Here is a 72,089-nt window from a genome sequence, read left to right as displayed (position 1 = left end):
CAGAAGACTTCTGTAGAAGTTTTCTCCAGAAAGACTTCTAAAGAAGTCTTCTACAAAATGTCAAATTTCTGACCAACTTCGGTAAAATTTAAAAGTAACATGTTTATCCGAGAAGACTTCTAAAGAAGTCTTCTCTTTGAATTTTGAAATATTTTGATTACAAAGGGAAGTCTTCTATTAAAAACACACAAAAGGTTAATTGCAAAACTAACCTATGCATTGACAGAAGACTTCTAAGGAAGTCTTCTCGATGAAGAAGACTTCTAAAGAAGTCTTCTTCGTCGAACAAATCTGAAAAATAAAATGTAGTTCGCGATTTCATTTCTTGGACTCGTGAGATTACTTGCATGGTTTCTCCAATCACCCATAACTTCACCACAACAACTACCTACTCGTTAATCACCAAGAATCGTGAGCTTATGAACCTTACATAATTTGTAATCAAAATCTTTAGTTTTTTTGATGAATTTTGAGAGAAAATGTAAGATATGTAGTTTGTGTGGATAGGAAATGAGAAAGTATGAGAAAAAAATCGAAAGTTTAGGGCATTGACACTCTCAATTTGGTAGTTCATGGTGGTTGAGGTATTGATGTCAATGGCAAAGTTGTAAATATTTGGTAAAGATGAGGATGCTAAGGTAAAAGCCTTATTTTCAAAAAAAAAAAAAAAAAGTAAAGGCATTTTCGTGAATAACCAGAACTTCTAGGGTGAATAGGACAAAACAAAGTTTCAAAAAAAAAACATAGGTTATTTTTGTGTTTGACTTGAAATTTTGAGTCATTTTTGAAAGAACCACTATATATATAGACATCCAAAAGATACTATGCGAAGAGGTATATATATATATTCAAGGTATAAACACATATATTCAATGAGAAAACATATATATTCAACGAAGAGTCGCTTATGTTCGTTTATAGATTTTTTCTTATAACTACTGGTTAACTAAACCATAAAGTACAATTTAAAAACCATATATTTAATTTGTAAATATATAATTTTATAAAAGTAATTAAATTACCCAGTAATTGATTTTCCGAATATTTAGATAATTTTAATATTTTATATAAATTTAAATTAAATAAATAGCAAAATGAACAAAAGATAACTCATTATAACTATGCAATTGTAAGAATAAAAAAGATTCATTCTAAAACATTTTGAGAAATATTAAAAATCTATGTTTTAAAATAAAAAAAACACATCATTACACAATTTGATAACTTTTTTTAAATCAATGCATCTTTTAAAATGAAAAGGCACATCATTTCACAATTTTTTGGATTCCTATTGTTAATAGAAATGCGAAAGATACAACTTTTCATCCTAAACATCGCATTTGGTATTAAAAGATTATAAAGACGTGTTTTGTATTAATAGTAAAAATCTCAAAAAGTTGAAAAGATGCAATTTTTTATCCTAAACATTGCATTAGTTTTAAAAAGATAATAAAGATGTATCTTTTATTAATAATAGGAATCTCAATAAATGTGAAAATACAACTTTCATCTCAAACATTGCATTAATTTTTAAAAGATCATAAATATATTTTTTTTTACAAAATGTGTCTTTTCATATTAAAATTACATTGACTTTTAAGAGATCACACATTTATATTATTGTGAAACACTATTTTTTCCAGAAAGTTTAGGATATACTAAAGCGGGATTTGCCAAAAGTGACTAAAACTTGATTTTGAATACAAAAGTGTACCCTAAATTCAATCAAATGCAAAAGTAACCCAAAATCCTAGTGAAATTACAACAACTCCCTTATGAACAAACAAAAAACCTATTTTCAATTTTACCATTATAACCCCCCGTTGGAGAAGACTTCTTTGTAAGTCTTCTCTATGATGAGTTCTTTGTAAGTCTTTTCTATGATGACTTCTTTGTAAGTCTTCTCGTTCAGTAGATCTTAAAAATAATTTTATAATTTTATAAAAAATATTTTGATGGGTAAAAATTTGAAATCATGTAATAATAAACATTTCTCAATGATGTAAATTTAGTTCATCTGAAATTGAATTATTTTCAACATAGATGAGTGAATGTATATTGGCTCATGGGTAATTGGTTTAGGGTTTGGTAACATATGTTATAGTATTGTATGTATCTTTAGAGTTAAATTCTGAAATTTTACCTTCATTTTTTTCTTATTCAAATTGACTCATATATTTTTAGTAACTATTTAATAACTTGATTTAAACACTTTCTAAGTTTTTTTTTAAGTTTAAGAAAATGTTTTTTGCATATTTAATTGATTTTAGGGTCTGGAAGACTCACAGAAGACTTAAAAAGAAGTTTTCAGACACATCCCACCTTAATTTTAGTAGAATTTATGGTTCCCGCCTAAATTTTGGAATAATTTAGGTTTCCCGCCTAAATCAATGTCTTCCATAAGTCTTCCAGGAGTCTTCCATAAGTCTTTCAGAGAAAGTCTTCTCATAGATTAGATCTTAAAAGTAATTTAAAATTTTTGTAAAAAATATTTTCATGGGTTAAAATTTGAAATCATGTAATAATAAAGATTTTTCACCGATGTGAATTTATTTTATCTCAAATTGAATTATTTTCAACATAGATGAGTGAATGTAAATTGGTTCATGAGTCATTGGTTTAGTTTGGTAATGTATGTTATAGTATCGTTGGTATCTTTAGGGTTAGATTTGAAATCTTATCTTCATTTTTTTCCTTTTTCATATTGACATATATATGTTTAGTAACTACCTATCAATTTGATTTAAACACTTTCTAAGTTTTTTAAGTTTAAAAAGGTTTTTTTGCATAGTTATTTGATTTTAGGATCTAGAAGACTCATAGAAAACTTAAAAAGAAGTCTTCTGACATATCCCGCCTAAATCAAAGTCTTCCATAAGTCTTACATGATTCTTACATAAGTCTTCCATGAGTCTTCCATAAGTCTTCCAGAAGTCTTCTGGGTCGAAAATATTTAACCTAATTGAAATTTTTGTCTCCATATATAAAGAAAATTTACACATTCTCTCTCTTCCTATCAAATGACTGCAACAAAAATGTAATGTTTCTCACTCTAAAACTCTCCAACCTCTCTCTAATCTCTTTGAACATCAAAACACCAAACTTTATATCCATTTCTCACTTTTTCTTATGTTTTCTCACTAATTTATCTTCTTTTTGCAGGTTTTTCATTACATGATTCTCATCTTTCACTCTTTCAAAGGTAGATCTCTAAATTTTGGATATCAATTTATGTGTGTGTTTATATGTTAGATTCTAAAAAGCTATAGATTCAACATAGTCTGACTGTTTTGTTTATTTTGTAAGCATAAAATTTTTATTTTTCAAGTTTTTCTCTGTTTTGAAGTCATTTGAATGTTTTTGAATTTGCAGGTTTTTCCAGATCTGGGAGACTTCGAAAGACTTCTCAGAAGACTCTCAGAAGACTCTCGGAAGACTTCTCAGAAGCCTTCTTAGAAAGTCTTCTAATGCATTTTATGCTAGAAGAAGTCTTCAGCAAGTCTTCCAAAGTCTTCCGAAGTCTTCTGCCCAGAGTGGTATAACTTTTGGATATGTATTTTGTGTGTTTTATATATTAGATTCTAAAAAATTATAGATCCAACCTAATTTGACTGTTTTGTTTATTATCTAAAAATTTATTTTTGAAGTCTTCTCTATTTTGAAGTCATTTGAATGCTTTTGAATATGTAGATTTTTCAGATCTTAGACAGATTTTGGAAGACTTCTGAGATAATTCTTGGAAGACTCTCAGAAGACTCTCGAAAGACTCTCGGAAGACTCTCGAAAGACTCTCGGAAGATTTTCCACGAAGTCTTCAGAAAGTCTTCCAAAGTCTTATGCCCAAAGTAGTACAAAGAGATGATGTGAAGTGGAGCCCAAGCTTATCCATGTTGAGGAATAATATCTAGCTGTGTAATAATTTTGTTTATGGTCTTTTTATGATTTGTATGTATAATATTTTAGTTGTGAATTATTTTGTAAACTTTAAGAGATGTTAATCAAAAGAATGGTAAATAAGTTCATGTTTTTTTCAAAAGTACTTGACTTCATTAAAGTTATTGATGCAACATACCAATAAATATTTTAATCATTCTACCTACACATAACGAAACACAACAACACAAAAACTTAGTAAAATTTCATAAAACAAAGAGAGAAGACTTCTCAAGAAACCTTAGTCAAATTCAGAAAAGATCAAAATTGAATATTAAGTGAAAGTTCAAATTTTAAATCTCATGGAAGTTAAAAATTGTATCTTATGAGGAAGACAACACAAACACAGAACATCATCAGAATAAAACAAAATCATCGGAGAATACTTCTTATGAAGTCTTCTACAAGTCTTCTATGAGGAAGACTTACAGAAGACTTCTACATTTAGCTAGAAACATTATTAAACATTAATGTTTGTAACTTCATAATTATCACCAATTAAGTTATAAATTCGACTCAGTAGTCCCAATATTGACTAATAAACATGAATTAGTAAGAAGATATTAAAAATTCATTTTAATTTTGGATAAATTTGAAGTTTAATAAAGATTTACGTAGAAGACTTCTTTTGAAGTCATCCACGGAAAACTTCAAAAGAAGTCTACTCTGTGTAGACTTCAAAAGAAGTCTTCTATTCAGGTCATTTTTGCAATTGCAAATTTACGAAGGAAGACTTCTTAAGAAGTCTACTCTACAGAAGACATCTTTGGAAGTCTTCCTTTGTAAATATTGGCTTACTTTTGAAATTGAATTTTTTTCGAAATTCCGAGGTCTTCTCGGATAAACAAGTTACTTTTGAATTTGTCCGAAGTTAGTCAGAATTTTGACTTTTTGTAGAAGACTTCTAGGAAAGTATACCTGGAGAATATTTAAAAAGAAGTATTCTCTAAGTCTTCCGGAAGTCTTCTTAATGTCACAAGAAGTCTGCTGTGTTACTTTTGCAATTGACTATATTTGACTTAGCGAGAGAAGACTTCTTTAGAAGTCTTCCGTCGGATGACTTCTCTAGAAGTCTTCTCTCGCGGGCAAAGGTTTGACCAAAACCCAGAATTAAACTCGATTCTTAAGTCTTCTCATTGATATTAAATGTTTTACTATTATTTTTCAAATGCAAAAGTAACCCACGCAGACATCTTCCGGCATTGAGAAGACTTAGGGAAGACTTTCAGAAGACTTCTGTAGAAGTTTTCTCCAGGAAGACTTCCTTAGAAGTCTTCTACAAAAAGTCAAATTTTTGACCAACTTCGGTCAAATTTAAAAGTAACATGTTTATCCGAGAAGACTTCTAAAGAAGTCTTCTCTGGAAATTTCGAAATATTTTGTTTACAAAGGAAAGTTAGAAGACTTCTAGGGAAGTCTTCTATTAAAAACACACAAAAGGTCAATTGCAAAACTAACCTATGCATTGACCAGAAGACTTCTAAAGAAGTATTCTTCGTCGAACAGATCTGAAAAATAAAATGTAGTTCGCGATTTCATTCCTTGAACTCATGAGATGATTTGCGTGGTTTCTCCAATCACCCAGAACTTTACCGCAACGCTACCTACTCGTTAATCACCAAGAATCGTGAGCTTATGAACCTTACATAATTTGTAATCAAAATCTTCAGTCTTTTTGATGAATTTTGAGAGAAAGTGTAAGATATGTGGTTTGTGTGGATAGGAAATTAGAAAGGATGAGAAAAAATCAAAACTTTAGGGCATTAACACTCTCAATTTGGTAGTTCATGGTGGTTGAGGTATTGATGTCAATGGTAAAGTTGTAAATACTTGGTGAAGATGAGGATGGTAAGCTAAAAGCCTTATTTTCAAAAAAAAATAAAATAATAATGGCATTTTCGTGAATAACTAGAACTTCTAGGGTGAATACGACAAAACAAAGTTTCAAAAAAGCATCTCTATCTGTCCGGGTTTGATCTATAAGAAAGAAAATATAGCCTCTAGTCCTTGCATCTTTTGCTAACGCGTCTGACCGGCCATTCCGACTCTAAGAAATATGAGACAGTCTCACATCCTCGAAGTCATCATGTAACCTCTGGAACTCCACGATCTCTGTCACGAATTCTGGCCAGTCCATCAGGTCTGTAGTCATGTCCACTAAGTCCGAGCAGTCCATCTTGAACCGTACCGAAGTGATCCTTCTGCCTCTCATACATGAGGCTGCCCAAAATAATCCTTCCATGTCAGCATGCAAAGCTGAGAGGAGCTCTTGTTACACGCCCGTAATCTGAAGTATTCTAAACCCATTTTATCCTTAAGACTCGACCCTAAGCCACAATTGATAGGTAGGGATTCGGGGTATCCAAGGGGGCACTGTCTCAACCTCTGTAGTAGGGTGATCGTCATGATCCTCATTTGCTTCCTCCTTTTCGTTAGCCTTCCTCGAACATTCTGCCTCAAGAGACGCATGTTGGAGGGTATAAATGGGGGATACGTCTTTCCCATTGAAAAGTTTGTCGTTCCTCAATTTCCAAATGTACCAACAGATCTATGGGAAGTATCAAATTGTGGCCTTAGAGGAGCCACCTCTTTTCTCTTCCAAAATAGGAAGTTCATGTTTTGATATATAGATGTACTCGGGAAGTAATCCGAAAAGGACGGATACTCCGATAAATCCCAAACCTGAAGAGCTGGGGGGCATTCAAAAAGAAGATGATTAATCGAATCCACTGGTCCAGCACATCTAGGACAACTCCTATCGGTGCCTAGGTGTCTATACATGAGCCTCTCTACCGTCGCCACACAGCCCGAGATAGCCTGCCACAAAAAAAATGCTTCATCTTACTGAGGGCCTTTATCTTCCACACATGGCTCTATAGGCCCGTGATACTTGGTTCTAAAGTCCCTTTCTGTGAAAGACTCAACTTGATCGATCGAAGTAGGTCATAGCAGTTTTAACTTAATAAGCTCTTGATTTTGTGTGGTTCCAAACATATCCTTCCGGAGCACGAGAGCATGATGGTTTCGGCCCCATTATCAAAGGGATATCATCTAGGTGAAAAAACAATCTCATAGAAGTTGTATATCCCACTCCTTGGTTTCATTCCTAATAAAGGACTAAACAAGGAGTTGGGGTAGTTTGTATACAATGTGGTCAGCAGATTTTGGTGGTTGAGCCACTACATCTGAGACCCAAGACTCACTCCAAACCCTCGTATCTTGATTCGTACCAATTGTTTTCCGTAAATCCGAGATGAGTAGAGGTTTTGCTGCCATGATACTATGCCATCCAGAAATTGCGTTGCTCAGAAATTTTTAAAAACATATTAAAAGATACATCGCTTAGAAATTAAAAGAAACATGTTCAGTTTACTATATAATCTAATATTTGATATTTGAAAATTTTAGATTTGAATAGTAATATCATGGATTTCATGTCTGGATAATATTTTTCACTGGTTATTAAATCTATTAGTTCCATACTTACATAACATAATTCACAGAGACAAAACAAAAAGCAACAAAAAAAATACAAGTTCTTGTTTTGGTGTGAGGTCACAATCCAAAGAAGTAGCATATATGTTATTGGTTCCTTTGCACTTAAGTCTTTGTTATAAGAAAATAAGTAACCAAGATGAACAGTTTAAGAATAAGACAGAGAGTTGTGAATCCAGAAAGTAAAGAAATAGAGAGAGTATAAAAACTTGTTTGTAAGAGAGAGAGAGTAAAGAAGGAGAATCTTATTTCCTTAATCTTTTCTCGTAGTCTACAGTTGAGTATATATAGAGGGATTATACAGAAAAGTAATATAAACAAATGAGTCTGATGTTACAAGTCTGCAACAACTCTTTTGATTCAAATGGTTTCTCCAACGTTACGAATTGATATGTTGTCGTAGATGGGTTATCGGGGAAATAGCTCTCTGTGGATGGCTAAGCTTGGATGGGCTAGCTCTTCTTTAAGAATTCATGTTTCTTTTTCTCAATACTCTCCCTCAAGCTTGAGCATAAGGTATGGTTAAGTTTGAAAGCCATGAATACATCCCTCATTAAAACCTTAGTGTGAAAAACCCAATGGGATAAAAGCACACTAAGAAAAAAGAGTAGATGCTTCATGGCCAAAAGGATCATGATCTGGACAAGTCTACGAGTCCTAACTTTGGATGGATGGACTAACAAACTTTGGTGCTTGCTCCTTTGGTGAAGATGTTAGCAAGTTGATCTTCACTCCCTGTGTAGCAAGGCAATATGATCAGTTGTTCCACAGCTTGTCTCACCTTGTGACAATCCACCTCAATGTGTGTTGTCCTCTCATGAAATACTGAGTTTGATGCTATATGAATAGCCGCATGATTATCACAATGCACTGTGATTGTGTGAATGGTGTTGTTGTCGCTATGCACAAATCTCCTAGCAGGTTTTTGATCAAATGAGTTCACTAGTGAGCTTCCTCATTGCCCTATACTCTGCTTCAGCACTTGAACATGATATCACCTTTTGCTTCTTGCTCTTCCAAGTTACTAAGTTGCCTCCAATGAATGTGTAATAGTCTGTTGTAGACCTTATGTCCACTCTATCACCAGTCCAGTCTTCATCGTAATATCCCACAATTTGTGTGCTCTTGTTGCAGCCCATCCATACACCTTGACCCGTAGCTTCTCTCAAATACCTCATGGTCCTTTCCACCATATTCCAATGATGAACTTTAGGTGCTTGCATATGTTGGCTGACTTGATCCACATCAAAGCATATGTATGGTCTTCTAATGGTTAGATAATTCAGCTTTCCAACCATTCTCCTATAGAGTTTGACATTTCCAAATAGCTCATATTCAAACTCTCCCTCACGCAATACTCTGTACCTTTCTTCAAGTGGAGTTTTGGCTACTCTTCCTCCAAGTTTTCATGTCTCATTTAAAACATCAAGTGTGTACTTCCTTTGGGATAAGAAGAGTCCCTCTTTAGAGCAGCATATTTCAATCTCTAGGAAGTACTTTAACTCACCCAAATCTTTAATATCAAATGAAGATTTAAGAAAAGCGTTGGTTGAGATGATATCATCGTGACGATGATATCATCAACATAGACCAGAATCACCACAATTCATTGCTTGCTTGAGAGAGTGAAAAGCGTGTGATATGCCTCCGATTTTACAAACCCTCTTCCATTCAAGGTTGTGCTCAGCTTGTGATACCAAGCTCTAGGTGACTGCTTTAATCTATAGATTGCCTTCTTCAATCTCAACACATTCCCTGGATTAACTAGATGTCCTAGAACAGGAGGAGGGTGCATATACACTTCATCTTTAAGTTTTCCTTGTAGGAATGCATTTTTCACATCCATTGCCACAAATCGAATTCCAAGTTGGTGGCAATAGAGAGAATAATCTTGATTGTGTGAAGCTTTGCTAATGGTGCAAAGGTGTCTCCATAATTTTCTCTATATGTTTGAGTGAATCATCTTGTAAAACAATCTAGTTTTGCGCCTCTCCAATTTTCCATTTGCTAAATACTTGATGTTAAGGATCCATCTACTTGTTATTGCCTTCTTGCCTTTATAAAGCTCAGACTCATACCAAGTGTCATTGTTCACCATGGCTGTGGTTTCCTTCTTAACTAATTCTCTCCACTCATGATGCTCCATTTCTTCTTCATAGGACCTTGGGATGTACTCCTGATCCAGTTCACTTATGAAGACATCATGCTCTTGAGGGTAATACAAGGTACATGTTGCTTGAACAGGATGAGCAACTGTATTGCTGTTGAAGTATACTTTGTTGTTCAGCCAGTGAGATGGTTTCTTCATCCTTGTACTCCTCCTTAATGGTTTAACTTCTTGTTGCATTCCATCTTGATCATGGACAGCTTCTCCGTGGACAACTTCTTTGTGGATAACTTCCTCGTGGATATCTTCTTCGTGAATAGCTTACAAATTAGGCTGATTCTCACCCCCCCCCCCCATGACCAGGATGGACTATTTCTTCAGTTCCTTGGGGACAGGAAGATCCCCTGGTTTTCGTACTCTCCTTCGGTTGACTGATTCCAAAACTTTCTAGAATGGTTCTCAGATTGTTTGCCATATCTGAGGGTCCATGTGAGTGATCTTTAAGATTTTCCCAACTCTTCTCATCATAGTATCCTTTGGATTCAACAAACTTCACATCTCTTGAGACAAGAACTCTTCTTGACTCTTGTACATAGAATTTATACCCCTTCTGCGTGTGAGAGTATCCAATGAACATGGCCTTTACACTCTTGGCTTCAAGTTTGTTTCTGTGGTCATCTGGTGTCGAGACATAACAAACACATCCAAACACACACGCAAAAGATCTATAGGTGGTTTAATTTTGTTTAGTACCTGAAAGGTTGATACATCTTGGAGGATCTTGGTTGGAATTTTATTGATGAGATAGCATGCTGATACCACATCACCTCACCAAAATCTATTTGAGACATTGGTATGGAACATCATGCTTCTTGCAACTTCCATAAGATGTCTATTATTCCTTTCAGCCACTCTATTTTGTTGTGGTGTGTAAGGACAACTTGTTTGATGGATGATTTCATGTTTTGTTAAGTGATATTTGAAGGCATGGCTTGTGTATTCTCCACCATTACCTGACCTAAAAATTTTGATCTTCGCATTAAAATTGTTAAATACATAGTTCTGAAAGTTGATGAAAGCTTCAAATACTCTATCTCTAGATTGAATCAAAGTTAGCCAAGTTAATTTCGATTTTTCATCTATGAAAGTGACAAAGTACTTATGATTTTATCTAGATGCACAAGGTGCTCTCCAAACATCAGAATGAACTAGATCAAAATAATTCTCATAAATAGTCATAGATTTTGAAAAAACAGATTTGCATTGTTTACCAAGAATACAAGCCTCACAACTTTAATTCTTGAAAGATAGATTAGGTAACATCAATCCTAAGGCACGAGAATGAGGGTGACCTAATCTAGTATCTCATAACACATCACTAGCTAAAATAAAAGCATAATTAAAAGCATAAGTAGAATCTGATTTAAACTTGGTGTCTTCAAGTAAATAAAGCTCTCCCTTGCTTACACCTTTTCCCAGCATCGTACTAGTCTTAATATCCTGAAAGCAAATATCATTAGAACTGAAAATAACATTGTAATTCAGATCATTAGTTGCTTTCTTAACAGATAATAAGTTAGAGGTGAAAGTGGGCATGTAAACGGCTTGAGATTCCTTATCAAACACCTTCAGATTTGCTACTCCTTCAATTGGAATTCTATAACCATTTTCAATCACTACACTACCTAGAGCAAGTTTGACATCACTAATCAGTATAGCATCCATAATCATATGATGAGAAGCTCATGAATTAATAATCAAAGTTCTTGGAGTATGAGATGCATTGTGAATAGAATTTAAAGCATTAACACTGATGTTACCAGAGTTTGCATTAAGAGCTTTTATAAGGGCTTCAATGTCTGACTTGTGGATGAAGGCATCATCATGAGAGAGATGAGAAGTGGTTTGAGCTGTAGATCCACCAGCATGAGTGGTTGAAATCATTGGTCTCCCATCTTCTCCCATGCGCATTGAGACTGCATTGTTTGGATGTACTTCTTAAGCTCTTGCTTCACGTGCTCTGCCTTAGTTGAACTTGTTTGCTGAGGGTGGTCTAAGGTGAGGATGGAGAATCCAACAGTTGCTCTTAGAGTGTCCCTTCTTCTTGCAATGTTTACAAGTCACAAGCCTATCTCCTCCAGCTGGTTTGTAAGCTCCCTTGTTTGCTGAATCATTCTCCACCTTCTCAGCCTTGTTTGCCATAGATAGCTTCCCTTTTCCACCAAACAACCCATATGAGCCTAGTTCCTTTTGAAGTTGAGCATACACATCATCCATGCTTGGAAGCTCCTTAACTCTTAAAATGTGTTTGATCACATCATTGAAGCTCGGATTGAGTGTGAGAAGTAACCCAAAGACGTTGTCTTACTCACGCCTTTCCTTGAGGGTGTTAGGATCAGTGGTGCTTGGTCTCAACATTTCAATCTCATACCACAATTGACTAAACTTCCCAAGGTGCTTGGTGAAGTCCATCTCCTCCTGCTGCAAGTTGTTAATTTCCCTCTTCACTTCAAAGATTCTGCTCACGTTTGAAGTATTGCCATGCACCTTGTGTAAGTTATCCCACAACTCCTTTGCGGTTTCACATTGAGAGTAAGACTTCATAGTTGGAGTAACAAGTGAGCTTTACAAGATAGACATCACCATAAGGTCCTCCTGACCCCATTTGTCTTCATCTACCACTACAATTTCCTTGCCATCTTCTCCTTGAATGATTATTGGTGATGCACCTGAGGTGATGTTCTCCCATAGACCTCTTCCTCCAAGGGATGTCTTGGTCAATCGTGACCAAGTAATGTAGTTTACCCCCTTCAGGGTAACCAGATTAATGATCACTGGTTTGTTTTGCTCCATTTTGATTTGTTATTATCCAGCGGGTAAAAGAGTGAACTAAGTAGAAATTTGAATTTTGAAAGTTGGATTAGAGAGAAATCAAAAACAAATTAAGTGTACTCTCTTAAGATGAATTTAAATGGACAAAACATGGTGAGCACTTCCAAAGAAATGAATAGAACTTGCAAGAACAGACTTATTATCCACTGGATTAAAGATTGTTCTTCAAGAGAACTGAGTAAGTAAACCAAGTAAGTGAAAAAATAAGGTGAGTGAAATGCTTTTGTGGAAGAAAATGTTTATGAGTGAGAGAGAGAGAGAGAGAGAGAGAGAGAGAGAGAGAGAGAGAGAATCTTATTCAATTAATTTTTTCTTGTAGTCTACAACTGAGTATATATAGAGGGATTGTACAGAAAAGTAATCTAAATAAATGAGTCTGATGTGACAAGTCTCCAACATCTCTTTTGATTCAAATTTAAATGGTTTCTCTTGCCTCCGACAATTGAATGGATACGTTGTTGTGGATGGGTTACCGTGAAAATAGCTCGTTGTGGATTGCTAAGCTTGGATGGGTTAGCTCTTCTTTAAGAATTCATGTTTCTTCTTCTCAATATTTGTGTAATTAGTATCAACTTTTGGCTGTAAACTCCCAAAATTGTCAATGGGACTTAGATTTGTATAGAGTTTGTTGATCTTAAAAGTTGAAAAATTTAATAAATTAAAAAAGAGTTGTAGAGGATTTTGTATATTGTGAAAATCTATGAAAATAAAGTAATATAATGATTTTATACATGTAGTATTCTCAAAATCTAGTTTTGTGAGTTAAAAGATTAAGAATACAACTCTGAATAACATTTACTTTAATAGATGTGTAGAATCATTAAAATATAAACTTTTTGAATAACAAACGATTTTGTATAAAATTATAAAATCACCAAACCAATAACGCTAGATTTTAAATAGGAATATGAAAATCTATAAACCAATAACACTAAACTTGAATTTTTTTAATAATCATTATAAATCCAATTCTCACTAACACTCTTTAAATGAATTCTAAGGGATGTAACTTAAGAAAAAAAAGAAAAAAAAAAGCTATATTTCTTTAGGTTTTAAGAAAAAGTTGTATATTAGCGAACATAAATAATTAAAATGGCTTGAGGAGATTTTGAAAACTTTTAAACTAATAAAATCAGATTGGGTAAATTTTGAATTCTATCATAAGTGAAGCAAGTTCATGACCAGACTGGTTATACATAAACGCATAATTTCACATACTGTAGAATTACACTAGTACAAAAGAGAGAAAACCATTAACTACTAGAGATTTGATCGATACTAGTAGGTACCATTTAAGAAAAGAATGTAATAGACCTCAATCCTCCATGATTCAAAGATCTTCAAAGAGGTGAAATGCACCTGAAATGAGAACCACCATGGTGTAAACTTTGCAGTGCATCCAATCAGAACCGAACCCTATTGGAATTTGAAACCTTGGAAATCAACAAGGAAGATAAGGAGAGAAACGATTAATCCTTGCAACTTCCCATATGAGTCATAACTCCAAATTATTGGTCTGGCTCCGTAGAAAATCAGCCAAGAAGGGAGATTATCCATGATCAACACCGTGTCTTGGACATGAAAAGACGATGTACAAACCACGAGCCGGAAAGCACCAAGGCAAGGATGAAACATAACCATAAACAACGACACAAACCATGCAAGAGGCCTTCTCTCACAAGACAGGCTTCATACACTTTTGGAGAGAATCCAAACACACTTCTCATTCAAAAGGAGCTGAGAAGATCCATAATGACCGAGAACATGCAAAGCTCAGTCTCGATCTGAAATCCTAGTGATGAGGTCAAACAGCCACATAAAGAGAAGATTCACCACACCAAAAAGAAAACACTCAGCGCACCTTTTATTGACACTACTGCAGTTGGAGAAGAAAAGGTCGCCAAAAACAAATTGGTAAACAAAAAGAACTACAACAAACAAAAGCAAGAGATAGAAGAAAATTCTCGACGGCGGCGCTATAGTCACCACCGCCGCCAAGAACGCTAGATCTCACTTTAGGGCTGTTCGTTTGGTTGCCGCAGGTACCGGCGTCAGCGGCAGCGTCAACATTCTGCGTCAACTCTTGTTCGTTTCGTTGACGCAGGAAACTGCGTCTGACGCCGCGTCCGAACGCCGCGTCCTGCGGCTGACGCCGATAAAATCTGCGGTCGCGATATAGTATGCGGCAGCGTCAGCGTCTGCGAAACGAACAACAATTGTCCTCATTGACGCTGCCGCCGCCGCTGACGCTGCCGCTGCCGCTGACGCCGAAACCTGCGGCAACCAAACGAACAGGACTTTTGTCTCTCTAGCGGCGTTTAGCAAAGACTTTTTTTTTAAAAAAAAATTTAAGAGCTCTTAAAGTTGATTTACCAATCACAATAACAATTCTGTACACAAGATGGGCTTACGAACCCCGAATTGTAGGCCTGCTTATTTCGCCCATAAAGTGAAACTCAAAAGTGTAGAGGATGTTTTCCCAATCCGAGAACTCAACGTTCTGCTTTCACTACTTTCATTCACTTGTAAGAGATTCCTAACCTTGTTGTAAGCGTAGTTCCAAGCTCCTTTGTAAATTTGATACAGTACAAGTGAAGTTGTATTGGAGTGATAGGAAATAATACCCACTGCACCGTGAGAAATGATGGAGAAAAGGACACCATCACTGAGTGATCCACAACCGATGCTTCAACGGAGACCATCCTTGGCTAACCATCACATAGGTCACGAAATAGTCCACTTGAAACACACGAAGTTGCGTAAGAACAGCAAAACAAGGAGAACTTTCAACATGACTAAGCTGCTGCCTGCTGGTCGTAAGAAAGAGAAGTACAAGAATCCATCGCTGAATATTGCAAGTCCCAATCATCACAAGCGTGTCTCGTTACGTCCTCAAAGAATGGTTCACGAGGGTTTAAGTCACGTAACTGAAAGTGGTTACACTTTAGAACAACCAGCGTGACACCAAAACTAAGATCACCATGCATTGATATCATCTCAACTTTCAAAAGAGAACAAGTAAAAATATGTGATGGTTGCACATGCGGACGAAGCTGACAATGGCGCATGTCGAACCTTGCGAAAAGCTTGAACTCCTCATTCCAGGGATCTTGAAAAGAAAATACTTTGTTTCCCAATATTAATACGAAAAACCAATCGACGATGGTAGCAGAAAAACATGGGTTTTACACTGAATACGGGACAACCAACAATAGAACTCCCACAAGTACTTGCTTGATGCGCAAGTAACATAGCTCCCCAAAGTTTGAGGCGTGGATTTGTCAATTAAACAAATTTGTGGATTTCGAACATCCCATATTCTCAACTTATAAACTCCATATTGCATCTCAGGTGCAAACCAGAATAGAATAGAGTTCCTTATGGATCCGAGAATCGTTGTCCCTCTTTCCCGTTGCGTAAAAATCTTGACCATCTTAGCTAGCATCAAAATATGTTCATCACTTGTTTCTCGATAAAATTCAGGTTTTGCTTCCATTAACCACACGAAAGGAGATAACAAAGAAAGTGACGGAGGTGTAACAAGGGCTTGCCAGTAAGTTAACGCCATATTGATACGAATACAACCACGGATGAGATGGCCGTAGACCATGACATCTTTCCTTGCACGATATGGCATTTCGGCTAACAGTAAATCAGCACTAATCAGCACAACTGATCCAAAAATATCCTTTTGGAGAACAAGAAAATATGGGCCCTTGTAATAATATCCCATAAATATGAGATTAATAGTTCTTAGTCTCCTTGTAGAAGCTCCACATTGTGATCCCAATCGTAATCGACTGCCACGAAAGAGCACCAAAAACATCGTTGTAATTAGACAAAGGAGAGATGACACCTTCTTGTCAATCCACGGTGGCCAAGCAAACTTATACTTTGCATTGCCCATTAAAACATATGACATACAAAGGTCAAAAGGCGACACTCGTCCTCCCTGAAGTGAAAGAAAATGAGTAGCCTTCTGAACTTTCACAAGCTTCACTTCGAAAAGTTTCACCAAAGGACGTGTATAAGAAACCACAATACTTAAGAAAAAATCCCAGCTGTTGTAGAGTTCGTACTTTCCTCTTTTCACACACAGATTTGCACACTTGGAGATAACAAATAATTGATGATGGCAAGACGTTGGTACCTCCGTTCCGTCCCAAACATTAACAACACTCTTAAAGAAACTCAAGGTGGCCTGTAGAACAAAGTGAGCAGTAAGGCTAGCTGGTTTCACTTGTGAAGAAAACATCTCAGTGATCCATCCTTGTTGTGTGCTAACAACATATGTGTTTCCTGTCATGATCCCTGAGAAAATACGTAACCACAAGTACAGCAGTGGCTTTAAAACAGGGTCATCCAAGTCAAAGTGAAAAGCTGATCTAGAAGAAAATAGCACCAGATGTTGTAATCCTATGCAGTCCAACACGTGAAGGGAAGCAAATACAATCATTGGATCTTCAGGTGTAAGAAGAAACATGTTTTCTCCAAGCCCACCCCAACAAAAACGTTCAAGGCTCCTAATAGAAACATGTTCCACAAGAAGAACGAAAACAGCAAACTGTTTGTCATCAAAATCACACTTCTGTTGCATCACCGGACTTGCAAACAATCCCTCACATGTCTCATAGTACGATCTTGTTTCCTCTCCATAGTGATTATAAGCACTCTTTAAATCAATTTGTCGAGCAATGAGAACAATCACATCACAGAAGTTGAAGCTTATGTAACTATGTTTTGTATTACACCACGTTTTCAAGAACAGCAGCCTTTCCACAAGCTTACCACTGTTTTCTCTGTGTATAGAGACACTGTCATTATGATCACGATCTGGTGGTTCTTTACTGAGCTGTCGATGAGTATCGGCCTTGCTCTCGTCAAAGAATTGAAACACATACCGGTGTCTCACGTATTATATCATCAGTGTGATCTTCTTTTTCGCTATGTATGCTACTCAGCCAATAAAATAATTCTCTCCCCTCACTTCCTGACTTCTGAGAATGCGTTAGTGCTTCTGTATCATAGATTGGGCAATCAAAAATTAGGCTTTCATCTTCCACTATATCGATAGTGACTTGTTCAATCTCATCATCGTACAAGTCATATATTGGAGCAACACTTTGCTCATCAAGCAAGTCATATATTGGAGAAACACTTTTCTGAAAATATATAACAGATTCTACAGCCACGTGCTCTTCAGCTTTCAAAATTCTGTTGTTGCAATAAACGTTTGTTTCGTCAATCTGAACCGTAAAAACTTCATCATCATCCTTCAAAGGAACATCACCATCACCATCATCATAGCTATCAAATATTGGGGGACCATAGATCTCTTTGCAAAGATCTTCCTCACTTTCATCTTCGTACAAGTCATACACCGGATCATCATCATAAATCCCAAGGTTATCTTCCTCCTTTGACTCTCCATCATCAACTTCAACGTAGACGTCGTTTATTGGTGGAAACGGTTGCACGGTCATCGATTGAACAATCATGGTCAAAGTGTAGATTTGCGCTTCGAGATCGGCTAAGACTCTCCGAGTAATCTTAGATTCAGTCATAGTCGACGCGTTTGACGTCCAAAGATCAGACTTTGATTAAGAAATCAAAGTGGTGGCTCTGATACCAACCTGGCGCAGCTTAAAGACTGGATAATCAGCTCAACCAAGGGATTTGATAATCCTCCTTGGGACCTGCATAAACTCTCTAGTTTATTAATTATCAAAAATTGTCTGAATCAAAAATAAAGCTTAAATATAAACTTATAATAAACTCAAATTAATTAAATAAAAAATTACACTAAAGCCCAAACGCAAAGACACACTAAACCCTCTCGGATTACTTGTTGCTCAAGATATAAGATGAGCTGCATCACTCACCGTCATCGCCATGGCTCCGCCAAAACCTGGAGGCAAAGCCAAGAAAGGTACAGTCCTCTCGCTGCCCGGAGATTTGCTTAAAATCATATCTTTCGCGCTCGATTGTCTTACAAAAGAATGTTCGCAGTTGTGGGGCTTATAAAGCTGGCTCTAGAGGCCGGGAAAGCAACTCCGGCGCCTCTTGTAGGTCCGGCGCTTGGTTCGAAGGAGTCAACATTATGGCTTTCTGCAAGGATTACAATGCTAGAACCGCTGATAAAGCTGGTTATATCATTCCTGTCGAAATCACTGTCTTAGATGTGAGTCTAATATAATTGCTGGTAATGCTGGTTAGTATCTTCATTTCCGGTTCTATTAAGCTAGAGAAGTTTGATTTTTTTTCAAGTTTTGTGATAGGAGAGGAATTTGAATAGTGATAAGACTCGCATAGCTTTATGAGATCGTTTATATGGTATGGTTGCAGGATAAGAGCTTCACTTTTATCCTGAAGACCCCACCTGCTTCGGTTTTATTGCTCAAGGCTGCAGGTATTCTTTTCTCGAACCTGAAAGGGTGCCATGATCAATGAATTTGCATTTGACCATCCTTAGGCGCTTTCGTGAATCTTATATCTTGCTTAGTTTTTGCTAGAATTTGTGCTCCTTCTCAGCTATGGATTTTAATTTGACAGCCTTGTTCCAGATCATTTGGCAATAAAATCATTTATACCGTATGAATTTTGTGATGTTTGAAATTTGTTGAATCATGGAAATAGGTGTTGAAAAGGGATCCAAAGATCCAAAGCAAGATAAAGTTGGGACAATAACAATAGACCAGCTGCGCACAATTGCAGCCGAGAAGCTGCCCGATCTGAACTGCACGACCATTGAGTCTGCTATGAGAATCATTGCAGGAACTGCAGCTAACATGGGGATCGACATTGACCCTCCGGTTCTTGAACCCAAAAAGAAAGCAGTTTTGTTGTAAAAGCCTGCAGAATAGTTTATGTTTTGATACTGCCTTGCTCGTTTCTAAATGTAATTTCCAAGTAGACATTTAAGCAAAATACATATAAAGATGATTTTGCGCAAAATCATCTTGGTTTGCAACATGTGTTTTGTGTGTATACTAGGTGTATTCTACCCCGTTTCGCAAAAAATAATAATTTTAAATATAGTATTTTTTTTTACTTTTTCAAAAAATTAATTTGCATTTGAACATTATTATTTTTATATTTTAACTTCAACTATTTTCATATACATATTTTGAATTCTTATTTCTTTTGTTTTGGTTTAACTAATTCAATTTCGTTTTATTTAAATTTTAATAATTTTAAATTATATTTTATGAAAACAAAACTATTAACTATATTATATTATATTATATATAATGATTATTTATTTTAAATATATTTTTTATCACCTAATTATATATATATATATATTCTCAAAAAATTTGGACTTTTGTTTGTTATAATTAACATATGTTAAATTGAGAAAAATTAATTTTTAATAAAACCGACAAATAAATTCTTAAACATTTGACTATCAAAAAAAATATTTAATTAGTGTTACTGTAGTTTTGTATATTTTTGATTCACACTTCCAATTAATTTGGGTAAATTGTTTATGTGTATACAGAATATGATATATATGTTGATGTAAAAAAATATATTCGTAAGTATATTTAGCTTATTTTATTAATGTGAAATATATATATATATATATATAATTAATATTGATATATGAGTTATCAGTTATTAATGTATTTTAATAGTCTTTCCAAAAATAAATATTTATATAAAAGTTTACATTAATTATAATATATGAATTAACAGTCATTACCATATTAAAAAAAAAACTCTACAAAAGAATATAAATCTTTATAAGTAAAACTATACATGTCACAATAAGATTAGTACCATGTCACAGTTTTGAAAGATATGTTATATTTTTTTTTGAAATTGAATGTGGTGATGATGACACATGCAAATCACTTCACAAATAATATATAGGTAATGTTCTCAAAATTGAAACACACGAATGCTGCTTATGTTCAGGGGTGAGCAATAGTCTCAAGAAAATTGGCAAGGTCGTGTTCGTTTCTGTATCCAGATCTTTTGTATCCAGATGCTACATATTGGTAGAAATATTCAGATGTTATTCGTTTGGACATTATTACATCAATATTTAAACGTTGCATTTGGATGCAAAATCTACAATATTTAATATGAGATGTTAAAAAATGTATAGTTTGGGTGCAATATTTGCATCTCTAAATCTAAAGAACCAAAAAAATTCAATACAAATATAAAATTAATTAAATAAGTTATTGTAATTGTTGTATAATATTTTTAAACTGAAACACCATATTTTTCTAATGAAACCGTACAATTGAGTTTTCCAGCAAAATCCGCAAATTATGTTTTTCACCAAAACTATAAAATCATTTTTCACCAAAACTATAAAATCATATTTCACCAAAACCGTAAAATCATGTTTTTCCGTCAAAACTACAAAACATATTGATCATCTTGTTGAAGTTTCTAGCCATGAGACTCATATTATCCTCAATACGTTTCACTCGATCTTCTTCTTTTGTTTCAGCAGTGAATGCTACACCTTTCTGTCCTTTAGGAAGTTCTTCAACACGTTCAAGATCATGCACTTTCAGAATACCAGCTAGTTGGTCGAACTTCATCTCATGAGTATTCACATCAATCTTGAGAACAGCTTTATACGTTTCAAATCTTGAGTCCAAGCATCATAACATTTTCTTAACAAGCTTTTTCTAATTATACTTCTTTCAAAGAACCAAGGCTTCGTTGGCAATTGAGCTTATCTTGGATTTGAAACGTCCAATGGGTTCGTCATTTTTCATGCGCAAGTTCTCAAATTTTGAAGCAAGGTAATCTATTCTTGTCCTTTTCACGCTTGTGTTATCTTCGAAGTGATTGATAAGAGTATTTCATACCTCCTTTGCAGATTCACAGCCTTGTATAATCTTAAACTGATCAAAATCAACAATAGAAAAGATGGTGGTGAGAGCTTTGGAATTGAACTTTGAGACAGCTTTGTCAGAGTCAGTCCACCTTTCCTTAGGTTTAGGAACGATAGTCTTGTCTTCCATAACCATAGTAAGAGCGGTTCATCCTTGATGTACAGCAGCCAAGCATCCTCATCTATGCCTCTGATAATGTGACGTATCCTTGTCTTCTAGTGTCTAAAGTTTCCCCTCGTCCAACATGACCGGTTTTTGTAGTGCTATGAATTCTTTCTTGGTTTCCATGATTACCACATTATTTCAACCTGTAAGTAGACCAGCCGGTCTACAGATGAGAGCTGCTCTGATACCAAATAGTTCTGATGGATACCAATAATAGATAGAACAATAGCAATACTATGAAAAAGCAACTTGTATATTAAGAATCACTTGACTAGAGACATAACAATTCTTAATCTACCCAAAGCACAGTGCTCGAGATGTTCTCACCACTTGTTATCAAATGATCGCAGTTCAGAACACTCTCTAGAACTCGATATGAAATTCCCAAAACCGGTGAGTTATTCGAAATGCTCGATCCCACATATATACTACAACTAACTAGTATATATTGTGATAGACATAAATCTTCCCAAATCTTCTTGTTTCATCCACCATGCGTACCACAGTCCACGGCCTGTGTAACTCACACGAAACATTGTTCACATTTTGAGTTTACAGTTTTTTTCTAATAAAACTAGGAGCTTTTCTACGTCAAGCGCAGAAATAATAAATTTAAATATAATATTTTTAAAATTTTAGTTTACGTTTTGACATGATTATTTTATATTTTTAATTTATTGATATTTGGAAAAGATAAAATCGTAAATATATTTTTTATAAGGAAATTTGACATGTCAATTAGGTTGATACCATGTCATATTTTTTTATAGTCATACTCCCTCCGTATTTTTATAAAAGACATTCTACACTTCTTCACACAAAACAAGAAAGTTACACAATTCCTTTATTATTCTCGTTCACTAATTAATGCAAAGAGCAGACTAGTTAAATTTGTTAACTAAAAAATAATATAAATCTATATATATAAAGTTGGCTTTTTCCCTTCTTATGACATGTGGAAGGGGGATTTGTTGACATGTGTCCTTATATTTTTTTTTTTGTATTTTAAATCCTTTTACTTTTAAATTATTGCAATTTGTTCCATCAATCTCTAATTATGTACTATCTAATCCTTCTCACACTTATTATTCCATAAAAATTCAAGAAATAAATAAAATAATATAAATATATTTTAAATATTTAATTTATTTACAATTAAAAATAGCATAAACTTTCACCATTTTATTATTTTTACTAATTTTAATTATTTCATTTACAAATTATATATTTATTTCACTATCAATATCATAAGATAATCAAACTAATAATAAGAAACTAGAGCACTAACGCAAATAACCAAGAAAGCGGGTCAGAAGGAAAATAATAATCGAAAGGCCAAAGCCAACAAGAAGCAGGAACATACATATATATGCCTAAAGCACCAGAATCACAATCAGTAGCTAAAAGGTAAGAAACACCTCACAAACTAAACAAGAATATACAACACGGCTATGCAAGTGAAAAACCACAAAGCTTTGTTATAGAAGGGACCAAAGCTCCAAGAGACTAATTCCGCACACCTATACCAAAGGAAACATGGAAAGGAAAGAAACAACTTGAGGGAGGGAGAATGGAAGACAACCACCACAAAATTAGAGACTAAACTTGAGACCAAAAATAACCTTCCAAGCCCATATAACATGCACGGACGAAAACATTATCCAAACCTCGACTGGCAAACATGGTGCAAGGGAGAACCACTAGAGATGCGATTAAAGCTGCAAAGAGATGCGAGAATAGAGAGGGAAAGGGAGACGAAACGAAATTAGAAAACTATGAAACCGTCCTCGAGCTATGAAAGAGAGCATAGAAGTCAGAACACCAAAAATTAGATCTTAAAAATCAAGACGAGCAGTGACTATTGACAGTAAGCCAACGTTGAGGAATACAACATCAAAAACGACTAAACTCTGACCCAACCAAGAAGATGCAGTTCCTAACATCAGCTGAAATCTAGGGAAGAAGAGGAGCAGTCAATAACCTACAATGCCGTGAGAATCAACCGAAAAACTGAAAACTCATAAACCAGATCTACAACAAATACCATATAATCTCACAGGTGAAGAAGACAAGGAAAGACAAGAGAATATGTAAGTCTTTTTCCGGTGATGGTGAGAAGCACCGCACACCAGAAAGGTAAGGAAATACATAGACGGTGATGGCTTAAGGTCAAAATATAAGGAGAGGGCAAAAAACATCTTAAAAGTTATAATTTTTAAAAATATGAAGAAAAATATAATACAATTTTGACACTGAAACCGTTAATCTTAGAACCAACAAAGTTATTGAAATTCAATATTTTTTTACGTTAGATGCTCATTTCACTACTAACAAGTACTATACACACAACAACACATTATTCGGAAAAAAGAAACACAAAATATATTAACCTATCATCTATTACTACATAACACACTAAAAATACCAAATAATGATCTTAACAAATAAAAACGACAACATAATTACATTATCCAAAAGAGCATGTTCTAGCAATAATAAAAACAATATTCCGCGCGAAGCGCGGACACCCCCTAGTGGTAAATAAAGTTATTATGGCTATATTTTACCTAGTGTTTTGGAAAACGTCAGATATATTGGAACAAAAGAATAGTTCTAAAACGTCATTTAATTCTGAACGGAGTGAGTATCAATTTTTTTGGTGAGAATGAATGTGTTGATGACAAATAGATAAATCATTGCAAATAATAGTGCATGGGGATGTGAACCTTTTCTTCAATTTATTTAATACAAGTACATATCACAAAGTCTTGTGGAATTCCACAACAGAGAAACAGAGAGATGTAAATGGAACTTGGACACTAGAAAATCCAGCGAGGCGAGCTAAGACCTCGAATTCTTTCTTTGTTCTTTCTTTCCCAGATGGGTTCATGCTCATCATGAACATCTCAAACTGGAACAAGCTTCTGTCCAAGAGTGTACCTCCTGGAAAATCCGGGATTACCATATCGATCACAATCACCTTACCAGTTGACGGTAACGACTGATAACAGTTGCTGAGTATCTTCACGCAATGCTCATCGTCCCAGCTATGGAGCATCCACTTTTGTAGTTGTAAAAAGTCACACAAGAAACCCATTGTTAGATTTTCTGTTAAGCCTCACGAGTTAATGAAACTCTCAAATAAACTAACCTTCATGAAAATGGCTTCTCCTTTAGGAATGCTTGTAAACATGTCCCCAGCAACATTCTCAATGCCTACAATACACAAAATCAAGAATCTTTTGAAATCATTACTACAAAACAACAGAAGTTTTGCAGGAACTTGTATTATGCATACCTGGAGAAGCTGATGAAGTGTTTTTGATAACAGAGGACAAATCAAAGTTAATAGCTTTGAGGATGTGAGGATGCTTGGAGATTATTTTACGGAGAATAGAGCCATCTCCACCACCAACATCCACCAGCGAATTCACACCATCATAGCCCTTGTACTTATTCACAACTTCTTCCATGAAAACTTCATTGAAACCTTTCATGGAGCTTTGGAACACTTCTCTGAATCTAGAATCTCTGCCTACCAACTCGGCTGCACTTGCACCATGAGCCTTGTTGAATGGAAGTCCTCCTTCAAGAACACAGTCTTTAAGGTCGTACCTTAAATAAATTCATAATTAATTAGATTACTTGAAGACAATACCTACAAGAAAGAGTGCATCATGTTTCAGACAAAAAGAGTTTAGGATGTTGTTAATGAATTTACCAGATGTCAGTCACGACCTTGTCCTGAAACAGATTAACCAACGGAGCCAACGAGCCACCTCCGTCTCGGTTCTTGGTGAAGTACTTGGCAACAGGAGCTAAGCGGTAGACCTCACGTGGCTCACCTTGGTCAGTGGAAACAGAGCACGTGAGTATGGAATAGCTCGCTAAACATCGAAGAATCCGATTGAGTAAAGTTGAATCGTGTTGTTTTTGTGTTTGAGTAGACAAGAGAGACATGATCTGAGAAGCAGAGAGGGGAGAAGAAGGGCCAGATTCGGATAGGATGTCGAAGAGGCCAAGATCTATTGCTGTCTTCAGAATCATAGGAAGAACAGAGGAGCTTGATAGGATCATGGCGTACAAAGAAAGGTTTTCTTCTTCCATTTTGCGATTCCTTTGATTCTTGAAACTGAACCAAGAAGAGTCTTTTGAGAATTCATCATTTCTTTTTGACTATAAAGAAGACGTGATAGCTTAAAATTATGAATGAATCATTTCTTTTTGACTATAAAGAAGATGTAATAGCTTCTAATTTGACAATTCTGACCATAAAAAGAGACAGTCGGTTTGAATATTCTCCGGGGAGGGATTTTGATAAGACAAGTAACTAAGGCAGAGACAATCAGAGAGCCAGGCAGAGTCAATGAGCATCATCGTCTTGGAGAGGAAACAAACATCAATATTTGTGGAGTGAGGCCCAATGGTCTTTTTAAAATAAGACTATTGGCTATTACTGGGCTTTGATCACATTTTCTCAGGCTTTACTCGTTTGGAAAATGTCAAGCTTGAGTTACAACTTTTGTGCTATTATGTTTCTTCTTACATGTGAATTTTCTGTGTTCGTCTATTGTACAAAACTTTGATAGTATTGTTCAGTTGAATATAGTGATGTCAACTTTGCATTAGGATTTCTTGTTTTCTTTGTTTACACTTCTTGAAAGATGAACTTTTATGTTCTTGAGGTTAGTTCTTTTATGTTTTTGGCCATGTAAGTGAAGGAAATGAGAATTCTAAGAAAAATAGAAGTGAGAAGAAAAAGTCGCAAAGCTGTTCTGAAGTTTGGCATGAAACCTGCCTCACCATTTAAAAGATTCTTATCAAGAATGTAAAACCTTCTAACCATAAACTCTCATTTCTCAGTCTTCCTGGTAAATGAAAAACTTTATGATTCTGGAGAATATTGCATCCCCCAAGTGTTACTCGTCATATCGAAGCCAGACGTTTACAATAGTCCCAATTCCGGGACTTGGGTCATATTTGGTATGAGGCAAGATCGATGATCTGAGCTCTCAGCTACAAACTCAAGCTGCATAACACGGCAAACATGATCCCTAGTGATGTTTCTGAATTCACCACTTGTTGTCCACAAGAAGTAAGAGACATCGACCTTGTGGCTTGTGATGACCCAAGCAGGTGTCTGTAAGGTCAAAGCCGTGAAAGCTCTAAAGGCAACTGATGGAGATATTGTTTCAGCCATTGTGGAACTCACGTCTTAAGAGTTGCATAGCCATTTCTCCTTTTGCCTTTGTTTCATTGTTTCTTTTCCTGCTACATTTTAGCTAACCACTTTCTTGGAACACTGATTATTTCTTCCTTAGGGTCATTCTCTTTCCATACTATGGAAAAATCCAAGACTTACGTGACTCAGTTGCAAGTTCGTAAGAAAAAAAGCACTATATTACAAAAGAGCGTTATGACATAGTTAAGAGAAAAGTTACAAAATCGCTTGTTTATACATCTGATAATTCAAGATCAGGACCACATAACAAGAAAACATTAAAATCTTCAGCAATCAAAAGGCTCCACGACCAAACAGTACCCAGATTCTGGCAAAAAGTAAGACAAGTTTTGATCGATCAGTAAGGATTATGCAAGTAATTACAGAGATTATAACTAAACTCATTCTCTCGAGTCATGTAGAGCACCAACTTCATCCTTCTGCACGTTTAGTCACAACACATGTCTGCCCTGTTCTCCGAAATTTTACATGCCGACCTGCAAAATCGAAAGCAAATGAACAAAAGGACCCCTTGTGCAAGGCTTACCACATGTAAAATTGCACTAAACTTCATTCTCAATAAAATGTCAAATGATGAGGTAATATGGGATGATTTGATGTCACCTTTCTAACACACCTCAAGAACCAGGATTCGAAAGAGAAGTCTCGTATACCATCAAACACCTGTCTGCTTCAGCCTTTAGCCATAAGCTTTTATAGAACAGTGCATGCGGGTTAATCTGCTCCTCGCCTTGATGATTCTGCTGGTAACCACTTTTAGCCACAACCTGCATGTTAATCAGAACCAAAGATCTACCTCCTGATAAACACTAAATCACACATCTCAAGTATGCAGAGGGAAAAAAAGCCATACCTGACCAAAGCCCTCATCTTTGGTCACACCATATTGATACAAACCAGAATCTGGAAACGTCTCCCCTGAGACCACAGAGTATTTCTCCTTCCTTGTAACACCAAGGTCGACGGTCATATTATTTGTGCTCGGAAGCTGAAGGTCTCTAATCGATAGCTAATACAGAAGATTTTGAATCATGGTGACACATTAACACAATGTCATTTCTGTAAAAATCTACAAGAGCCAAGAGGTGGAACAACATACCTTACTCTTGTTAGATAAAAGCTGTAGATCATATGAATTGTGTTGTACAACGCTTTGTTCCTGAATGCCATTTTGGATGTACATGTTGAGATTCTGTACAGTACTGTTAATGAGATCAAGCTCTTCCGGTGAATCTGAGGATTCTGAACCATGTGCAAGTGTTAGTAACTCCGACAGACCATGGATCGTTGTAAGTAGTTTCATCACATCCATCTTTGGAGATGAGCCACCAGATAAAGCTTTCGCATTCCTTGAAGACGAACCCGCTGAAGTTTCCACCACGTGAAATGGAAAAGGATGCTGAAAATCTTGATTACCGTTCGCTGAAAGTGTAGTGTTTGGCTCCACCGCATACCACTTAGTAGACCCAAAGTTACTGTCCGCTGTTGGAGATTTGAGTGAAGAACTTCCATCTACGGCTTGGTATTTCTCGTAGCTATATGCTTTCGGTTTGGTAACAGAAAGAGAGAACTGAGGAGCCAATGGATTCAGTCTCCTCTGACCACGAGACTTGTTGCTGGAGCTTCCTAGTTTTGCAGACTCCGTAAGGCCAACTGTGGATTCAAGCCAAGGATTGCACGAACCTGATATATGAATACGACCAGCTTCTCCCGAAGGTGTATCAATCTTGACCTTCCCTAGCGACTTATTATCTGAATAAGTAAGAGCAGAAGTTGAATGTGCATTTGTCTCAAAAGCTTCATGGACAGAAGGAGTTAGTTTTGCATTTGAGGGAAGGAACACAGGAGCCAAAGGATCCAACCTTTTAGATTGCTGGAACTCATTTCTAGAAACGCTATCTTGAGATACAAAACCCAAACTTTCATCTGCCAAGATGCTTGCAGCATCGTCTAAGTTGAATTCCCCTGAGGATGATGGGAAATCAGAAGAGAGAGACTTCTTCAAAGAGGAAGAACCATTCTTCTCATCCTTTTCAAGAATCTTGATAGAGTTGGATGGTATAAACTGTGGCGCCAAAGGATTCAATCTACGAAACCCACTGAGATCATCCGTAGAACGCCTGCAAATGGCACCACCTGAGGCGAGAGTCTCGCGAGAGTTTATTCCTATCCAGCAAGGAGTATCTTCCTCAGAGTCTGTAGAAGAATTTTCAGTTGCGTTGGCACATGACAGTTCCAGCTCGCCATCGCCAGCAACGGTGGAGGACACAATCAGCATCTCTGGCAATTTCGAGACAAGTGGATTGGGGTTTAGCAAGGCTGTCTTTTCCTGTCTTTCTGCAAAGAACACACACAAAAGGTAGCTTCTTTACAGAAAACCCAATTATCCGCTAACCCAAAAAAGATCCTAACAAGACAGAGTTTTGAGTTACCTTTGGTTGTTGTGTCCACATCGCGAGACAGAGAATCATCGGAGGACAAGAAGGAGAGGTCTAAAGTATAATCACGGAAGATAGAATCTTCGTGTTCAGATTTGGAAGCGGAGAGAGTTAAAGAAGATGAATCGATGGAGGACGGAGAGAGAGAGCTTCGTAAACCATCAATTCCAAGACTACACTGCTTCATCTTCTCTCCCTCGAAGCTATTAAAGAAGGGAAGGAGATTTTCGAAGAAGGTTTCGTTTCTCACCTTCCCCCTTCCTTGCAAAGCGAAGAGACGAAGCTTTTTCTTCAGGTCAAGAGTCGATTAAAATAAACGAATAACAAAACACGTCGTTACTGACTCGTCCAATTTCGGATGACGACGCTATTTTCCCGATTTGTTTTTTCACACCTTTTTTTTTAAAAAATATTCCTATATGCTCTCGTTTCTTTTGTAAAAAAGGGCATCGGTTATAAGACAAAATACAAGATGTAGATGTGATTTGTTAGATCACATAGTTCGAAAAAGTTAGTACATAAAGTAAACATTGAAAGAGCTATAGCAACCCAATGAGTTATAACAACTCTTTAGTTTAACCAAACTTGAAAGGTTTCTTGTGCGCTAGACTAGGAACTCCAACCCTTACGACTTCGGTTTACTCGTCCATGAACTGTATACCATTCCATTTCTTGGTATCTTTGTGTACGCTTGAGTAGCCTACCCCCTCTTGACACACTTCCATATTCATCCATCTGCTCATTAATATGGAAATCACTCTCTATATTTCCATGCTCTTGGATGAACTTGGTTGAATGAGAGGTCGTGTTTGTTGGATCATTTTCTGAGGATGTAGCACCCTCATTACTGATAATAGCAGATGGAACATTGTCCATAACTTGGGCTGGAGTAGTGTGAGCAGATGGTGAACCTACTAGCACTACAAGAAAACAGCGGTATTCTGACGGACATTCCGACGGAAAATGAAATCCTCGGAATATACCGAGGAATTTCCGAGGAAATTCCGAGGAAACACAAAATTGGGGTTCCTCGGAATTTCCTCAGAATATACCGACGGAATTCCGAGGAAACCTTAGTCCGTCGGAATATTCCGAGGAAATTCCGAGGAACAATGTGTTCCTCGGAAAAAACCGATGAATTCCGAGGAAATATTATAGCCGTTGGAGAGCTGTTGGGGGATTTTACAAAATTCCGAGGAAATTCCGACGAACTAGCCTTTTCCGTCGGAATTCCGTCGGAATTTCCTCGGTATGTCGGCAGGATTTAATCTATATAAACAAGCACTCCTCTTCCTCTTCATTCACTCCATATCTTCATCCTCCCTCTTACTCTATTTACACACGAATTTGATTCATAAAAAATATGTCTTCTTCAAATTATTTCCGTTCTTGGATCGATCGACCTCATTTGGATCCGAACACGAGATTGCTTACGGAAGAATACCAACGAGGTATAACCGAATTCATGGGGTTAGTTCACCGACAACCGGAAGCAAAAACAGGTAAGTTAAGATGTCCTTGCTCTAATTGTAAAAATAGAAAGGTTATTAAAGAGTGGGATGTTTGGACTCATCTATATTTGAGTGGGTTTACACGAAGTTACAAAATTTGGTATCATCATGGGGAAACTGATTATGAACATGGTAGTACTAGCGAACCTCAGCCAGCGGTTAGATTAGAAGAACCAATTAGAACGGATGTAGATTATGGTGTAGGTACTGAGCAGATGGTAAATGATCATTTTAGAGGGGAAGATTTACCCAATGCAGAAGCTAGGAGATTTTATGATATGTTGGATGCTGGAAAGCAACCATTGTACGAAGGTTGCAGAGATGGTCATTCAGCTTTATCATCTGCTACAAGATTGATGGGCATTAAAACAGATTATAATTTGGCTGAAGACTGTGTGGATGCGATTGCTGATTTTGTAAAAGGTATTCTACCCGAGGATAATGTAGCTCCTGGTTCATACTACGAGGTTCAGAAACTCGTAGCTGGTCTTGGTTTATCGTATCAGGTAATAGATGTATGCAGCGACAACTGCATGATTTATTGGAGGGCGGATGAACAGCGGGTTACATGCAAATTTTGTGGAAAGCCTCGTTATAAAGATACGAGTGGAAGAGTTCCAGTGCCATATAAAAGGATGTGGTATTTACCTTTGACGGAAAGGTTGCAGAGGTTGTATCTGTCTGAACGCACAGCGCAACCAATGAGATGGCATGCGGAGCACTCAACAGATGGTGAGATCAGACATCCTTCAGATGCAAAAGCGTGGAAGCATTTCCAATCAAAGTATCCCGACTTTGCGTATGAGAGAAGAAATGTCTACCTTGGATTATGTACTGATGGTTTTAGTCCGTTTGGCAAGAGTGGAAGACAATATTCTCTATGGCCCGTCATTCTTACACCATACAACCTCCCCCCAAACTTGTGCTTGCGACGAGAGTTTTTGTTTCTCTCGATTCTCGTTCCCGGACCAGAGCATCCTAAGAGATCACTTGATGTGTTTCTTCAGCCACTAATATATGAGTTGCAACAACTATGGGCTCAAGGTGCTGAAACATACGATGTTTCGTGTAAAGAAAACTTTCAAATGCGGGCAGTACTAATGTGGACAATAAGTGATTTTCCAGCATATGGTATGTTGTCTGGATGGACAACGCATGGAAGGCTATCATGTCCATATTGTCAAGATAACACTGATGCTTTCCAACTAAAACACGGAAGGAAAACGTGTTGGTTTGACTGTCACAGGAGATTCCTACCACCTGATCATCCATATCGTAGGAGTAGGAATTTGTTTACGAAGAACAAGAGGGTGTTTGACAGTCCACCTCCGGAAATTTGTGGGAAAGATTTGAAGATACAACTAAGAGATTTTGGTGCAGAAAGGACGCCAGAAGTCGGTGGACATGAGCGTTTTCCGGTAGATGCTGTTGGAGAACTACATAACTGGCACAAAAAAAGTATTTTCTGGGATCTGCCATACTGGGAGGATCATCTGCTAAGGCATAATTTAGATGTCATGCATATTGAGAAGAACTTTTTTGACAATCTCATGAACACGATCCTTAATGTTCAAGGTAAAACAAAGGATAATTTGAAGTCAAGACTGGATTTAGTCGATATATGTGCTCGTTCAGAACTTCATGTTGATGAAAATGGTAGGGCTCCTTTTCCCATATACCGACTTGATGCAGCGGGAAAAGATGCGTTATTTGATTGGATTTCAAACGATGTGGAATTTCCAGACGGTTACGCATCAAATTTGCGTAACTGTATCGACAGAAAGGAAGGAAAGTTTACTGGCTTGAAAAGCCACGATTGCCATGTAATGATGCAGCGCCTCCTTCCGTTCGCCTTCAAGGAACTATTACCACGAAATGTTCATGAAGCAATTGCAGGGATAAGTGGTTTCTTCCGCGATTTATGCACGAGATCAGTGACTCTTGAAGGTATTGAAAATTTGAAGACTAACATAGCCGTGATTCAGTGCAACCTTGAGAAGATATTTCCTCCCTCATTTTTTGATGTTATGGAGCATCTTGTTATTCACCTGGCAAGAGAATTGGAACTTGGTGGTCCTGTGCAGTATAGATGGATGTATCTGTATGAGCGGTATATGTTCCATTTGAAGAAGATGGTGAAAAATTTAAGTAGGGTGGAAGGTTCTATAGTCGCACAGATGATCAATGAAGAAACTTCAAACTTTGCCGAGTACTACTTTCCAGCAGAAGTTCAGACCAAAAACAGAAGACCTGCTCGGCATGATGATAGAGGCGAACGGGCAGCATATCATGTTACGGTTCCAGACATTTTCACAGATGTTGGACGACTTAGCGGAAAACCAAAGGACCGTCGACTTACTGAGCAGGAGCGCAGTCATTTGCAAACATATTTGCTCACCAACTGCGAAGACGTTCTTCAATATGAGAGGTAAATAAATGAGCTTACAAATTTTTATTTTAACAAGTTGAAATTTAAATCTTAATTAATTACATTATTGTCATCATATACAGGATTTTCATGGCAGAAAAGCGGTTCGAGTATAGATACGCCACAGAGGACGAACTAGAAGAAATGAAGCAGAGAGAATTTAGTGGATGGATGTTTACTTATGTGAGTGCTTTAAACAAATTAAAATATATTTTATCACATATTTATACTAATTCACATTTATTGATATAATATATATATATGTGCTATTAATAGGTGTCTGCTGGTTTGGCCAGAGGTGAAACATTTGACGATTGGATACGTGAGATGGTCGTTGGACCAAACTTTGTTGTGAAGTCATATCCGAGATTTTGTACTCGAGGATATGCATTCACAACTCAGAAGAGGAGACGTTCGAGTACGACTTATGATGCTGGCGTTTGTTCTGCATCAGGAGATGATGTATACTACGGACACATACATGAGATTTTGGAAATTAAGTATTTGGGCATGGTTGGATTGCGCTGTACTGTTTTCTATTGTGATTGGCACGACAACACCCCAGATCGAGGTGTGAGAACAGATGCATTTGGTGTTACATCAGTAAATTCGAGGCGAAAGCTGCAATATTATGATCCTTTCATTCTTGCTTCTCAGGCCGATCAGGTAATTAAATGTTAATTATTCAGAATGATTCATCATCATGTGTATTAATTTATAATTTTTCTAAATGTTACAGGTTTGTTATATCAAGTACCCCCGGGTAAGAAACAGAGATGATCCATGGGTTACTGTTACAAGACTCAACCCGAGAGGCCGAGTTCAGGGAAGTTCTGAGCTGGAAGACCCACTACAACCAAGCACATCCGGCAACTTAAGTGCAGCAGAAGATTTAGCTGGAGTTGGCCTTGTAGTCGATTTAACCGACTTTGGAGAGGAAGCCGTCGTTCACGTAGAGGATGAACCAGTGATTGGAGAGTTTCACGAAGATCCAGATTCAGATTCATCTGGTGATGATGACTCGGAAACAGACTACCATTGAACTTATTTTTTTTTTTTTTAAAGAAATACCGAGGAAATTCCGAGGAACACTTGATATAACCTCTTTCCTCGAATAATAGTTATTTGGTTTATCTAGCAAGGCAAAGCTGAATACGAATTAAAACTACTCAGAACACAACCAAATAAAACGAAGAAACCATGTAAAAGAAATACGAACTCATAATTAAGAAACCCAAAAAAAAACTCAGTTCAAAATTAACAGAAAATAAGACCATAAAACGTTAGAATATAAAAGAAAATAAAATAGATGGTGATAGCTCCTACTCCTCGTCTCCTGCTCCAGATGTTCCTGCATCGTTGGGTCTCTTGGACCTCTTTCTTACCCTGTGTGTACCACTCGAACCCGAACCAGAGGTGGATGGAGAGTTGTCCCGATGAACTACATCATCCTTTTGGCAACGACACGGCCTGATACGTGAAATGGCAGCCCAGATCTTGTGTAGCATGTCGTTGTTTGTCTTTATGCTCTGATCTCTCCAATGTTGTTGCTGGCGCGAAGTGGCGTTCGGTGGAAGCTCTTGCAGCTTGTACTGGCTGGAGTCTGATGGGAGTAGCTGATGGGGTTGTGAATCATCTGGAATGGCTTGTGCAGCCTCATCTTCTCCTTCTTCATCAACCACGCCCTTGCCTTTGGTCTGATATTTTGGCGTGAAGAAGGATGGCTTGTCTACTAGTGCGGTAGCAGGGGGTAGGAACTCAACTGCAGCCTCTGAAAGTAGAGAAGTGAGACCGATCTGAGGTAGGTGGCAGTAGAGTGTTTTCTTCGCTCGGTCCTGGAATACGTAGACGTAAGGACCATCCCGATGGATCCTCGAGTGGGGACCAGCTATGAACTCCTTACTTACTAGAGAAATGACATCCAGGTAGTTCCAAGCAATGTTGTTCGATCTGTCCAGTGCTACCTCCTGGTTCTTGCAGTCTACACCCACATGTCTAAGGATCCGAGTAATCACTGCACCAAATCCACATGCATTGCTCTTTTTTTTGGTTACTTTCCCCTTGTATCCTGCTAAGTTTGCGGCCAGCACCGCTCCCATGTTGAAGGCAGTAGCAGGTGGGAATGTAGAGTTTCCAAATGCCGGTAGCAAATGCCTCACACCTTGGTACAGGAGGCACAACTCCCATTGCGTGACTGATGCGGCTGTGGTTGTCCCGTATAGCAATGAGCCAATGAGGCGTGTGGCATATCTCAGTACTGGGCTCCGGATAAGTGACTCCTTTGCCTGAGAAGATCTATAAACCCCTGTGCCAATCGTTTCCCAGAAGTTCAACAGCTCTGAAGTCCAATAAAGACCAGATGTCCTCTCCCCTGCACTCAATCCAAATAGTCCGCAGAGGTCTGTGAAAGTTACCTCATAGTATACTTTCTGCACTACGAATGCCAGAAAACCTTCCTGATGCCTATCATCGGGACGGGTGACGTATGCGGATGCTATGAACTGGCGTACCAACTCCGGATAAGTGGGTTCGTTGAGGTTGCATAGTTGGCCTAGACCCATGTTCTGGAACAGTCCTTCAATGTCTGCTTGGATTCCCAATATTGTCATCGTCTCAGGACATGCTAGTTGTGTAGCCGGAACGGCTACCTTCTTCATGTTGTTGTAGTGGGTGGTATCAGACTTATCCCACTTCTTTGGCCTTTGCTTCTCCAGATGAGACGAACCCTCTTCTTGTGGGTTCTTCTTTGCTGACATTTTTGTGCGCTTCATTCTCTACAAAATAGAATCATTGCTCTCAACATGGTTATAATCAATTAAGAACTCAAAGCAACATGAAAATGAAAAGCGAAATCGAGTTGTGATAAAAAAAAACCAAATTCAAAAAAATTGTCAATCCGTAAATCATCTCAAATCCTGTTACAAACTCGTTGATCACAGACAATTGTGTTCTATTCCATGTTTAAACATCTGTTTCATGCATATTTGATCAAGGAATCAACACGGAAATAAGAAATACACAAAACCCAAAAAATTGCTCAAGAACACGATTTCAGAATGTGGAGATTCGCGGAGTATACCTGTCTTAGGGTGAAAACGAGTGTAGGAATCAGGTAGAGCTCGAAAAATCAAGGGGAATAGAGCCCAAAATTGTTCAAATCGGATGATTATAGAGAGAGAAAAAGGGGGGGGGGCGAATTATAGGGGAAATCGGAGGGGATGAGAGTTCTGAGGTTTAGATCCAAAAAGGTCGGGTTTTGCCTTATAATTCTGTTCGCACACCCATCGATCGATGCGTTTTTCCACATAAACGCATCGATCGATGCGTTTATAAAAAAACATACAAGATCTTCCGAGGATATTCCGAGGAAGGCTTCAGATTTTGTTCCATCGATCGATTGTTCAATCCAATCGATCGATCACATTCTTACGGCTTTCGTCCATCTGGTGATCGATCGATGCGTTTTTCTAAACATACGCATCGATCGATGCGTTTATAAAAAACATACAAGATTTTCCGAGGATATTCCGAGGAAGGCTTCAGATTTGTTCCATCGATCGATTGTTCAATCCAATCGATCGATCACATTCTTACGGCTTTCGTCCATCTGGTGATCGATCGATGGGTTTTTCTAAACAAACGCATCGATCGATGTGTTTATAAAAAAACATACAAGATTGAAACCCCAAACACTAGTTCCTCGAAATTTCCTCGGAATATTCCGACGGAATTGCGAGGAAGACAAGGGTTTCCTCGGAATAGTCTGAGGAAATTCCGAGGAAATAGGGGTTGTAAACCGAAAAAAACGTTTTGCGGTTTGAATAACACCTACATAACCCTTATTAAGTGTCTTACGTTACTTATGAAGTCTAAAATTTGTTCCTTACCCCTTAATTAACACTTTTCCGATTGTATGAACGAAATCCCACAACATAAGAGAAACACTTATACGTTTTAATGAATGGTATAGGGAATACTTTCAATTAGTTTTGAAATTTGTTATTTCATGGTTTATGCTAATCTATACAAAGAATCCTCAATGGTATACATTACAATTGTATAACAAATGAAAAACCCCAAAAAAATTGATGTTTTGAAACCCCAAACATGTGTTCCTCGGAATATTCCGAGGAAATTCCGACGGATACTTTACTATCCGTCGGAATTTCCTCGGCATATATTTTCATTTTACCGGGCAAATATTTCGCGAAAATTGAAATTTAAATTCCGACGGAATTCCGACGGAAAATGTCCGTCGGACCCTAGGTTTTATAACCACGAGCCACTTCTTCTTCCCCATTTCTCTCTTCTTCCTCTGCGCGATTCCTCTCTTTTTTTCCGGCGATTTCCCCCTGAAATCCGACGATATCTCCGGCGATCTCCCCCTTTTCTTACACAAATCATGTAAGGACCCTATCCCACTCTCTTAGATTCTATTTGTTAGGTTTTTGTGGAGATTTGATAGATTTTTGTTAAGGTGATTGGTTAGGATTGTGATTTTTGGTTGTATAATAGGTTTAGAATTGTGATTTAGTTGAATAATTTGTTTTGTTGAATTGATTTAAAATTTTTTTATTATTTTTTTATTTTTTTGTATTTAGAAAATCGATTTTAGTATATAAAATCGATTTTTGTATTTTACAAAACGATTTTTCTATATAAATTCGATTTTTTGGATTTTACAAAATTTTTTTTGTATATAAATTCGATTTTTTGGATTTTACAAAACATTTTTTAATATCTATACAACTTTTTTTTTGATTAAAAACTATTATTTGGGATTTAAAAATATTTTTAATATATATATATATTATTAAAACTATTTTTTGTAATTATTGAACTATTTTTTATTTTTTAAAACTATTTTTTTTATTAGAACTATTTTTATATATTTATTAAATATTTTTAATATCTATAAATATTTTTTTGTGATTAAATTATTTGAGACTTTTAAAAAAAAAATAATTTATATATTTCTGTATTTATTAAATATATTTTTTTTAATTTACAGGTCTCATGATGATCAGATCCGGCCTCGACAGCGTCGTGGTCGTGGTGGTACGGGGAGCCAGTCTCGGGATTCCACCCATTTTCAGGATTCCCCTTCGCCCCACAGCTCCTACCATACATCTCCCTCTGCTGCACCCGCTCCTGCTCCTCTCGCTCCCGCTGCTGCACCCGCTCCTCCTCCTCCGGGTCCTCCAGGAGTGATGAGTGTTGCGGATTTGGTTCAACAGCCCGGTCGTGACCATCTTCCGTATCTCACTCCGTATCCACATGGACATGGTCAAACATGGTAATTAAACATTTTTTTTCTTTAAATTTTGATTCATTATTAACCGTTTGTTCTTTTTATTAGGTTCAACCGATCCGGGAACGGGATCAGCGCATGGATCAACCGTATGATGTACTCGGCCCTCGACAAGGGACATCCGACTTTCACTCACTTCCCTACCGAAAAGCAGGTTCTGTGGTTTCGTCAGTTTGCGGTAAGTATTCTAATTTTTTACTTATATTTTTAATCTTTAATATTAATTTTTTACTAATTGTGTTTTTTTTTCAGCAAGAGTTCAACTGGAATTCCGATGAGACGCTCTTTATCTATCACCACTTCGTCCATAAAGTTATGGACAACTATGGGAAGCAGATCCACGAGTGGAAGAAAAAGTGGGAAATCAATAAGGTTCGATTTAATTTATTAAACAATTTTTTAATTTATTAAACTATTTTTAAATTTAATAAACTATTTTTTTTTTATATTAAAAGGTACCAAAGTCGATGAACGACACGGTCTGGAAGGAGTTGTGTGCGCATTGGGATAAGGAAGAGACGAAAGAAACTTCTTCCACCAACTCCACCAACCGCAGGAGCGACCGTAAAGGGAAGGGCATCTACAAGCATAACTTGGGTGCTCAATCTATTGCCACTCTGGGAGATCGCATGGTAAGTTCAAATGTTTTTTCTTCAATTATTTGAGTTTCAGAATTTTAATTTATTGTGCATTTCTTCTAATTTCTAATGTTTCTTTAATTTATGTTTTTTTTCAAGGCGGAAGAAAATGATGGCGAGCCGGTTGATGATCTCGCCCTAATGAGGAGGGCGTATACCAACAAGAAGACCGGCCAGATTGATGACGGTCTTGTGAGGGACGTGGTCGACCTGGTCCAAACTCAGGTGGTAGACGAAGTGTCTCAGCTTCAAACCGAGGATGACGCTTCGACGGCTTCGACCAACTTGTCTCGGTGTCGAATCAACGAAATCGTTGAATCCGTAAGTTCTTTTTTTTTTAAAGTTCAATTCATTTATTTTTTGGTTTAAATTTGTAAATTTGGCTATTTTCTATTCAGTCGGTTCCAAAGAAAAAGGGACGTTTGGTCGGTTTGGGTCGTCGCACCCGGTCGGTTCCCCCTTCTTCTGCACCACCGCCCTTCGTTGATCCAGAAGTACTTACGGCTCAGTTGAAGGACAAAGATGATCGTATATCTTTGTTGGAGACCCAGATGGCGGCTCAACAGGCGGGCTATGAGGCACAGAGGAGGCTGAACCAGAAAATGATGGAGATGATGCAGAGGATGTACCCGAACGAGGTGTTCCCGGACGTGCCAGACCCGTAGATTATTTTTTTTTTCCCAAAAACTCGGAATGTTTTATTTTTATTTGTGAAACTTTGAATATTAATTAATATGATTTTAATTTAAATTTTAATTTCATATTTTCGAATTTAAATTTCAGAAATTTTATTTTTTTAAAAAAATTAATATTTTTTACATTCCGAGGAAATTAATAATATTTTTCACTTGATCGATCGATGCGTTTTTGTTCAAAAACGCATCGATCGATGCGTTTTTTAAAAAACGTTCGGGCTATACCGAGGGACAGGTTCCTCAGAATATACCGAGGGAGATATTCCTCGGAATATACCGAGGCAGATGTTCCTCGGAATATACCGAGGGACATGTTCCTCGGAATATTCCGAGGAAAGGTGTCCCTCGGTATATTCCGAACGTGTTTTTATAAACGGATCGATCGATGGGTATATGTCCAAAAACACATCGATCGATGTATATCCCGACGAAGTACTCCTTCGGTATATTCCGAGGAGATTTCCGACAAACTGGTGCTCCTCGGAATTTCCTCGGAAATGTGTTTCCTCGGAATTCCGTCGGATATTTCCGACGGAATTCCGAGGAAAGAAGAAATTCCGAGGAATTATTTCCGACGACTTGTTTCGTCGGTATGTCGTCGGAATAACGTTATTCCGACGAAATTCCGACGATTTTTTCCCTCAGTATCCATGTTGTTTTCTTGTAGTGTAGTGTAGAGACTGAAGTTGACTTGGCGCTTGGAGACAAGTGTTCGAAAGCAATGGAGCTATTCTTAGGAGAAGTAGCCCCCTTGAATAGCCAAAGAATCTGTTTTTGCTGAGGAAGCTTCTGACCTTTCTGATTCGGAAGGAGAATGATGGGGCTGAAGCATTGTAGACATAGGTACTGTTTGAATTGGCAGGATATTTGTGTTGAGATGAAGATCAAGAAGTGAAGAGATTAAGCTGCCAGACTTGAGAATTAAGCTGCCAGACTTGAGAATTAAGCTGCCAGACTTGAGAATTAAGCTGTCAGACTTTATAAGGTTTTATAAGGCTTTATAAGGGTTTTATAAGCTCGATTTTATTGAAGAGAAGAAGAAGAGAGGAAAAAATATTTTATTATATTGTGTACTGAGGTCACTTGTCTTTAAATACTTGTACCCAGATCCACAATTAGATTAAGAAAACTATTCTCTCATTCTTTCTCTTACATCTTCAGATCTACTTTCTCTCTCTCTATGTTCTTCATGTTTTTCATTCTCCATAAATAAACTCTCAATAATTCTCTCATTCTAACAATTCTCTCATTCTTACATGGTATCAGAGCCAGGTTACTCTAAAACCTGAGTTCATTCCGCAAATTTGTGTTTTTGAAGATTCTGGGTTCGTGAGTGTTCTTGAAGATTGGATATTCTGTGTTATTAGTGTGTTGAGGTTCTCTTCTTGTAGATGGAAACAAACGACACCATGGTGAAGCTATATACACCGGTTACTCCTGATAAGTGGAGTTGTGGAGGTGAAGTGGTTACGAAGCAGATGGATGAAGGCAAGTGGATTCAAGAGAATCAAGGAACACTTGGGATCATCCAAAGGTCGCTCCCAAGTTCAATCCTGGAAGCTGATACTCATGAAGGGACGGCTAAGGAGTTGTTGGAGAGTATGGAAGCTGTGTATAAGGACAGATCCCATCTGGGCAAGGTTTTTGTGGTCAAGCGGGCCATTGAGGAGCTGAAGCAAGATGGAGAAGAGCTCAGTAAGCATCTTGAACGGTTTAAGAGCTTATGGGCAGAGTTAAAGGCGCTCAGACCGAGTACCTTGGATAAAATCGTACTGAAGAGAAGGCTAGAGAAAGATGAAGTCTTGAGTCTCCTGCTGAGTTTAGATAAGTCCTATGATAAACTGGCCAGGAAGATACTCACAGAAGAAACTCTACCTGATGTAGAGAGTGTGTGTGGTATGTTGAAGCAGAAGCAAGCAACAACTCAGCCAGAGGAGAGGAGACAGATTACTGAACTACAACAAGTAATCAGTGGCAAGAGCTTGTATTCAACATACATAGGAGATATAAAAGATGGGGATGAATTAAAAAATAGACACGAGAAGGGTAGAGCTGATGAGGTGATTACCAGAAGAGAGTGGGATGCATTTGTAGCTGAAGCAAAAGCACTCATTGCATCTAAGAAGCAAGGAATTCAGCCAGTAAGGTCTAAACCTATTATTGTGGATTCTGGAGCCAGTCATCACATGATCAGTGATAGGAGCCTGATGGATGAAGTGAGAGCAGCTACTGGGGATGTTCAGATAGCAAATGGAGATAAAATTCCTATAGAAGGGATAGGAAACTTGAAGCTATTTGACAGAGAATCAACAGCCTTGTACCTGCCTCAGTTTACTTCCAATTTGATATCTGTGAAGAGAGCTACTGTTGACTTGCAATTTCAAGTAGTATTCAGGCCAGAGGAGGTTGAGTTTCAAGATCTCATTACTGGTCAAGTGATTGGAAAGAGGAGCAGCACCAACAACCTATACCAGCTACAATCAACTAAGCTCTCTAAACCCTCTATCTCTATATGCATGAGTAGTACTGCTGATGATTGTGATAGCATTACTTGGCATGCTAGATTAGGACATCCTCACCCTCGCGCCCTTGAGCTCATGATGCCTAATCTATCAGTTAATCACCTGGAATGTGAAGCATGCATACTAGGGAAGCATTGCAAAACTGTTTTTCCCACATCTGAAACTGTCTATGAGAAATGCTTTGACTTAATACACTCTGATGTGTGGACATCTCCATGTATATCTAGGGATAAGCATAAGTATTTTGTGACTTTCATAGATGAAAAATCTAAGTATACATGGGTCACATTGCTTCCTTCCAAGGATAGAGTGTTAGAGGCATTTATAAACTTCCAAGCTTATGTCACTAATCAGTATAATGCTACTGTGAAGGTACTAAGGTCAGACAATGGAGGTGAATACACTAGCCATGCATTCAAGAATCATCTGATGAAGCATGGGATAGTTCATCAAACCAGCTGTCCCTACACTCCACAACAGAATGGTGTGGCTGAAAGGAAGAACAGACACCTGATGGAAGTAGCAAGATCAATGATGTTTCATTCCAATGTTCCCAAGAGATTTTGGAGTGATGCAGTTGTCTCAGCGTGTTATCTCATCAACAGGACGCCAACGAAAGTTCTGAGGGATTTATCTCCGTTTGAGGTGCTGAACAAGTCTAGGCCGCATATTCAACATTTGAGAGTGTTTGGGTGTACCTGCTATGTATTGGTTCCAGGAGAACTGAGGAAGAAGCTTGATGCAAAGAGCACTAAGGCTATGTTTATTGGATACTCTATCACTCAGAAAGGGTATAAGTGCTATGATCCAACAACAGGGAGGGTGTTGGTGTCTAGAGATGTTAAATTCATTGAAGGGAAAGGGTATTATGAAGAAAAGATATGGGATGATTTGAAGGATCTTCCACAAATGCCATCAGATAAGGCAACAAATCTGAGGATGGTATTGGAGAATCTTGGGATTAGCATGACCCAGGATCAGGGAACAAGAAGAGAACCACCAAGAAGCACAAGTACTCATGAGGAGGAAAGTGAAAGGATCTCCCCTCTTGATCATGAGGGGGGAAGTGAAGCTGAATCAGGAGTGCAACAACAACAGCAGAGTGATTCAGGAAGTCATGATCAAGGAGAGACACAAGGAGAAGAGAGTCCAAGATCAGATGGAGATGCGCAGGCTGATAGAGAGAGTCCAAGATCGGATGCGCAGACTGATAGAGATGAGCATGCAGCTATGCAAAATCCAGTCGAGTCAGTTGGGATTCAGGAACCAGAAACAGAGGTTCAACCACTGAGGAGAAGTACCAGGGTGAAGAAAGATCCATCAAATTGGGTGAACACAAGGATGTGCTACAATGCGGAGGCTGTAGCACATCCGACTCAAGCAGTATGTTCGTTTGCAACATATCCAGAGGAGCATGTGGTCTTCATGTGTAATCTGGATGAGAATGAGATCCCAAGGTCTTATGAGGAAGCCATGAAACATAAGGTCTAGAGAAACTCAGTGGGTGATGAAAGGGAGGCAATGATCAGAAATGACACTTGGTATGAGAGTGAATTACCAAGAGGGAAGAAGGCTGTGTCTAGCAGATGGATCTTCACAATCAAGTACCGGGCAGATGGAACTATTGAGAGACGCAAAACTAGGCTGGTGGCAAGAGGGTTTACACAGACTTATGGGGAAGACTACATTGATACTTTTGCACCAGTGGCTAAGCTTCATACAATTCGAATTGTGTTATCCATTGCAACAAACTTGGAGTGGGATCTGTGGCAAATGGATGTGAAGAATGCTTTCCTGCAAGGTGAACTGGAAGATGAAGTATACATGCATCCACCTCCTGGTCTTGAGCATCTAGTAAAGCCAAAGAATGTCTTGAGATTGAAGAAGGCAATATATGGGCTGAAACAGTCACCTAGAGCTTGGTACAGGAAGCTGAGTACAACTCTCAATGGGAGAGGATTTAGGAAGTCTGAACTGGATCACACTCTCTTCACCTTGACAGGACCTTCAGGGATCATTGTGATTCTAGTGTATGTGGATGATTTGATTATCACAGGAAGTGATAAGGCAGGGATCCAGGCTACTAAGGAGTTTCTCAAATCAGTGTTTGACATCAAGGATTTGGGAGAGATGAAGTATTTTCTGGGTATTGAGATATGCAGATCTAAGGAGGGCTTGTTCATGTCTCAAAGGAAGTACACTGTGGATCTATTGAAGGGCGCTGGTAAGCTTGGAGGAAAGACAGCTAGGACACCACTTGAGGATGGGTATAAGGTTTTACTTGAGGGGGAGATTGAAAACAATCAACCATTTGAAGATGCTAAGCTGTATAGGAAGATGGTTGGGAAGCTGATCTACTTGACAATCACCAGGCCAGACATATGTTTCGCTGTGAATCAAGTTAGCCAGCATATGCAAGCTCCAAAGATGCACCATTGGATTATGGTAGACAGGATCTTGAGGTATTTGAATGGCTCTAGCGGCCAAGGAGTCTGGATGAGATGCAATAGAAGTACAGAGGTGGTTGGTTATTGTGATGCTGACTGGGCTGGAGATAGAGTTGATAGGAGATCAACTACTGGGTATTGTACCTTCATTGGAGGGAACTTGGTTACATGGAAGAGTAAGAAGCAGAAGGTTGTCTCTTGTTCTAGTGCTGAGGCTGAATATAGGGCCATGTTGAAGTTGACAAATGAGCTAGTGTGGATCAAAGGGATATTGAAGCATTTGAGTATTGAGCAGACCACTCCCATGACAATGCATTGTGATAATCAGGCTGCTATCCACATCGCTTCTAATTCTGTGTTTCATGAGAGAACAAAGCACATAGAAGTTGATTGTCACAAGGTGAGGCAGATGATTGTCCTAGGAGTAATACTGCCATGCTACACAAGGAGTGAGGATCAACTGGCTGATGTGTTTACTAAGGCAGCGAGGCAGAAGACAATAGAGTCCATACTATCAAGGCTTGGACTCATTGATCTTACTTCCAGGAGCTGATCCCCTTAACCATGGAGTCTCCACTCTTTTTCCCTCATCAAGGTTTTATCCCAATGGGTTTTCCTTGTTGAGGTTTTTAATGAGGGAGATCTTCATGGTTTCTCAAGCTAGACAAGTTCACTTAGTCTAGCTTGAGGGGGAGTGTTGAGATGAAGATCAAGAAGTGAAGAGATTAAGCTGCCAGACTTGAGAATTAAGCTGCCAGACTTGAGAATTAAGCTGTCAGACTTTATAAGGTTTTAGAAGGCTTTATAAGGGTTTTATAAGCTCAATTTTATTGAAAAGAAGAAGAAGAGAGGAAAAGATATTTTATTATATTGTGTACTGAGGTCACTTGTCTTTAAATACTTGTACCCAGATCCACAATTAGATTAAGGAAACTATTCTCTCATTCTTTCTCTTACATCTTCAGATCTACTTTCTCTCTCTCTATGTTCTTCATGTTTTTCATTCTCCATAAATAAACTCTCAATAATTCTCTCATTCTAACAATTCTCTCATTCTTACAATTTGTAATGTCCTTAGGCATGTTGCTCTCTAGTGTCTCTTTACTAGACTCATTGTTTTCCAACAAAGAGTTGATATCAACCACAGGAATCTCCACTTCTTCTTGATCTTGTCTACTTTCATTAGTGGGAACAAACTTTTTTTCCTTAAGTAAACACCTTTTTTCCTTGTGACCTAGGTTCTCACACCTTGCACAAGTTGATGGAATCCAAGAGCACCACATCAACCAAAAATATGTTACCAAGCTTATCATCCAATGCAATTTTTTTGGTGAAATTCTTGTCAAGCTCAATTTCCACTAAAATCTTAGCCTCTCCTATGTTGAATGGATCTAGCCTTGGCATGTGAGTGAGCATAGGCTCACCTAGGCCGGAAGCAATGTGACAAATCCCAAGTCTGGAATAGCAACTTGTTAGGATATTCTTTAAAGTCACCCAAACTGAGACAGTAGAGATTTCAGGAATTTTCAATGAACCTACTGGATTCCAAGGGACCACAAACATTAAACAATCATTAAGCAATCATCTACATGCTCTCGTTTGATTGTAAAATTTATACGTTCGTTTAAAAGTCATTAGTTGTCCAATTGGGAAAAAGTAATAATTCAAAAAATTTCAAAAACTTGATAAAAATAACATTGTCGAGTTTCTAACACAAAATAACACACAAAAATAAAATTCCATAAAATAATAAATATTTAAATACAGTGGTGGATGCAGGAATTATGTTGATGGGTGTCAAAATACCAATTAAAAGAAAAAAAACAAATAAAAAGTGTCATGCTAGGCTTGATGCGTGGTTTGAGGGATGTCAATATGATGATTTTACCAAAACTACCAAGAAATTTTGTTGATATTACACAGAATTAAAATTTTGTACAGATTTGACACCCCAATCTCTTTAGTGGATCCGCCACTGCTTAAATATGTAAAGACTTCAGATCAATGAATACTTAAATATTTGAAGACTTCAACTTTTGATAAACCATCTTTAGTTTTTGATAAGAGATTCCATGAAAATACTTAAGAATACTTTTGGAATCCAAAATGATGGTGGAATGGATTCATACTTAAGAATTCTAGAAAATATTAGCGCCTCGAAATGCAAACTATTTATCTTTCTTAAGAACAATTGCAAAATATAGTAAATGGCTGGATATGGAGATGATTATCAAAAGGACGCAAGGAGATGCTAATTAAATCAATTTTACTAATCCTTCTGACCTATGTTATGTCGAGTTAGATATTCCCTTTGAAGATCTGCAAAAATATATTGAGCGCCATTGCACGCTTTTAGTGGAGCTCAAGTTCCCAAAAGAAAGGAATTCATTGGGTAAAATGAGAAAGTCTATGGTTATCAGCAGAGGAGAGAGAAATTTGTTTCATGATGATTCATGAGTTTAACTTAGCACTACTGGCGAAACAGTTGCAGAGATTAGTACAATTTCCAGACTTTCTTGTGGCCCTGGTTTTGTGGTAAGTACTATAGACTAAGTTCTTTGTTGCGAGCTGGTGGTATAGATACCCCTTCATATATATTAACTATCTTATCTACAGCGAGGCCCCTGTTGTTGTTGGGGATTCGGCAGAAGATACATTCAGGTTATGATGTAAAAGTACGAGAAGAATCATGGATTCCGGCTTCACTTCCGCTAGGCCAAATTTCCCAGTAGCACATTCCAAAATGACATTTAGTGATTTTATTATTGAAAACTCAAAAGAATGGGACATCACAATGCTTGAGAACTTTGTAGCATAAGAAAATATACTCTTGATTAGAAGCTTGGCCATAAGCCGATCTTTACATCGTGATACTTATTGATAGAGTTTTACCAAAAAGTGGTATGTATACTATTAAGTCAGGATACTGGGTGGCCAAACACAAACTTAAAATTGAAGAAGATGCTGTTTACACATATCCAAGCATCATGAAACTCCAAGCCTTTGCTCGAAAGTTAAATGCTCCTCAAAAAATTTGTCATCTTATATATCAGTTAATCACATGACATGTAGCTGTCACAAAGAATTTTTAACCGTCGACATACGCAATTGATAATATTTGTCAGAGATGTGAGAAACCTTATGAGTCTGTAACTCACGCTATCGTTGAATGTCCACCAACACTTCAAGCATGGGCTCTAGCAGCTACACAGTCTCTTCCAAATATTTTCCATGTGTCCAGCATATACATTAACATGGATTATATTCTTTTGGTTAAAGACTAGTATTGGGGATCCGAAGATGGACAGAGACCATTATCCATAGATAATTTGGTATCTATGGAAAGTAAGGAACAATAAAATATTCATAGGAATTGATAGAGACCTGCTTGAGCTGATAAGATATGTAGAAGGAGAATGTCAAACATGGTTTAAAGAAAAATGAACCAACTACGACAAATTTGATCCAATCACCAGTAGAAACATCTCAAGTCTTACGCTCAGAGAATATATGTTTGGTAGATGGTTCTTGGACCTTGATATACTATGCATTTCACCGGTTTTTATCCATAATACAAGTCCTACTTAGAGTATTTATATTACGTTTTGAATCTATTTTAGAGTCTTTTCAGGTCCAAAAATGTTTTGGAGAATTGTAGATATCATAAAGACATTTGGAGCTTAAAGATAAAGAAAATCGCAGTTGTTCAAGAAAATAGAAGATTGAATCAAGATTTAGAAAACCATCCTTGGTATCGCTCGACACCGACGCGAGTACGGGCCCACTTAATTTCCAAAGGAAAGTTTGGCCCAGAAGTCTCCACATATTATGAGATTTCCCTTGGCCAACTTTATACCTATATATATATAGTTTTAAGCCATTGTTTATGCTAATATGGTTTTAACATACTTTAGAATACTTTCACAAAAGCTTTATTGTTCTTAGAGTTTTGGAGAAAAGATTAGAAGATTCCTTCAGAGATTTAATTGGAACTCCAATATTTCTTACTCTATATTTTTAATGTAATTCATTTAGTTTATCTCTATGTCTTGCTTTAACATGTATGAGTGGTTACATTGTTAGATTTAGGGTTTTCAAGGGTTTTGATGAATTTATAAAACGTAGAACTGATAGGTTGATTTAATTGGATCCTTCATTGGATTGAACTCATTGCTTGCATTCTATATTAGCTAACTAGAAACTTAAAGATAAGATAATAGACAACTGCGAGAGTGGGTTCGACTCCTGAAACTAATCATGCTGGTTCAATTAACTTAGTGAGCAAATCGATATGAACAGTAATGCTTGTGTAAAAGAAGTATTAATCAACACTCTGTAGTATCGATCGAAACTCTTCCTTAATTCACATACGAGAGTTGAAATTATAGGATTTAGACATCTGACTAGACTCACAGCGAGAGTTGTATATCTTATTAATTGAATTCAAGCTCTAAGACGGTACCTATCACACCTTTAACATCTATAAATTATAATTTTGATATCATTTATGAAATTCCCTAAGCTAGCGTTTTCTGCATCTTATTTACTACTGATAATTATTGTTTTATTTATTGCTTTCAATATACTTGTCTAGTTTAACCTCAACTAGATTTTGATCTGTGCTTTAACCGCAGGATTATGTTTCCGTTAACAAAATTATTGATCCGTTTATTTTTTCATAATAGATGTATTGAACAAAATACATGTAGTCATAAAAACGTAACCAAATCCAAATATAGATTCATAAAATAAATGAGCAGTTCCAAAACTTTAGAACGTGAATAACTGAAACCAAATTCGGAAAGAACCAAAATATTTAGAGTACCTAAAAACACCAAAATCACAATTATATACTCAAGATATTAATTATTTTAGATAAAATGTCCAAAATTATGTAAAATAATAGAAAATACTTTAAATTATTCAAAATATCTTAAAATATCAAAACAGCCAGAAATAAATATTTGAAATAAAAAATACTCTAGACATCAGAAATATCTAAAATATCTAAATATGAAAACGCTGTACATATTCATCGAATAAAGCAGCTAAACATACAACGATCATGTTGATTAATAGTGATGGTAATGATATGTTTTAAATAATAATATACACTAAGTAGATTGTAAGCATTTTTAAAAATATTTTGCTATAAGTTAGGAAATCAATTTATAGTGAAGCTAACAATTCTATATATTATACTAGGATAAACCCGTCCGTAGGTTAAATATTTTTTTAAGGTTTGATTTGTCTTAATTAAAAATAACATTGACATTCATAAATTTCTTACAATGATTATTTTATTATACATTTTTTGGTTGTAGTTGTGGAAATTTGAGTGTTCATTTACTCGGATTCGGAGCTATCAATTGATGAATACTCACAGATTTTGTTTTGTATCTATCTTTTGTTGAGATTTGAGTTACTTGGAATTCATTTTTTTCATGTTCGTTCTGTGTCTGTCCTGATTTTTTTAATTGTTATGATTTTTCCATAAAGCACCGAACATTTGACTTTGTTGTTTAGGAGTTCGAGCTCATATGTGGATTAATATTTGATATTGGTTGCTACGTTTTGTGTTCTTACATGGACTAATATTTTTTTTGTTGGAACCGATACTTTTGTGGCTGAGGAAACTTTTATTGCTCATGCTTCTACGACGCTGCTTGTTTAATGTCTTCTTGCTATGATGATGGGTGTTGAGGTGAGCTGAATATTGTATGCCTTTATTATACTGTATGTATTTTGTGGGGATACGGTATGTAAATTTTATGGAGAATGTGTATGTGTTGATGACCACCAATTTAGATTTTGTGTTTCCACTTTGGTGCGACAAAAATTTGGACCAGACTTTATTAGGTAGACTTTGCTATATATTATGTGGATAGGTTTATAAAATTTTAATGGGTTTGTAGTGAAGAAACGCAAAAAATCGCAATTTTAATTTAAAAGCGAACTGAAGAAATAAATAAAAACAGGTGATGTAACATGGAGAAAAAGAAATATGAAAGTTATTGGTGATACTGATACCAACATGTATGCAAACCATAAAGCTATTGTCTGATGTTTAACAGTAGTACGTCTTGCCCACAAAGTCTGTAATGAAAGGGAGAGACGATTAAATTAGTGAGTAGTTGTTTAAGTTGATAACCTATATAATAAGACAATCATATTCTTTATTTATTCCCACTGAATATTGTTCGAAAGAGACCCTCACAAATCAGACGGTTATCTAAGGAGACTTTTTGTTAAATGGTATAGACATACATAAAACCTACCTGGCTATGCAGCTTCTTCCTCTTGCTACCAAAAACAAAAATGCTTTGCACAGTTCAGACTCAAACAAAACAACAAAAATTTATACCATGTTCTTATTTCTTCTCATCCTCTCCTTCATCTACCGCTGCTGCTTATCCGGTGAGCTCGTTTGGATCATTAGCTTTGTAGATTTCTTTCTTGGGGTGAGATCATCTTTGAGCACCTTAGCTGAAATATGGTTGAAACAGTTATTTTTACATACATAAACACGAAGCACCAAAGAAAGAAATTAATGAAACAATCTGTTCATACCAAGTTCTTTGATGATGTCCATGATGTAGCCTGCAGAGGAAAAACAATCCTCTAATAAGGTCATCTAGATATAAAGGAAAATCAGTGTTTGCATAGATATTAGTATACAACCAACTCTAATCAGCGTTTAGGAAATGCAGGATCTTTCATATAATTATAAGTTTGCTCAGGAGAATCCCATTTCGTTCTATTCCACACATCTCAAGTAGTTTAGTTTGTGGAACATTAAAGGTTGGAAAATTAACTCACGGTACTAAAGTCCGTCCACCCTCTTCAAGATCTAAACGATTACAATTTTCAGCACTTTATTACTTGCCCTTTTCTTTGTCTTTCCCTTTTACAGCACTCTGCACTTCTAGCAGAGGCCCATATTGTTAGGATGCGCTGACTTTCGGTTCTTCTCAGGCGTCCATTCCAAAGATTAGACCTGTGAAGCCACACATGTTAAAGTCACAAAGTTAGGATTTTTACCCAATCTTCAAACATGAAAACTCTTCAAAAATTCAATCGTAAAAGAAATAAAAGCTGTTCTAATAAGAAACAATCCCAAACCACTTGGACTGGTAAGACAAAGAAGAAGGGAAGCACAAACCATCTGTATCAAGGAGCTATGGTGTGAACACTGAACCAGTCTTGAGACAGTCCTAAAAGCGGCGGCGAGACGGTGAACATTTACGATGGTTGGCGTGAGGGTCGACTGAAATTTGTGAAAAGAGAGCATAATCAACAAACGGCCCCAAAATAAATAACCCAAAAGAGATTCATAGAAGGTATGGGGATAAAACTTGAAGCTCATGAATGTGAACAACGAATCACGACAAATATGATCATGAGATTAAAGATCGGAAAAACCTTCGAATCAAGCTTCCTAGAATCGGAGCAAACACAGCTCGACACCGGAAAAACAGGTGAATTAGCCATTATATATTGCAAATATTATGTTTATTGAGGATTTTCATGAACTGATGTTCTATGGGTATAGGAGTACCTTTTTATAGATTGAGAAACACCGTCTTGAAGAGATAAGGATCATTGAATGTGGGATTAAACACGATGTTACAGCTCCGACTTCCGACGGTTTCAACCATGGACAGAAGCTCAGGCGTCATGTGCAGGAATGGAGAGACGATGAACAAATCTAGCAATTAGGGTTTGACGATCCTCTCGGGCCGGATACGCGGAGAAAGCCCATCACGATACACTGTTAATGAAACGCAGAATTCTAATTACTCCGACACGTGTTACCATCTCCTTCATCGAATTATCTATGTGGCGGGTGACGTGGATAGCTTTAGGAGGAAGAAAACCCTATTTTATATATAAAGATGTGGCCCACCATGTTATGATCCAAAAATTGATGATGAAATTAGTATTAGTAATATGTTAAAATGATAAGTTTGAAAAAAATATTATTAATAATTTAAGTTTATTTAATTAAATATGCTTATGTAAACGGATTAATAAAAGCTCCGTTTGTTTTAAGCAAACTTGCATTTAATAAACAGATCTTCTTATCATTATCTATTTAAAATCCATTAAGTAAATCAATTTAAAAATGTATTTCTAAAAGTTTGTACTAACCTATGAACTTTTTCGATGGAAATCGATCAGAATAATAAATATTTTAGTTTGATTTTATAATTTATTAAAAATATTAAACTTTAGAAAAGAAATCCTTACAAATAAGATTATAGAGTTATATTCTCAAAGTCGTTAGATTTTTATTTGTAAGAATATTAAAAAAAAAAATTAAGTTTTAAAAAAATATATAAATGATTTCTATGGAAAAGAGACGCATTATGTATTTTCATATAATTATGAATAGTACTAATAACATATGAAAATGAAAATATTATGTTATTATGGTTTTATGATAAATAATATCTAAGAATTGTGTACCATAGGTATGTGTAAGAGATTAAAAAAAAAAACAGAATAAATAATGTTCAATAGAGTTTAAAAACTAATGTTCAGTTGTCATGTAAAAAGATGTCAAAGTGGACTAATTGAACAGTTACCAATATAATGTTTATACACGTGAAATTTAATTAAATGGGACCCATATATAATGTGCATTAATATCTAAACTATTAAAACGAAGTACATTTTGTACTTTAACCCTGATTTTTTCTAAATAATTACGAATTCATGCCACTGGGTTAAAACACCGCCGTTTGTGAAATAACTGAACCATATTATTACCGAGCCATTTCTAAACCATACATTACTAAACCATCTAAGTAAATTTGATGTTGATAGATACATCCATGTTCTACGTTGGCGGCCAACCACCCGAAATGGCTCTAATCATTGATAAAATTGAATATTTTAAAAAAAATTCGTTTTTGTTTCGTTTTGTGTTAACAACCTGTGTATTTTAGTAGAAACTGTAAAACTTTGATAAGCTTAAGTAATAAAAGGATAAAGTTGTGTGTAAATGGTTGAAAAAAACTTTGAAAAAATAGAGGCGTAGTTTTTGCAGATTTTAGGTTAGGAAGAAGATGATGAAAAATACAATTTTGCCCTTCTTTAAAAGGAAAAAAATAAAAGAAAATTAAAACACTGATGGGCATTGTACCTGCGTTCTCACAGCAAATCAGATAAGACACTTACCAACTGGACCAGCACGAAACTTTGTAATTCCTACGAAAAATTAATATTTATATCAGTAGATACATAATATGCTTAACTAATCCCCGATTAATATATATTGTGTAAATACAATACCACGTAATCCCATCAATTATATATCTTGATTAAGAAAGCCTGTATGTATTGGTTTCTCGGTTTTATGTCATGGTTAGTATCATGATATATATTATGATTGATATTAAGACTAACATATAAACAATATTATTGGATGCAGAACATCATCCTAAAATGTCTAAGATGATGACTTCTACTCCTCTCTCAAAACTCATAACTTTTAAATCAAACTGACGAGTTCAAGTTATGCATCACTCATGCAAGTAAAAACCAAACATCTAAGCTTAAATCATGGTTCTTTCAATCTTATAACTTATTCTAGATGATCCTACTTTGCTTTCATCTTTCAAAATTGTTATGATAGATAAGTAATTACTAACCGTTTTATAAGTTTGTTATTCGTCAAGGTTGTTGTATTCTTTTGCTGCAGTTCGATTACTGGAACTTAGTTCTCACTATGTCCAATATCATGTAAATTTTTTAAAAAGGATAATATCATTTTATGAGGATTGTATAAAAAGATCAACAAAATTTAAAACAAAAATAATAGTTGAAGACAATCATATCCAACTAAGAACACATACATATAACTTTGAGTAACTTGATTAGTCTCATGTTTATAAAATACTATGATTTCAGTTATATGTGAATCATTACTAAATGTTTATTGTAATCTTATGGTCAGAATTTTATATTTTATGTACGGATCATATTGTCAAACAAGATATCAACATAAGCCCAAATTATAATTGTAATCTTTATTTTTTTTTGTTAGTGATTTCTTTTTGCGTTTAGAAAATCATTTAAGAATTTATATTACATATTGTTAATAAAACACTTTTTCTTAAGTTCTGTAAAAATATTAAATTCATTAAAGTAATATAGATTTTGTCACTGAAAATCAGTAATTTTTTGAATATTATTATTTAATACTATATATTAAAAAAATTCAATATAACTAATAGATTATGAGGAATATATGATATAACCGCCAATTATAAACACAAAATAATATGACCATTTACATTGTAAAAATGTTTTGTAAATATAATAATTTGCAATTCATATTTTGTTGACACATCTAAAATATATAACAAGAAACAAATAAAACCTGAACGTGAAAAAAATACACTATCCGCGGGGATGCGTGGGTCAAAGGCTAGTGGAGTTTAAATGTTTAGCTTTCACTGGTTTGCATTTAAGTTGCTAATATATTATGAATATTCCCTTAATTTGATTGAATTTTTAAGGCAAAAACCAGTGGCACAACTAGTAATTAACAAAGGTAACTAAGGGTTAATTCTCATTTGTATTTCAGCTTTAATGGTTTAGATACCTATAGTCTACAGTGTACACACGCTTCCTGTGGATCCGATCGCTAAGTTCTGCAATTGATTTCTTATTTGAAAGAGTTGCTCTATGATAATTTGAGCATAACAAATTTAGCGTTGTTGTCAGGGGAACATTGGATTTGCCATTAGATTTTGTGGACAGACTTAGTCTAGGTTTTGGTTTTAGTTTTTATTTTTACTTGTAAATTTTTCTTGTTTCTTTCAGGTTCATGTCCAACAACACCAGAAGCAACAAGGAAAAATATCTTTTATTTTTGGATCCTGCAAGGCTTGAATGTACAATCCGCAAAGATAAGGGAGTATCATCAATCGACACCTCTTCTTCGTTGATCGACACCTCTGGTGAGCCAGCAACCATCGACACTACTCAAGCATCTAATCGATACCAACCTGCAAACAAGAAACATCGCTGCGACTCTTGTGCTGATACATGATGCGAATGGAGACCTGCATGACTCTGAGGGTCATCCCTGATCAGGGGGCTGTAATCCCTGATCAAGAAGTAGCTATTCTAGAAGCTGCTAATGCTAAGAATGCTGTAGCCATTGCTCGAGATGCAGCTACTGATACTGCTCAGGCTGTTCAACCCAGATGTTGGTTGACTACAACCGTCCAAATCAATACTATGTCAACATGTCTGCAATTCGTCCTCCCACCTTTAAGAGGAACGATTTAGAGCTGGAGCATGGATACTTTACACTCGTAGGACAGCAGCCTTATCATGGGCTCCCACATGAGAAACCTATGGACCATCTGGAGCAGTTTGGGGATTTATTATCTGCTATCAAAGCCAATGGATTCCCTAATGACTACCTTCTTTGCTAGCTCTTCAAGTACTCACTTGTTGGAGACGCTTTGTATTGGCTTAAGTAATTACCACCAGGATCTCTTACATCCTGGATATCCATCAGAACGCTTTTCTGCGTTACTTATTTGATGATGCAAGATCTGAAGATCTGAGGAACAAAATCTCAATATTAACTCTGGGGCCTACTTAGTCTTTCAAGAGCTCATGGATCAGATTCAGATCATATGCAGATCATATCAAATAAATTGTCCATACTACGGGTTCAACGAGGTACAACTGTTAAGTACCTTCTTTAGAGGTCTCGCTCTGTGATAGACTATGGATTTGACCCACTTTTACCCATGGTTTATAAGTATTTTAATTACTAATTATTATATTATAGAGTCTATTTAGAATATTTATAGGACCATGAGTGATTTGGAGATAAGTGATGATTTTGGAGCATTTTGGTGATATTTGGAGCAAGCACCCGAGATGACCATCGAGCTCGACCATCGGTCGATATTGAAGAGGAATAATCGATCCATGTTCACATCTTGACATTGATCGAAAGCGAAGTGCGAAGAAAGCCTGTTTGGTCACAGCCGACTTGAAGGCCAAGTCTTCACCAATTTACAAGATTTCCCCTGACGAGTTTTAACCTAATTATATAAGTTTTGCCAACATGTTTGAGGCAAAGTGTGCTTTCTTGTTTTACTATTTTCACAGCAAAGGTTTTCTAGGATTTTGATAGATTGGAGAGAAGATCCAAAGTTATATTTGTGATCAGAACTCCATTGATATCTATTCACTATTCTAATGCAATTTTCATTCCTTATTGTTGTTATGAATTACTTGGCCATGTCTGAGTAGTTCCCTTGTCAGATTTTAGGGTTTACATAGGTTATGAGGGATTAGCTCCAACTATAGATTGCTAAGTGGTGATATTAATCATTAGGATTGTCATTAATGCCTGATTCTAGATTAGCTACCTAGAACTTGCCCTAGGATTGTTAGATATAAGCGATAGCTTTCATCTCATCCTGAAACCATTCTAATTGAGCTAAGATTCTTGCTAGAGTAAGGCGAGAGCTGATCTAGTGAGCTTAGTGAGCACATTCAACCCACACATTAACGCTTGACCAATAGCGTCGATCGATATTCAAATAGAATAATCGGTCAACGTTTTGAATAGTGCATCGATTGATATTCATATAGAATCATTGATCGACACTTATCAATAGACGAACCTAGAAAGCGAGAGCCTAGTAGTTCGTTTACAAGTGTTGAGCTCTACAATATTATAATTCCAAATTTCCTGAATAAAAACCCTTAGTCTAGCTATTTTCTTTTAAGCACCAAAACCTCAACCAATCAATCGAGCAATTACTTGCTCAAACAACTGCAACTTTACATTTAAATCATTAAACTAGCTTACTTAACAAATCCAATTAGATTTATTAGGTTCCCTAGCTCCTTGCAGAATCGATCCCTAAGTACTACAGTTGAACCTCTTATTTGAGTGAGTAATATCACTCCTTAGGGTAATTTGAGTGCTATCAAATTTGGCGCCGTTGTCGGGGAGCTTTGATCGCCTATTAGATTTGATTCTTGTTAAGTTTAAAACCAATTTCTGACACAAAATTTTTTCTTGAATTTTCAGGTACATGCCCAGCAGTACCAGAAGCAACAAGGAAACTCAACTGCTATTCTCACTAGATCCTGCAAGCTTGGAGCGTTCAATCCTAAAAGAAGCGCGTTCCTCATCGATCGACAACAACACTTGTTCGTCGCTCGATTCTCGTCAACCACTGTCGACTCAGGCACTAGTCCCGTCGACCGACACTCGCTCACCACCATCGACCGAAGACACTCATTTTCCATCGACCGACATCTTCCATTCGACATCGATCGATACTTCAGTCCTGACATCGATCGATACTGAGCCGCGAGACATGGTTGCGACATTGATTCTTGCGTGATGAGAGAGGAGATCTGCATGACCAGGAAGGTCATCTGCATAATGCAGCATGTCAGAGGATAGATGCTCAGGGGGCTGCAATCCCTGAGTCCGATACTGATGGTACATGCACTACTCTACCTGTAGATGAGGCTGCTCGACCCAGAACATTGGCTGACTACAACCGTCCGAATCAGTTCTACACCAACAGATCAGCAATTCGTCCTCCAACTATTCAGAGGAATTTCGAGTTGAAGCCGCAGTACTACACACTCGTGGGACAGACGCCCTAATATGGGTTATCTCATGAGCATTCTATGGACCATCTGGAGAGGTTCGAGGATCTTATATCTGCTATTAAAGTCGAGGGAGTCTCTGAAGACTACCTCCTCTGCAAGCTCTTCAAGTACTCACTAGCTGGAGATGCTTCGCATTGGCTTAAGCAGTTACCACCAGGATCTCTCACATCCTGGAGCGACATTAAGAATGCATTCTTATGAAACTTCTTTGATGAAGCACATGCTGAAGACTTGAGGAGAAAGATTGTTACATTTACTCAGGAGCCTGCAGAATCATTCAGAGGCTCTTGGATCAGATTCAAGTCTTATCAGAGAGACTGTCCACACAATGGATTCAATGAAGTACAATTGCTCAGTACTTTCTACATAGGCATCGCAGTGCAGTACCAGATGGCTCTTGATGCTTCCAGCAATGAGAACTTCAACACCAGAAATCCAGAGGAGGCTATGAAAGTCATTGAGAACTTAGCATCCAGCAGCAGCACCAAGAACACTGACTTTGAGAGGAATAGATCTGCCACCGTCCTTGGGAATGATCAGATGGATGAAGTGAAGGCAAAGCGGGACAGTGTTCACAAGCTTCTCAGGAAGCAGGTCTGCTTGGTTGAAGATGCAGAGGCTGTAGACATAGAGGGTAGAGAAGAGGAAGAAGAAGAGGTGAACTTCATTGGTGGAACTGGATTCCAAGGATCTGGAAACCAGGGTGGAAACAAAAACTCCTATAGAAATAGAGGCAATTTCAACCAGAGTTCGCAGCACCAGAAATCCTACAGCAACAACTACAACAACAACATAGGTTATGGAAATTTCTACTACCAGAAGCCACCACCGCCTACTCAAGAGAGCAAGATTGAAGAGATGCTTGATAGGGTTCTTGAGGGATAGCAACGCTTGACGGTGGACTTCAATGGGAAGATTGATTCTGTCTACACCAACTTGAATACGAAGTTTGAGACTTTGAGCACTCATGTGAAGAAGCTGGAGATGCAGGTTGTTCAGACATGAGAAGCTGTTAAGAGGCAGGAAGCCTTGACAAGAAGGGTAGGAGATGATGTGATGAAGCACCACGTGAATGCCATCATTGGGGATGATTTCTGGCAAGTGGCGCAGCAAGAGGAGCTGCAAGAAGGAGATTTTGAAGTAGAAAGTTCGATGAGTTTCGGCGGATCGCACTGGTGTCGATCGATGCCATACTTCGAACATCGAACGATGAATGACAACCCAAATCGATCGACAGGCTCTCCAGAGTATAGATCGATAACACCTACGGAGTCAACCACATCTTGCAATGTCGTGATGATTCTGACTCACGTGGAGTTCGCAGCAAGACACCCACATCCGCCCAGCCCTGTATACGTCAAGATCGATCGACATTCAGATATTCCCATCGATCGACATTATGAGACCGACATCGACCGACAACCTCCAGCGCCCATCGATCGAAGAGCACCTCTAACATACCGAGTGTAGATGCCGAAGATAGATATTGCACGTCTAAATGCACTCAGGACCAAACCCAAACCTTCAGAAAACCCACCAGAGACCGCCAGGATACCATTAAGATGATGCAGCAGATCCTATGGAAGTAGATAGGGTTCCTATGGGAAGAACCCTAAGGAAAAGAAAGGAAAAAGTGGTAAAACATCTGAAGAGGGGAGCTAATGAAAAGGAAAGAGAAATTTTCCGAAAGAGAGTTTTCAGGATTCCTTTAGAAAAGCCATTCGAAGAGGCTTATTTTACCCACAGATTGTGGATGTTCTTCAGAGAAACAAGGGAAGCTGAAGAAGACATTTGAAGAATGTTCTGTGAAGCTAGAGAAAAGATGAGGAAGAGGATTACACTGAAGAAGAAGAAGAGTGATCCTGGGCAATTTGCAATACCATGTACGGTGAAGGGTATTGAGTTCCCACATGCCTTGTGCGACACATGAGCATCAGTCAGCATCCTACCTAGGGTTATGGCAGACCATCTGGGTCTGCAGGTGGAGCCTTCCAAGGAATTATTCACATTCGTGGATTGTTCTCAGAGAAACTCAGGAGGGATTGTAAGAGACCTAGAGGTGCAAATTTGTAATGCCCTAGTTCCAGTTGATTTTCATGTCTTGGATATCAAGCTAAACTGGAACTCTTCTCTATTACTTGGGAGAGCTTTCTTGGCAACAGTAGGAGCATTATGCAACCTGCAAAGAAACCAGTTGTGCCAGACGGTAATAAATCCTCATGTCCACTACAACCCTATTCCAGTCAGGAAGCCACAGACGTCCTCCAGAAGAATCAATGATCCAGGAATCATTGCAGCATGCCACTGTGGAGCAGAATACGAGACAGAATACTCGGCGTCAATCGAAACCTACACTGCAACATCAATCGACAGTGCCCACCAGCAATCTACCGACAAACCAGGAGAAGAATCGGTCGACATTAGCCAAGACGATTGGGAGAACGACTGCTACAATCCCATCATGGCAGTAAACGACGCGACACCTGAGACCCGCGAAGATTTGTATGATGAAGAATACAAAAGGAAATGAATTCTATTCTACAAATTTCGCCCTCTAAAACCAAAAATTCAGGCATAAGTGGAATTAGATTCAGCCGAATTAGTCAAGGAACTCGCTTCAGCCGAATTAGTGAAGCAGACAGACGCGCAGCGATCGACATAGAGATACAGGAGTCGATCGACTTTAACATCCCACCATCGATCGACAGACGTCCATAATTCGGCAGAAGAGCCTTTGACCATTTTGGAACCAGAAAATTCTACTGGGAAGAGAAGGGTGAGTATGAAGTCTATAGAGATGAGCAGGGATGTGCAAGAGATGTGGATGGACACATCATTAATGTGTCCAAAGCGGATATCAGAAAGCTAATGGAAAGAGCGTCGAGAAATTAGCACAGCTACATATGTCTTCTAGAACATGCTAGCTAATTCACACAGACCAAACTGGTACCAGAGATCTACACCAAGGACGAGATTAATGAGATGTTCTATCGAGTCTGTGGAGCCCAAGAAAAAAATGAAGGTGATTTCTAGATGAAGCTTGATGGTGTTTACTATCCCTAGAATGATATCATCAGTTGGTTGACCACATGCATGGAGGAGATGAGGCAAGACATAGCCAAGATTCAGCATGCGGCCGAAAAACATCGATCACCATCGATCGACAGACACCACTCAGAATCGATCGATAGAAACAACCCAACATCGATCGACGACGACCCGAAGAACTCACACCCGATGAAGTCTCAACCAAATTTTCACACCAGAGAAGAGATTGATCAGTTGGTAGAAGAGATCTACAGAACTCTGGAAACTACAGAAGAGAGTCTTGATAGGAGATGTGATGACATCTATTTCCCAATGGATCTTAGCATTAGTGCTTTGACTTCCAAAATAGAAGCTATACAAGGGGAATTAGTGGATATTCAAAGTTATATTGCCCGTTGACCAGTAGCATCAGCATCGATCGACAGACGAAACAACAAATCGACCGACATTCTTAGACGGACATCGGTCGACGACGCTACAAATCGAGGCCGGCTAGTACCAAAGGTGACATCAGACATATCTGACACACATTACCAAGGAAAGGAGATCTCAGCTGACACTTATGCCACACTCAGAAGACATGAGTTCAACCTTGAGAGTCTTGGAGATAGATTGCAGAAGATGGAAAACACAACTGCAACAATAAAGGAAAAATGGCGCATAGGGGATGAAGCAATGCTAGACTTCACTGGTACATGGTTCAACAAGCGCAGAGAAGAGATGGATACTTGTTTTCCAACAAGTTCCAACTTTCAACAATACTAGCCAAATCACCTCCAAAGTCAAGCTAAATGACTATAACCAAGCGCTGAGTGGGAGGCAACCCACTATTAGGTAATATTTATTTGGTATTTATTTATCTAGTATTAATATTAGTTTTTATTTATTGCAAGTCATAAAAAAAAGAGATCCGAGTAGACGATTGCCGTGAGTATCGACCGACGAAACACTACCGACATTGATCGACAGAAGATCACCTGCCGCGACCAATATCAACATCCTTACATCGCTCAACATCCATTCCGGTCTGGTATATCGTTCAAACTTGTTACATTGAGTCCTTATGATTTAATTATCACCATAACTCCGACTGAATTTACACAAGGGACAATGTAGTTTAAGTCTGGGGGAGGTTTACTGATAGTAGTTTATTCATTAATCTTATTAAAATATTTTCAATGAGTTTTTATTGAGTCAATAAGAGGATAATGAACTTATTAGATTTTTGCTTGTTATCTAACCACTCTTTAGCACCATTCTAGACTTACTGATTGCAGATATTACTAAATATACTAAAGTGGATCAACGTGTCAACTATTCACACTTGCTAAAATTGTTTGAAGGAACCAAAGCTGACCTCCGACACTAAACTTGACACAACTGCTTGTCTTGGGGATTGGTATACATGGGATCGAATTCTTCAAACAAGTCTGGAAGGTAAAACCTTGTGTAGATAGATTTATCACCCTCTCTCTCTCTCTCTCTCTCTCTTTCTCTTTCTATTTTTTAAATATATATTAAAAAAAATTATTATTATTTATTATTATCTATTAGAGATTTATTAGGTTTATTATTATCTATTAGAGATTTATAGAAAGGGATTCGAACAGGACTTGTTGGCTACAACCATTAAGGCTTGCTTCATAAGAATTATATAGGTAAAGGATTAGAACATGACTTGGTGGCTACAACCACTAAGGCTTCCTTCACAAATAATCCTTGGATATCGGTCAAAAAGAAGTGAACAGAACTTGGTGGCAACCACCATTAAGTCTTGATTAATGAAAGTCTGTCCAATCTTGGTCAATGATCTTGCAATATAAGCAGACTTTGACTGAGAGAGAAATTTAGTAGAGAAAGAGGATATGAACTAATGTTTACCTGCAGGTCCAGATACTTTTTTGAAAATCCTTGCATCATGTGATCGATACTCCCAAGGTAAAGCCTGCACTTTTATGTATGCTAAGAAATGAGGTTGATAGAAGGGAATGTCACACAAGATTTTCTAAGTTGTTTGCTAGGTGAATTTGGTTGTTAAGCTAGGATATGGTATAATGTGCTTTTGTGATTAGGACTTCTTAGATGTTGATTGCAATATTGTAGAGGTGATGAATGTAAATTTTAAATCATGTGAGTCCCTGCTGTTTTCAAACCTCTTTCAGAGAGACTGCCTGTTTGTTTTGCTTGAGGACAAGCAAAAGGGTAAGTCTGAGGGAGTTGATAGACCATAGATTTGACCCACTTTTACCCATGGTTTATAAGCATTTTAATTACTAATTATTATATTATAGAGTCTATTTAGAGTATTTATAGGACAAGGAGTGATTTGGAGATAAGTGATGATTTTGGAGCATTTTGGAGATATTTGAAGCAATCTCCCGAGATGACCATCGAGCTCGACCATCGGTCGATATTGAAGAGGAATAATCGATCGATGTTCACATGTTTACATCGATCAAAAGCGAAGCGCGCAGAAAGCCCGTTAGGTCACATCCGACTTGAAGCCCAAGTCTTCACCAATTTACAAGATTGCCCCTGACGAGTTTTAACCTAATTATATAAGCTTTGCCAACATGTTTGAGGCAAAGTGTGCTTTCTTGTTTTACTATTTTCACAGCAAAGGTTTTCTAGGATTTTGATAGATTGGAGAGAAGATCCAAAGTTATATTTGTGATTGGAACTCCATTGATATCTATTTACTATTCTAATACAATTTTCATACCTTATTGCTGTTATGAATTACTTGGCCATGTCCGAGTAGTTCCTTTATTAGATTTTAGGGTTTAAATAGGTTATGAGAGATTAGCCCCAACTATAGATTGCTAAGTTGTGATATTAATCATTAGGATTGTCATTAATGTCTGATTCTAGATTAATTACCTAGAACATGCCATAGGATTGTTAGATATAAGCTATAGCTTTCATCTCATCCTGAAACCATTCTAATTGAGCTAAGATTCTTGCTAGAGTAAGGCGAGAGCTGATCTAGTGAGCTTAGTGAACACATTTAACCCGCACATTAATGCTTGATCAATAGTGTCGATCGATATTCAAATATAATAATCGGTCGACGTTTCAAATGGTGCATTGATCGATATTCATTTAGAATCATCGATCGACACTGGTCAATAGATGAACCTAGAAAGCGAGAGCCTAGTGGTTCATTTACAAGTGTTGAGCTCTACAATATCATGCATGCAACTTGTTAGGCATCTATAGGATGATAATTCCAAATTTCCTGAATAAAATCCCTAAGTCTAGCTATTTCCTTTTAAGCACTAAAACCTCAACCAATCAATCGAGCAATTACTTGCTCAAACAACTGAAACTTTACATTTAAATCATTAAACCATCTTACTTAACAAAATCCAATTAGATTTATTAGGTTTCCTAGCTCCTTGTGGATTCGATCCCTAAGTAATACAATTGAACCTCTTATTTGAGAGAGTAAAATCACTCCTTAGGATAATTTGAGTGATATCACTCTGGTTTACCAGATGGCTCGAGACACAGCTAGTGAGAAACATTTCAACACTAGGAATCCATAAGAAGTTGTGAGACTTATTGAAAACTTGGCGTCTAGAATAGCATCAAGAACACTGATTGTGAGAGGAAGAAATCGGCTGATAGTTTGGACAAAGAGCAGATGGAAGAGGTTAAGGCAAAACTAGACAGTGTTCATAAACTTCTCAAGAAACAAGTTAGCTTAACAGAGGATGTGAAGGCTTTGGAAACCGCCAGTAACAGGGGCGGAGAGGAGGATGTGAACTACATCAGTGGTTCTGGTTTTCAGAGGTTTGGGAATCAGAGTGGCAATAGAAACTTCAATGGCGCTGGCCAAAGCAGTAATTTCAGCAACAACCAGACCTCGCAGTGCAAGAAACCTTTCAACAGCAACATCAACAGTGGCTTTAATGAATTTTGTTGAATTTTTAAAACATAGAACTGCTATGGTGATTTAATTGGATCTTTCACAGGATTGAAATTATTGATTGTACTCTAGTTTAGCTAACTAGAAACTTGAACATATGATAATCGACCACAACGAGAGCGGGTTTAATTAAAAAATTCATCAAAACACTAGGTTATTAGGCGCCTACGAGAGTTGGTTTAATTAAATTAGTGAACAAATCGATCTGAACGATAATGCTTGTGTAAAAGAAGTATAGATCGACATTCTTCCTTAATTCACGTACGAGAGTTGGAATTATAGGAATTAAACATATGATTATACTCGCAGCGAGAGCTGGATATCTTACGAACTAAATTCGAGTTCTATGACAGTACCTATCACACCCTTAGCATGTATAAATTATAGTTCTTATAACCTGCATGAAATTCCCTAAGTATAGCGCTTTCCTCATTTTATTTAATTATAACTGATATTTCTTGTTTTATTTATTGCTTTCAATGCAACTGCAGATTATGTAGCTAAAACCGCTCAATTTTTTCATATGAGTTTTTATTTTGTTGGTTGTTCTATTCCGTTATAGTTACTCACACCACCTTAAGTTTAAGTAATATAAAGGCCTTTTATCGCTAAAAAAATACCAATCTCTAAAATTTAATCATTTAATTCAGATATAAAATATATAGAGAAGTTATCTAGGATAAACACTAATTTTTTTTATCATAAATATAGCACACAAAGATCAAAAATAACCAAAACTTTCGTTGGAGAAGTAAAAAGACACTTATATCCTATGGGTTAACTAATCTAGATTTAGAGTTTAGATTTGAGAGGTGAAGTATTGAATTTTAAAAATAATAATATTTAAAATAATAATTTTAAAAATAGCTTCAGAAATATTTTTCAGATTTCAAAATAAATTATTTTTGAACTGTAATTATTTTTCCGAAAGTTAAATGAATTTTTTATTTTTTATTTATATTTATATAGCTATAAAATAAGTGTGGAAGAGTCTTTTACCTCTTTGATGAAACTTTTTTGGGCTTTAAGCCAAAAATGACTCACAACTAACCAATGAATTTTTTGAAACTTTCATTTACCTTATTCACCCCAAAAGTTCAGATTATTCACTAAAAGACCATTATTATTTTTATTTTTTCGAAAATGGTTATTTTACTCAGCCGTCCTTGTCTTTCTTTTTTTTATTTACAACATTGTCATTGTTATCAATACATCAACCCCCTTGAACAAACAATTTCAAGCTCTAAATATGAGAATTAGCGAATGAAATTATTTAGAAGAGATTTGAATAAAGTATGAGAGATTAGAATGAGTTTAGTGTAGAATTATGATTAAGAGATTATGATAAGATAGAGAATGGCTCAGAACTGTATGATCTTTATTAGTGATGAGATTACACAATATATAGGACAGAGTACACTAGGGTTTTCGAAAACCATAAGAGAGGATAAGCATGTGTAGTCAAATGTAGAGGAGCCTTTTATTTGAATATGTCCAATGAGGTTCTCCACATGTGTGGGAGTGGATAAGGTTGCTTTTCCCTTTTCCAGCTGTGCCAGCCTGTCAAGCTAGCTCTCCTCTCCCTTTCCCAATGGATAGAAACTCAAGTAAAGCCCTCAGTAACTTCTCTTCACCAGATAAGTAACTTGGGTGAATATGGTTTCACCTTTGGTCGAGTGAAGCTCGCCCTAGACGTACGGCCTGGTACGGCCCTTGTACGGCGTCGACTTCACCTCTCCCAAGTCTCCACACACTCTATTCCTCTTCTCAAGCCTTCATGCCCCATCCATACTCACCTCATATCAGCTCATCTCAACACTCCCCCTCAAGCTTAGCTTTGTGAAAGTCTAAGCTTGGAAACCATGAGATCTTCCTCATTAAAAACCTCACCAAGGAAAACCCATTGGGACAAAACCTTGATGAGGGAAAAAGAGTAAAGACCTCATGATTTAGGGGCTCAGCTCTTAGGTGACAGATCAATGAGTCCCAACCTGATGTAGATGGACTCCATTGTCTTCATTCTTGCGGCTTTGGTAAACACATCAGTTAGCTGATCCTCACTCCTTGTGTAGCATGGTAGGATGACTCCCAAGACTATCATCTGCCTCACCTTGTGGCAATCAACTTCAATATGCTTTGTTCTCTCATGAAACATTGAGTTGGAGGCAATGTGAATGGCTGCTTGATTATCACAATGCATTGTCATTGGTGTAGCTTGCTCTATCTCCACATGCTTCAAGATCCCTTTCATCCATACCAACTCGTTTGTGAGCTTTAGTATTGCTATATACTCTGCTTCAGCACTAGAGCAAGAGACCACCTTTTGCTTCTTGCTCTTCCATGTCACAAGGTTCCCTCCAATGAAGGTGCAGTAGCCGGTTGTGGACCTCCTATCTGATCTATCTCCAGCCCAATCCGCATCACAATAGCCAACTACTTTAGTGCTTCCATTGCACCCCATCCATACTCCCTGATTTGGTGATCCGTTGAGGTAGCTCAAGACTCTCTCAACCAATCTCCAATGATGGTCCTTTGGAGCTTGCATGTGTTGACTCACCTGGTTCACTGCAAAACATATATAAGGTCTTGTGATTGTCAAGTAGATTAGCTTACCAACAAGTTTTCTATAAAGCTTGGGATCATGGAATGGTTTGGTGTCTTCAAGCTCCCCCTCTCTTGGTACTTTGTACCCATCCTCCATAGGCATCTTGGCGGTTTGTCCTCCAAGCTTACCTGCATCTTTCAATAGATCAAGTGCATATTTTCTTTGGGACATGAATAATCCTTCCTTGGATCTACAAATCTCAATTCCAAGAAAGTATTTCATCTCTCCAAGATCTTTGATTTCAAACACAGATTTGAGATAGTCTTTGGTCTCTTGTATCCCAACCTTATCAATACCAGTAATGATAATGTCATCAACATAGACCAATAGACAGATAATACCAGAGGGTGTGACTAGAGTAAACAAGGTATGGTCCAGTTCAGACTTCCTGAAGCCTCTTCCATTCAATGTAGTACTCAGCTTGTGATACCATGCTCTAGGTGACTGTTTCAATCCGTAGATAGCCTTCTTTAATCTTAGAACAATCCCCGGCTTCACAAGACTTTCAAGACCAGGAGGAGGCTGCATATACACTTCATCTTCAAGTTCTCCTTGTAGAAAAGCATTCTTCACATCCATTTGCCATAAGCCCCATCCAAGATTGGTTGCAATTGACAATATGATTCAGATGGTGTGAAGCCTAGCAACTGGAGCAAAGGTGTCTATGTAGTCCTCTCCATATGTCTGTGTAAATCCTCTAGCCAAAAGCCAGGTCTTCTTCCTATCAATCATCCCATCTGGTTGATACTTGATTGTAAATATCCATTTACATGACACTGCTCTCTTCCCTTTAGGCAGCTCACTCTCATACCAAGTCCCATTCTTGATCATAGCATCAGACTCTTCCGCAACTGAGTTCCTCCACTCTTCATCCTTCACTGCCTCCTCATATGTTCTTGGTATGTAGCTTTCATCCAAGCTTGTCATGAAGGCACAATGATCACTCGGGAACTCGGCAAAGGAGCAAACAGCTTGACTTGGATGAGCCACTGCTTGAGCATTGTAGTAGACACTGGTCTTTGCCCAATTAGATGGGTCTCTCCTTACTCTTGTGCTTCTTCTCACAGGCACAACCTCCACCACTGGATCACTACCGCTCTAGGCACGTCTGATTGTGTTTCCTCCACATCTGGTTGTGTTTCTTCTTCCTCTTCTTCAGGTACTGGTTGTGTACCTTCATTCTGATCTCTTACTTCACTTGACTCTCCATCATGGATCACGCTTTGATCAGGACTGTCTGAGTCTCTTCCTCCTTCATGAGCTGTCTCAGACTTGTTTCCCCCTTCATGATCAATGTGGGATGTGTCTTCAGCTTCATTACGTGTAGGTGTGTCTCTCCTTTTTGGATCCTGATTAATCCCAAGACCTTCCAAGATCATCCTAAGGCTTGTTGCCTTATCAGATGTTTGAGCTAGATCCTTCAGATCTTCCAAGCTCCTTTCTTCATAGTATCCTCTTGATTCAACGAACTTGAGATCTCTTGATACCAGAAGCCTTCTTGATTCTGGATCAAAGCATTTATACCTTTTTTGAGTAGTTGAGTATCCCACAAACATTGCTTTAGTACTTCTTGGTTTCAACTTGTTCCTCATCTCTCCGGGAACAAGCACATAGCACAAGCATCCAAACACTTTAAGATGACTGAGATGTGGCTTGGTCTTGTTCAACACTTCAAATGGTGACTGATCCTACAAGACTCTAGTAGGCACACGGTTGATCAAGTAGCAAGCAGCTTGTACAGCATCACTCCAAAACCTCTTTGGTGCATTGGTTTGGAACATCATAGATCTTGCCACTTCCATTAGATGCCTATTCTTTCTCTCAGCTACTCCGTTCTGTTGTGGAGTATAAGGACAACTTGTTTGATGTAGGATCCCATGTAGAGCTAGATGTTGTTTGAAAGCATGACTTGTGTATTCTCCACCATTATCTGATCTGAAAATCTTAAGCTTGGCATTATAATGGTTAGTTACATAAGTCTGAAAGTTCTTAAATGCTTCAAGAACTCTATCCTTAGTTTTTATGAGTGTTATCTAGGTGTATTTAGATTTTTCATCAATCAATGTGACAAAGTACTTATAATTTTCTCTAGATAAGCATGGAGCAGTCCATACATCAGAATGCACAAGATCAAAACAGCTTTCATAGATAGTATTCGACTTCTTAAAGACAGTCTTACAATGCTTTCCCAAAATACATGCCTCACAATCATTATTTTTAAACATGACACCTAATAACATTAAACTTAAGGCTCTAACATGTGGATGACCTAATCTAGCATGCCATAATGCATCATTATTCATACTTGAACTAGAACTAAAAGAGCAACTTGAATTGGAAACATGAGCTAAGTCTTCTAGCATATAAACCTCTCCCTTTGTAACTCCCTTGCCAATCATCTTACTTGTCTCAATATCCTGAAACTTCACATCATTAGGACTGAATATAACATTGCAATTTAAATCAGTAGTGCATTTCTTAACACACAACAAGTTTGATGTGAATTCAGGCATATAAAGAGCTCTAGACTCTTTATCAAACAGTTTTAGATTTCCTATTCCTGTTATTGCAATCCTATCACCATTAGGAATCATTACATGACCCTGAGCAGGTTCTATGTCTTTAATCAAACTGTTATCACTAATCATGTGATGGGATGCACCTGAATCTACAATCAATGGTTTGATTATATTATGCGCAGGAAAGGAACTAGGTTGTCTTATGATATCAAGTTTCTTAGGCAGTCTAGATGTATTATTCAACTTGGATTCAATTTCATTACTAAGATGAACACAAGTCCTATCTAAGTATGATGCAGCAAAGGAGTAACCAAGAGTGTTCCCAATACCGTTACCATTCTCCTTAAGAGCTTTGATGGGGGCGTCTATGTCTGATCTCCGGATCAACTCGCCTTCCATGCTCTTCAAAGGAGTGTGTTGTGTAGTTAAGGCTCTACCTTCACCCCCACGCATTGCTGAGCCAGCCCCGGATGAGCCAGCTTCACTTCCTTCATTAGACAGATGCGCCCTTGTCTCTCTATCCTTCATGAACTTGGTACGCTTGAGATGAGGGTGCAGGATCCAGCACTGGCTCCTCTTGTGACCTAGCTTCTTGCAATGATCACAGTTGCCCCCAAACTTCCTCTCATCAGCCTTGTATGCTGCCTTGTTTGCTTGAGCTCCATCCGCATGATTAGCTAAGGTGAGCTCCCCCTTTCCTCCAAATAACCCCAATGATCCTTCTTCCTACTGTATCTGAGCACATACGTCCTCAAGCGATGGTAGCTTTGGAGATCTTAGTATGTGCTTGATCAGATCATTGAAGATCGGATTCAAGGTTAGCAACAACCCAAACACTTGATCCTGAGCTCTCCTTTCCATGAGAGTGTCTTGATCAGTGGTGTTGGGTCTCAGCATTTCTAGTTCAGACCATAAGGCTCTGAACTTCCCCAAATGCTTTGTGAACTCAACCTCTTCTTGCGCAAGTGTGTTGATTGATCTCTTCAACTCAAACACCCGGCTTAGATTGGATGTGTTCCCATAGACCTTCTGGAGAGTATCCCACAGGTGTTTTGGCGTCTCACAGTAGCTGTATGCCTCCAAGATTGAAGCTTCAAGTGACCCATGAAGAACCGTCAGCACCTTCAAGTCATCTTGATCCCACTTCTCTTGATCCGCTACCATCAGCTCTTGACCGCCTTCTTCCTCCGTAGCAACTGGTTTTGTAGCTCCATCAGAGATGTGGCTCCACAGACCCTTGCTCCCAAGAGCAGCATTCACCAGGCGAGACCACAACAAGTAGTTTCCACCTCCCTTCAAAGTAACCGGAACCGTCTAAGCCTTGTTCTTGTCTTCCATGAGTGTGAACGAAAGCAATGATGAACTAGAATGAAGATGAAGACTCTAGAGATTAGAAACCAGGAAATGAGCAACCTGCCTCTGATACCATATGAGAATTAGAGAATGAAATGATTTAGAAGAGATTTGAATAAAGTATGAGAGATTAGAATGAGTTTAGTGTAGAATCATGATTAAGAGATTATGATAAGATAGAGAATGGCTCAGAACTGTATGATCTTTATTAATGATGAGATTACACAATATATAGGACAGAGTACACTAGGGTTTTCGAAAACCATAAGAGAGG

General features: G+C 37.4%; 2 protein-coding genes, 1 long non-coding RNA gene and 1 pseudogene across 9 annotated transcripts; 1 reads left to right on the top strand and 3 right to left on the bottom strand.

The window, feature by feature from the left end:
• The first annotated feature begins 18,334 nt into the window (after positions 1–18,334).
• LOC106447731 lies at positions 18,335–19,493 on the top strand (annotated as a pseudogene).
• A 4,663-nt stretch (positions 19,494–24,156) lies between these two features.
• LOC106444972 (caffeic acid 3-O-methyltransferase 1) lies at positions 24,157–25,813 on the bottom strand. Its single transcript, XM_048766074.1, has 4 exons — positions 25,175–25,813; positions 24,752–25,068; positions 24,605–24,669; positions 24,157–24,514 (listed from the first exon to the last, which is right to left on the bottom strand). The coding sequence occupies exons 1-4, from the start codon at positions 25,558–25,560 to the stop codon at positions 24,212–24,214; spliced, it is 1,071 nt and encodes a 356-aa protein (XP_048622031.1). The 5' UTR covers positions 25,561–25,813; the 3' UTR covers positions 24,157–24,211.
• A 1,018-nt stretch (positions 25,814–26,831) lies between these two features.
• On the bottom strand, positions 26,832–29,529 carry LOC106444973. Of its 5 annotated transcripts, none has more exons than XR_001288374.3 (6): positions 29,128–29,478; positions 27,795–29,032; positions 27,549–27,704; positions 27,299–27,462; positions 27,106–27,171; positions 26,832–27,002 (listed from the first exon to the last, which is right to left on the bottom strand). XR_001288374.3 is itself a non-coding variant. In XM_013886428.3 (5 exons), exons 1-4 carry the CDS (start codon positions 29,318–29,320, stop codon positions 27,313–27,315), a joined length of 1,737 nt encoding a protein of 578 aa, XP_013741882.1. In that variant the 5' UTR covers positions 29,321–29,529; the 3' UTR covers positions 26,832–27,171; position 27,312. The 5 variants fall into 5 exon arrangements, 3 of the variants coding, with proteins under 3 accessions (XP_013741882.1, XP_013741881.1, XP_022562142.1); XR_002660118.2 differs by having other exon boundaries at positions 27,312–27,462; XM_013886428.3 differs by having other exon boundaries at positions 26,832–27,171; positions 27,312–27,462; positions 29,128–29,529.
• Positions 29,530–50,605: 21,076 nt separating this feature from the next.
• On the bottom strand, positions 50,606–52,483 carry LOC111198113. Of its 3 annotated transcripts, none has more exons than XR_002661055.2 (6): positions 52,108–52,434; positions 51,848–51,952; positions 51,505–51,682; positions 51,256–51,285; positions 50,964–51,171; positions 50,606–50,781 (listed from the first exon to the last, which is right to left on the bottom strand). It is a non-coding gene; the product is annotated as an uncharacterized LOC111198113 (long non-coding RNA). The 3 variants fall into 3 exon arrangements; XR_002661056.2 differs by having other exon boundaries at positions 51,050–51,171; positions 52,108–52,433; XR_002661054.2 differs by having other exon boundaries at positions 50,606–51,171; positions 52,108–52,483.
• Between the last annotated feature and the right edge of the window lie 19,606 nt (positions 52,484–72,089).

The sequence above is a fragment of the Brassica napus genome, chromosome C8 (assembly GCF_020379485.1).
Source record: "Brassica napus cultivar Da-Ae chromosome C8, Da-Ae, whole genome shotgun sequence".
In the NCBI taxonomy this organism is placed as follows: domain Eukaryota; kingdom Viridiplantae; phylum Streptophyta; class Magnoliopsida; order Brassicales; family Brassicaceae; genus Brassica; species Brassica napus.
Note: the sequence above shows the minus strand (reverse complement) of the source record. Positions and strands in the feature narration are given on the sequence as shown.

Bases quoted from the DNA above. Each gene is read 5' to 3' on its own strand.
- LOC106444972 (XM_048766074.1), bottom strand. From the start codon at position 25,560: ATGGAAGAAGAAAACCTTTCTTTGTACGCCATGATCCTATCAAGCTCC. The intron at 25,069-25,174 runs GTAAATTCATTA...AATTTATTTAAG, and splicing joins AAGGTCGTGACTGACATCTG to GTACGACCTTAAAGACTGTG. The intron at 24,515-24,604 runs GTTAGTTTATTT...CAACTACAAAAG, and splicing joins GAGAAGCCATTTTCATGAAG to TGGATGCTCCATAGCTGGGA.
- LOC106444973 (XM_013886428.3), bottom strand. From the start codon at position 29,320: ATGAAGCAGTGTAGTCTTGGAATTGATGGTTTACGAAGCTCTCTCTCT. The intron at 29,033-29,127 runs GTAACTCAAAAC...TGTTCTTTGCAG, and splicing joins TGTGGACACAACAACCAAAG to AAAGACAGGAAAAGACAGCC. The intron at 27,463-27,548 runs GTATGGCTTTTT...ATTAACATGCAG, and splicing joins AAGATGAGGGCTTTGGTCAG to GTTGTGGCTAAAAGTGGTTA.